Source organism: Eupeodes corollae, chromosome 3 (genome assembly GCF_945859685.1).
Source record: "Eupeodes corollae chromosome 3, idEupCoro1.1, whole genome shotgun sequence".
Taxonomy (NCBI): domain Eukaryota; kingdom Metazoa; phylum Arthropoda; class Insecta; order Diptera; family Syrphidae; genus Eupeodes; species Eupeodes corollae.
In genome coordinates this window covers 120,304,311-120,376,399 of record NC_079149.1, presented here as the reverse complement: position 1 = coordinate 120,376,399, position 72,089 = coordinate 120,304,311, and the positions used below count along the sequence as shown (strand labels likewise).

General features: G+C 32.3%; 1 protein-coding gene across 2 annotated transcripts; it reads right to left on the bottom strand.

Annotated features, from left to right (window-relative positions):
- Positions 1-24,397: 24,397 nt before the first annotated feature.
- On the bottom strand, positions 24,398-59,031 carry LOC129952515 (homeotic protein spalt-major). 2 transcript variants are annotated; one of them, XM_056065126.1, is made up of 8 exons: positions 58,837-59,031; positions 57,015-57,292; positions 36,650-39,157; positions 32,496-32,641; positions 25,755-26,040; positions 25,421-25,689; positions 25,109-25,297; positions 24,398-25,051 (listed from the first exon to the last, which is right to left on the bottom strand). In XM_056065126.1, exons 3-8 carry the CDS (start codon positions 39,102-39,104, stop codon positions 24,716-24,718), a joined length of 3,681 nt encoding a protein of 1,226 aa, XP_055921101.1. In that variant the 5' UTR covers positions 39,105-39,157; positions 57,015-57,292; positions 58,837-59,031; the 3' UTR covers positions 24,398-24,715. The 2 variants fall into 2 exon arrangements, with proteins under 2 accessions (XP_055921101.1, XP_055921100.1); XM_056065125.1 differs by lacking the exon at positions 58,837-59,031 and having other exon boundaries at positions 57,015-57,836.
- Positions 59,032-72,089: the final 13,058 nt, after the last annotated feature.

The window sequence follows — 72,089 nt, the reverse complement described above, 5'->3', positions numbered from 1 at the left end:
ATTCACTGAATGGCAAAAAAATTACTTTATGAGAAATAAAATAAGTTTAAAACCTATATTTTTAATTTATGAATAGACATTTGAGTCGAAAATCAATTTTTACGAACTTTTAGAAATGTTTTTTTAGGCTTTTATTTTTTGTTAAAATACTTTCAATTCGATTTTTCTCAAAATTTTGCCGAATTTTCAAAGCATATTTTTTATAAGATAAAATTAGTTTTATGCCATAATCTCAAAGTTTTGAAAAGATATTTAAGTCGAAAATCAATTTTTAGTAATGTTCCTTTTTAGGTTTTCAATTTTTTGTAAAAAAAAGCCGTGAATTAGATTTTTCTCAAAATTTTATTGGATGTTGACAACAATATTTAAAAAAAAATTAAATTAGTTTAAAGCCAATGTCTCTAAGTTTTGAAAAGTTATTTGAGTCGAAAATCAATTTTTACCAACGTAATGCTTGTTTTGGTTTTTATTTGTTTATAAAAAAACTGTAAATTCGATTTTTCTCAATATTTTACCTGATATCAAAAACTTTATTTTTCGTTGCACAAAATTGTTTTGGAGATAAAATCATTTTTTATTCTTAAAATTTTCTAGCCATTATTTTTTCAGTTTTTTTTTTAATTTAAAAAAAAACCGTTAATTGTATTTTTTTCCAAAAATATATTTATTTGGTATCACGTTACAATATATTGTATAAAATTTAATCCAAGTCTCTAGCGTTTTTGATACGTGCGAGATTTAGGATTTAACAAAATGTTCACCTTTTTTTTAACTGATCTGGTAAAAAAAACACGCACTCAATTTTCTTCAGAGCCCTTTCTACATTTTTCTGATTTATTATCCTTATAATAACATTTATTTGAAGTCGATATCTATACTGGTTCATGAGCTATGGACTACAAAAAAAACGTCGTGAATGTACGGACGTACGAACGTACATACACACGCACGCACAGACATCTCTCTAAAAATCTTTTATTTCTACTCTAGGGACCTTGAAACGTCGAGAAATGTCAACATTTTCAATTCGACAAATCGGACCCATTACAAGAACTTCCTATAGGAAGTTAAAAATCGTCGAGAAACCCTAAGCTAATTTCGTAATGCCCACACAAATTTTGAATAAAACAAAGCCCAATTTGTTAGTTGTGATTTCGTTCAAAAATGTTTGAGTTTGAATTCGGTTTTTGTGACAAAGTGGTTGGGCTTTGTGACATTAATTAAAAGCATTACAACGATAATGATTTCTATCGTTTCGTATGTCTCATCACCCAATAACATTTAACCAAAACATAAAGTGACATGAAGCCAAAAATAGAAACGTAGTACAAAATATAAGTTATAAAACTTCATAAAGCGCAAATAAAATGTCATTACATTAAAGCCAAATCAACTTTCAATGTCGTAACGCAAAAATTTAGAAAAATCGTAACGCCATTTGAAAATTGGCCTTATTTCACTTTCGGAAAGTGCAATAAGGCCAAACATATGTGTTAGGCTTTCTTGATAATCCGAGTTTTTGGGCGATCCGACGTTTTTCGTGCCCAAAATAAACAAAAATTATGTCTGAATGCCCAAATGGTGAATTACGTGACACCTTTTTGGCAATATGTAAATTGGTAATTTTGCCGTTATGATACTTTAAAATTGAATTGGGCTTTCTGTTATTTTTTTTCTAAAAAATGTTTCGCTCGATAGAGCTTTTTTGGTCGTTATTTTCTTGGGCAATAAGACCAAACTCTTCATCTATTTTAAATTTTATAAAAACTGACCAAATTTTAAAGCCCAAAGTTTTGGTAATTTTGCCCAAATCGTACAACAACACAATGTAAATAAAATGGTTAAGGGAACTATGACATTTTTAATCTGGGCGATTTGGTTTTGAGCGAAAGGAGCCGGTGACGCCAGAAAAACATTTATCAGCAGAAATAGTTTTATCAAATCCACTTTTATTGCCAAACGTATTCTTATCGAACAGTGCGTTTCATTTAATTGAACATTTTTAGGTTTTCTTCAAGCAATCACGTTTTTTTACCTACTTTTTGAGGCTTTCACAGTTTGAAATCAGCACAAACCTGATGATGACCAAAAATCAATTATGTTCAGCTTTTGAAAACTCCATTACGCAATTTTCTTGTTTTAATAACAATAGCTCTTTTTGAGTTGTTTTGGTGAGTTCGATAATCATAAATTACAAAATAAATCTTTTTGCATTGCTGTATCCAAAAAATATCGAAATCCAATCTTTAATATAAGCAAATAATTTAGTCGTTAATGAGTGCACGTTTTTTCAAAATTTTATAACATCGATAAAAAACAAAAAACCATGCACGATCATATTTCCAATGAAGTGACTATACCGCAAAAAAAATACCAAGTTAAATAAAGAAATTCATAGAAACCAAGGAACACTATGTATATATGGAAGCTAATGATAAATTAAAGTATTCTTTTCCAAAAGCCACTAAGCAATAAGCTAGCTATTGGAACCTCAAGAGATGCTCATTATTTCTTCTATAGCAAGTATAATATCTAAAAATACATATGCTGCCAACAACTAACCAACCAACCATTGAATCGCTTAGCGTCTTTTTTGCAGTTGTGTATCTTATTGAAACGAATCCTTAAGACTGTTTTCGTTTTGTTTTTTTGTTTTTAGCAAAATGAAGATATGCAGATCAAAACGAATGTTAAACCCGCCAGTAGGAAAGTCATAGCAAAAATTACGATGAGCATTAACGACATTAAAATAACCCATAAAGAAGAATAAAGGCTCCCAAGCGCATACTCATATAAAATAGATAAGTACTCTATGCACTACAGATACATATATATGAAGGCTGAAGCAAATAAGCATTGCGACCGCAGCAAGTCGGAGCAGCGGAAGCCTATCGCTGAAACATTTGTGGAACAAAACGTGTCTAATTCTATTTCAGCTGAGTCAAGCAATGCTCGCCTATCACAAACTAAGGATCCGCGAGTTGCCCAAAGCGCAGCTCCGAGCTCAACAGTGCAGCCAACAAAGCACACTATCCTCGCAACAACGGTTATAGGTGAGTTGTATAGAAACGTATGAAGCTAACTCTTGCGAGCATATCCATGTATTCACGAGATGAGTTCTTCCTTTTTTTTTATATATGTTACTTTGTTATTGGCTTTGGAATTCTCTTGGCCAAAAGATTCAATTGTTATACGACCTCTATACCCGTACCAACCGACCGACCGTCAAGACAATGCCAGCAATGGTGGAGGTGGCGAAAAGAATATGCCATCGAAGAGCAAAGTGGATGGCTGCGCTTCTTGTGCTGTTGCTGTTGCTGTGCATCAGCATCTGATGCGAGGAACAACACAAAGTGAAATCCTTTTAAACAGATAAGGAACCAAGCCGAGTTAATGGTAACAAATGAATGCGACTAAATGGTGTATGAAGATATCGAAACGGAAGACACACTGGGAGAAGGCGGCTGGCATATTGGTTATGTGCCGATGGATGTACCGATGTGCACTCCGCACCATCACCAACAAATCCTCTACAGAATGGGGACAGAAAACTAAAAAAAGGAATTGTTGAGCTGGTGTTCAATATAGACACACAGTCATATATAAATATATATATGGTCAAAGACGCCCGCAAAAAAACTGTCATTCGATATGCAACAGCTAATTCCGTGCAACATTATTGATATCAATTGTTGTCATCGTTTTTGGCGTAAGTATTTCTAGGATAAGGATATAAATTTAAAACGAAGTAAAATGTACATTATAATATGAGTTTTTATTTAGTGTTCAGTGCATACTTAAGTGTACTGTTTATCGATATTATTGGTATCAAATTATTCAAAATAGATGAAAAATTGTAAACAACTCTTTTTGAACTAATGAAACTATTATTTGTATAAAATAAAAATTTCAGTTCCAATATATTTCTTTTTCTGACTATGGAAAATAATGTTGGCATAAGAAAATCATCATAAAAATTTTATTCAAATGACACTTGTATGGCGTATGAGTACTTTTTTGTTATGAGAATGTTCAAAATAGTGTGTATGACTTCATAAAAAAAGTCAACAATAAAAATTAAAATTTTTTTAAACAACAATCCTGATCAAAAATTTAGTAAAATATTAGATTTCGAAAACTTTGAAAACAAAATTAGGTTATTCTCAAAGTTATCGACAACATACTTTTTGTATTATATACAAACCTCGACTATTGCAGAATGAAGAGGAATTCCAATCATATATCATGGAATATACTTTACTTTAAGGAATCCTTGTTTAAAGTTAATAGTTTTCAATGCAAAAATGGAAAGATAGTGAACGCGGTTTTGAAAAATGTTGGTTATACACGATTAAAAATTTGATTGATTTTTAAAAACGATTTAAAATAAAATAGAATATTGAGATATCGTTCGATATCGTCCCCCAACCTTAAATTGTTTTGGAAACAGAAATACGGGACGTAATGTACAAAATTGTATAGACCTTTAAGAAAATACATTTCGTATCTTAAAATTAGATTTGAGCGCTGACTTCTACCATTATAAAAATCTGAATTTGATGACAATTTAAGGAAGTAGTTTTTGGAAATTTCTAATCCAAAAAATGTTTAAAAATTGGAAAAGGAAAAAAGAATAACAATCCTCTTTTTCCAAATGGTCTCACTCTTGAAAGATCCGACAAAATCAGTTGCATATATTTTTGAAAAGTGTAACCTTAAAATAAAATTTTATTTTTTGAGAACAACTTGACATTTTTCATTTCTACAAAAGCTTGAAAATGTCTCTACTAATTTCATTTAAAAGTAATTTTTATGTAGCACTTTGTTATACCAGGAAACAAATTTGGACACTAAACAATGGTTCTCAAAATAAAAATGTCAATTGTCATCTGTTGGATTCAAGCCGCTGAATCTGAGTCCCGTTTACTGCTCTACTGCTACCTACTTCACCAAAGAGTCTAGTTCGCTACTAGATCTGTATCTTGCCACCGATGTTGGTAAGGTTATGCTTTACTGCCACCTTTTTGCACCTGCTTTTTCCAAGCACGATTTACTTGTTTATCAACCTGAAAAACTAAATCCAAACGATTTAGTTTCTCAGGTTGATCAACAATTTTTTCAATATTTGCTCAAAAAGAAATTATAGAAAAACCTGCGTAAAATCGGTATTTTCAAGCAATCTAAAAAGCCTGTTTGTGACGTGGTTTGTGATGCTCTCAACAAAAAGTTTTCTTCCATGCCCTTAAAAGTTGATTCATTCGTTCTTTCCCTTACTGAATAGGAACCAACTGCTTTCTGAGTTTTATAAGAATACAAGAGGACGACATTGTAGAGGCAATAATATCGATTAAAACTAATGCTAATGGTCTGGACCAAATGGACCCTAAGTTCTTGAGATTACTGCTTCCATATATACTGCACTATATAACCTACATATTAAACAGCATATTGACTACTTCCGAGTCTCCTTTAGAATGGAAGAAGGCTAAGATTGTTCCCGTACACAAAAAGCAAACAGGTATTGCTACGGAATTTCGGTCGATTGTAATTTTTCCGTTTCTTTCGAAGGTGTTTGAAAAAACTATTCTGGGGCGCAGCTCCACATCCGCCTTACTTTTTTGATGAAATAAGAATGGCAATAGACAGTGATCATATTATATTACTAATACTGTTAGATCATTCAAAGGCTTTTCATCTACTCAATTTTTTGTAGAAAGCTGCGAATTAACTTTGGGTTTTCTTTAGAGTCCTATAAGCTCGTTCACTCCTGTAAGCCCGTTCTTTCATATCTCAGCGGAAGGCGACAAAGTGGTGGCCAATGGATACTCGCCCACATTTCTCAATGCTTTGAGTGGAGTGCCACAGGGATCTATCCTTGGGCCAATCCTCTTCTCACTTTACATAAATGAGTTACCACAAGTTGCTTAACATTGGTTAATTCATCTTCATGCTAGTGATGTGCAGCCCGTGATAAGCCGACCTTTTGGGGCTGAAAATGATGCCGTACCTTTAATGAACGAGAATCTGCTCCGCATTTCACAATGTTCAAAAAGGAACGATCTCCGCCTTAACCCTGTCAAATCAACATCCCTCCCCATCTATCGCAAGAACTTTCATTTATCTTGTTTAAACCTGTTGAAGCTTGACGATGAAACCATTGAATATATTAGCACTGCTAGAAACTTAGGAGTAGTATTCAATCGCACTCTCACTTAGGATGACCACCTTAATAGTCACTCAAGATTTTATTTCGATCAAAACAAAACTGCTACTTGCTAAGGCACTTCTACTACCAACTGTGCTAGACTGTAACTAGTCTCAAATTGAATGTTGCTTATGCTCGCTATATTTATAATCTACGTCGTTATGATCACATATCAATTTTTGCGGTGCGGATTTCTGATTGTAGCCTAGACAGCTTAATAAACTTTCGTTCTCTGAGTTACCTGCATGAAATCATCCAAACACAACAACCTTCCCTCATTTAAAAAGGTCCTTTGCTTCAATTTTGTATTCATATTGTACGCCCTCAGAACTCTCTGCCCATATTGCTATGAGAAGAATAAGAAGCATAAGTAGATTTAAATTTTTACTTTTCAACTATTTGGCAAATAATTGATTTTAAATTTCCTTTTCTTTATATAAATATGTTATTAGATATATAATTTTTATTTGAATTTTGAAATTAATAAAATAAAAAAGTAGTTAATACATTTGTCAAATTTTGTTTAATTTGTTAGCCAAGCTTAATTTCTTCAAAAAGTGAATGTAGATCATAATTTTTCATTATTTCATTTTCTGTGCATGACATGCGCCTTATAAAAGATTAAAGCTAAGCAAAATACAAAAGAAAATGTCCTTCATCAAACTTATACTCATATTTTTAATTTTATTTTTTATCTTAAAATCTTGTTGTTCCTTTTAAAATTTAGAGTCTGCGCTTATTCCATTTCCATATACAAGTTGCCTGGCATCATCGTCGTCGTAGTTATCGTCTATCCATATAGAAGTTAGCAACACGAACAGAGCACACAAACACTTACATACACAAAAATATGATATCCATAAATCTCGCTAATAACCAATCCCCATGTTGAAAATGCAAATTGTTCATGTCAAACCCCCAGCATAACCTTCCTATGCGCAACCTTTTATTCTTAAAACTTGGATATAGAAAAGGGAACCTTAACGTGTACAGTAACGAGGTTGGACAGAGAGACGAGCGGGTCGGGGACTTAGGACCAGACCAATGCACAACGTTCATGTTCATAAGATGGTTGTACATTTAGGCGCACGGACTACAGCTAACATGATGCGGTTCTAAACGAGCGCCGAAGAGAACAGTTGGGTTAGCCGCATCACCATCATCATAAGGATGCGTCCGTCGTTCATTTGAAATGGCGTCTATCTACCACGATTAACTTTTATTCGCTCTCATCTTTCACTTTAAATATAGCTATAGGTGCCCAGCCTATAACATCCTCGACTCTATGCAGGACGCATTTCTGTTATAGGATAGGTGCAGCTCTCTGCAGAGGGAACCTTTAATTCAGGTGAATTGTAATAACAAGTTGAACCGTGCGTTTAGGAATTTTTAATCAGCGATAAATTAACTATCACAAGCTCATACTCATATACAGGACTATAGTTTAGGCCTATATAGGATATATATATATATATAAGTCCGCCTAGATTTTAAATTCAATATTATTTTAATACCGCAACACAGGGTACACTCCAAAATTTACCACCATGAGATAGGTTTGAGTTTATCTCTATATAAATGTTCAGATCGTAACCATAAGGAGTGGACACGGATATTACCACTATGTCCACCACTCTGGCCAGGGCCACCATATCCACTGTTGATGGTGCGGGGTTATTTTTGCGGACTGTTGAAAATTTATAAATATTAATACAACCCGACCGCATTCTCATTTACATAAATGCAAAGCTGCTGCATTTTGGAAAACCCAATTAAAATAATTATTACGTTTCTAATGATGGCCTAAGCGGTGCGACAGAGACGGCGGCGAGCGACGCGGCGCGGCGCTTCGTGGAAAATTTACATTTCTAATGCAAATACCATTTTTTTGGTATAACGAACGGTATGACTATCAACATAGCACAGCACAGATAGTTTTTGGGGCTTGTGTAATTTTATTTTGAACCCTTTTTCCCAGTTGCCCCCTTCCCTTAGGTATAGATACCATAAAGCCTATACGGTGGTTAAGTTGATGGCAAATAAAGTATAATATATAAATATAAATTCCATCTAACTATACCATAAAGTGGTTTTTTAGGATAATAATTATGAATGTTCAAAAGGTTTTTTCTTCATACACTCGCATCTAAATTGTATGTGGAAAAGTGAATTTGTGTTATTTGAAATTATTGGTAATTTCAAATTTGATTTTCTAATTCACACCTCGTTGAATTATTTATTCGAATGTGTTTTTTTTGTAAATGTGTGCAGTTTAAATATAAAATTGGTATTTACATTTTTTGAATGTGGTTTTGATTTAAATTTATTTTAGTTTAATTAATTGTAAACGAGGAAATAAAAAGAATGAATGGTTTTATTTTACCAATAAAATGCCAGAAAAGAAAAAGACTGACTGTCAAAATCATAAAATTAAAAATTTAGACTAAATTCTTGACTTTAAATATCTAGCAGTAGTCTTAAAATTATATTAAAAAAAAAGTGTTACTTCCTAAAAATTCAGGCAATTCATAATTTTCGGGAGTCCTTTTAAGCTTTAAAATGAGGAAAACTTTCTGAATACTGTTTTAGTTCGCTCCAGTAATTTTGAAGAGTAAAACAATATGTTTGTTTAGTTTTTTTAATTTCCATTTCTACCGCTTCAATTTAACGAACTGACGTGAAGACGTAGTTAATATAATGATCTAAAGTGGCCCATAGATTCAAAACTTTTGCTCAAACAAGCGACATCAGTTTCATGACAACTGTATGCACACAAGTGTTTAAGCGCAACGTAAGAGCATTTTTTAAAAATTTAAGTTTTATGTTTAGAATTAGGTAAACAAAATTTGTTTTTTAAAGCGTTCCCTAGGCGTTAAATATTGCACCGATTATTATTGTCTAATCATCCGAGCCAATTCAATGTTTAATACAATAATTTACTTGAAAGCTGATAATTGTTGTCGTGTAAACAACAAACTTAGTGATGTTTTCTTTATATATGCAGCTTTGCAACATGAATGGTTCCTCCAAGTTTCCAAGAAACTGCTTCGCGTCAAATTAACACTATGTACCATTTTTTTCAGAATCCGAATTTCGTTTAAATTCTTTTCTATGGTTGGTGCGCAAGGAATTAAAGTACTTGACGTTTATCAACTTCGGGCTCTCTTTTCCTGTATTTTGAAAGTAAAAATTTTGAACTCGAGATTTTAATCAAACATCATATTACGAGATCGTCCGTTTGTCTTTCTGCCCTCGCCCCTACAGCCTAAACCATTCGGCTGATTAAATTCAAATTTAGAAATTAAGGTTTTGAGCCGATTCGCTTTTGGACATTTTCCACATACATAGTTTATTTGGTCAATAATATAAAACTCGAATCTTCTCGAAAAAAAACCGATAGAGTTTTTTTTAATTTGCACTATCATTTTTATTCTTAATTTGGATTCTTTAAATATAAAAAAAAGAAGTATTTGGTCTTTATATTTCACAAAGCCCGCAGAGTAGCAAGCAACCTCAACCTCAGTTTCACTAACGGAGGTCTGAACTCTTCAAATTTCAAAATTAAATGAACAAATATTGTGCAATATCAAAAAATCTAGAGACCGCGTATTTCATTCAAACAAATTAGATTAGAAAAATAAATTTCAATCCAAATATATAATTTAGACTAATTTGGATACTATTGAACTTGAACCCCCTCTCCAAATTTGACCTATAAATGAAGCCACCAACCCAACTTCAAGGGCCTATTTTTACCTAATTATATTTGAAAAGGTCGGGTTAAAAAATATGTTTTGATACATGAATGAGACAACCAAGCAACTAGTTAGTTTTTAAAGTGTCATACATTTCAAACTCAAAACCTTACTTCTCTAACCTCTTTTTTTAGTTCATCGTTTGCAGTTTGCCAATTAGATATTAAAAACCTGCCTTACTTTCAAGACCTTTATGTCGCCTGAATCTGCCTAATTTTATAAATCTGTTAAAATGTCTTAAATTATAAGTATTAACAAAGTAACTTTCAAACATTGATAGTTCATGACAGCCACATTGTTGTACATTCATCTGTCAAATTATCTGTCATTTATTCAGTATGTTTTGAAAAACTACCTTATATTTATTTGAAATACAAAAAAGAAATGTTTGCAATTTAAAAAATTTAGATGTTGAACAAACCTTATTTAAGTCATTTAACATTAAAAATGTTCCCCCAAAAAACTGAACCCTATATAGGGTTCTTAAATAAGGGCCAGTAGTTGTTGTATGTAGATGTCATGGCGTTTGCTGTGTGGGTCTCAGCGTTCTGGAATGATCTTGCGTTCCTTGAACTTACGGGTGATGGCTGATTGTTTAGTGAACCGGTCGTCTGAAATTTGGCCCCCAAATGTTGAAGATTCGATTGTGAAGGACCACCACGTCTACCGTAAAATTCGTGCAACGTTTGCGTTAAGGAACACTCATTTTTATTAAAATGACTTCAAATTTGATGGGATCTATCTACATTAGATCTGAAAGCGGCCAAAATGTTTTCTTAAAAAAAACATATTAACAAGTTTTTGTATTTAACAGTTTTCAAACGTTTATTTATTTACCATATTTCAAGTTGTAAATGAACAACAAAAATGATTAAAAATATATTTAAACAAAAATGTAAAGTGCTGAACGAAAGACCCTGTTTATATCTCTTGAATGTTGATGTTTTATACTAATTTTTTTTGAAAGAGATTTGTGGGTGCTTATTGCAACACCATTTAAATTCTGAAAATTCCTAATTTTTCAGCTATGTATATAATTTAGGTACTTCTGCTTAACAAATTAAAACGTATGTATTTTCTACAAAAACAATGCTCTTTTCCTGGGGAACATGGTAGTATACGACTTTGACTACAGATTAACAAATGAATATCTATTTAAAAGTCCAATCCAAATCATTATTTTCCTGTGCTTTTGCGGTACAGCTATTGCAATAGTTCCATCGTCGTCCTCGTCGTACGCTATTCTAAAATCTAAAACGACCGACATGGACATTGTACAGGAGTAGTAAAGGAAAGTATAGTTCTAGTCCCCGTTGTATGATTTAGTATCGGCGTGAAATAAATTTGCCTCATTTTGATACTCGTACCTAAACAAAACGAATCCCTTTTGTATATAACCGTTTCCTATACCAACGGCAGGCGGAAAGCGGACATGTTGTTCGATTCAGTTCGGTTCGGTTTGGTTTTGGAGTTCGGTTTGGTTATAGATTCGTTTTATATTGGAAAGGGACATTGTGCGTGTGTTCCATAAATGCCACAATTTCGGCACAACAACATCGTGCCCTATTGTTTGTCTCTCCAAATGAATGTCACGATATCCATATGCAGAAAGTAGAAACAGAAACTCTTGCTTTTGCTTCCTAAATTCATAGGAATAGGAAATAATGTGCGCATACATGATGACGACAAAAACGACGACGAGGCGCTTTAGTAGTTCCAACAAAAGCAGAAGCTGAAGCAGGAGCAGGAGGTTAGGAATATAAGAACTAAACTATAGGCCGGTTAGATCAAAGAGGGATTTGCAGCAAAATGCAAAAAACAATTCCCGTCCATCGATTAGGTTTGGAAATTTCAACCAACTTTGAAAACTACTTGTTTTGGAAATAGAAACAGAATTAGAAAAGAGAGAGAGTCTCTATTCTGCCGGATCGGCTACAGAAGCGTTTGGCTGAGTTGTCTATGAGTACAATTGCGAAACAGTGCGTGTCTCTGTCTATATGATGCGCATTCTGGCCAAATGTTGGATTCATCGCTGGGGCTTTCATACAACAGCTTCATATACAAACAAAACAACGAACTATGGGATTGTGGGACTCTTCTTCCTCCATATCAGCCAGTTTTAGTGCCAATACCAGTACCAATACCAGTTCCAGAGCTGGAGATGACATGGCCTCTTAATTTCCACAACCGCCGCAATAAACATTGCAAAATGGTACACGCGCTTTTTGTGTTTTGCCTATGCTCGTAGAAGAATTGGATGGAACACAATTGGATTGGGCGAGGAGTGTATACGAGTCTAGCTGCAGCCGATCAGGATATGTGAGACTGCAACTATAACTGGGGTACCTAGCCTATATGCGAAGTCTGGCAAGAAGGACATTTAGATATTACAGCAATATTCAGGCATAAACAATGTAGGAGTGCATTTCACTATATCTGCGATGGTCGAAGCTCGGCATTGGTGATGGTGGCATCAGAAATGTCCAAACAGTAGCGCGCATATTTTTTCCATTTTTTTTTGTTGTTGTTGTAGTTTTTTGGTCGAAGTGTACCTTTTTGGTTGTGTAATGTTTTGTATTATTGTTACAGTGCTGCCCAACTTAGATCCCAATCCCAGAGGAATATTCTGGTACATATTACTCGTGTGTATAAAGTTGGAAGGGCGGTGGTGTTATGTTGCCTCATAGTTATATGCTGGACGTGTTCCTTATGCGTTTAGCTAGGTATACACTGCAATCTGTTTTCTATTCCTATACATCTCTAAACTCTCGCTTCTATACTATATAAATGTTGATGCTGAGTGTAACTTATGTTATCCCGATGGAATTGAGTGCATTTAGGATTTTATTTTTGCTTTGTTTTTGGCGGGATTTTGCAAAGGGCTTAGAGACCGGTTTAAAGGCTTTAGATAGATATTTTTTTTATTTTTTATTTCATTTTTGTTTTGTGTTGAGCTAGAAAATTTACGAGCTTTGGTTGTTGGGAAAATAAATTCAATGTTTCCATCTTTGTTGACCTAGCGAATATACTATAGTGTGATGCAACTATACCGCATCTACTACCTATTTGACTAGTGCATATAGGGATGCTACACATCAGTGCTTGTTTATCTAGTCGAAAAGTTTTCATGCAAATATTGAATTCCAGAGAAAAACATTACTGATCTCTATAAAACAATATTTTATAGGTTTTTCATTTTTTTTCCTTCGTCCAAAAATAAAGCGTGTTTTTCGTGATAATTGTACTTTATGATTAAAAATAGAAAAAGAGAAATTTTTGATATCTAAAAAAATATGACAAGTACCTAACGTTCCTTTTTTTAATGGAATGTTTAGTTTCAAAATGTTATAATAATTTTAAAATGAGTTCGGCTAATAAAATATTAAATTATCAGAATTTTGTGTTAGGTGTAATTTATAAAAGATCGAAAAGCCAATAGGAAGGGCAAGACGCGACGGCATGCTGAACCAAACTAAACCAGGGCACCCATTGATTGCAACTTGACAGCTGCTGCTATCGATTGTCACAGCTTGCACACATTTATATTGGAGAACCTGTTATAGTAAGATTATAAGTTGAAACAAATACATTTTCTTAAAAACGAATGTTTGGTAGCTTATCTAAGTTAATACACAAATCTAGAAAAGTCTTAAAAAGTGGGCGTGGAAGTAGATTAATTTAATTAAAATCGATATTTATACTAATTGAATCATTGCAACCGTTTCTAATAAAATAGTGAATAACAAATAAGGGATCAAATTGCTATGGGTTGATGCATGCTTAAGTATTTTCCGAAAATCAATTATTATTTTTTGTTTATACTACTCTCTCTAAAGTTCTACTAACTCTAAGACTGCTGACATTTTTCTTAACTCCCAATCATTGCCACATGACGTATTCGTTTTAATAGAAACTTGGTTTAATTTAAGCTTTTCCGACATTGAACTTTGCAGTCAAGAGTTCGAAGTTTACAGAAACGATCGTCACATATTGGTAATGCAGAGGATTTAGGTTGAGGTGTTCTTTTACCGGTAAAAAATACACATTTCTTTTATTTTGTATCTTTTCCCTTTGAACTATCAGTTAAACTGGCCTATGTTAGGATAATGGTACAGACTTACACCATTTTCATTTTAAACGTTTATATTCCTCAAAAAAAAATTGGAGTCTGTTTAGAGCTAACTCTCCTTAGCATTACACTTTCTTATCAATTTGTCCTGCTCTGACAATAATATTTTACTTTTAGGTAACTTTAATTTACCACACACTGACTGGATTCCATCTAAAGACAAATCCTGCCTTGAAGCCTCTCTTACTTCTTCACAATTGGAACTTCCTTTTTTCTATAAAATCCTTCTTACTGACTTACAGCAAAAAAGATGTATCAAAAACACACAAAATCGAATTCTCAAGAAAGTATTTTCTTCTGACGCTATTAGTACTCTTGTTCTAGAATCTAGATAAGGAATTACTATTATTGATAAATATCACCCCCTTTCGACATTTTTCTTGACAAGAAGTTGATGAAGTATATTTTCATGATCTTCACTCCTTTTCGCAAACTAGCTGTAGTCACATTCCTGTGCTACAGAGTACGGTCCTTGATCTCTTATCCGTTCTGAATGATGACTGCTTAGCCGATCCTGATGTTATTCCCCTGATAGTATTAAAAATTGTAGTAATGTTTTAGTTGAACCTTACGTTCTTATTCAAACTTTCTCTTAAAACAGGCAAATTTACCAGTATATGGAAGAAGTCATTTCTAACACCAATTTTCAAGAAAGGTTACAAGGCGGATATTACAAACTAAAGGCCCATTGCAAAGCTTTTTTCCTGGTTGTTTTTGTTCTGTTATATGTAATTAATTTCAAATGTTGATTATGTTTTGTATTTTGTGCGTGTGTTAGGCTTTAATTGTATTATTTTCTTATTAACAACTAACACATCCACTTATGATGAGTCTCTGATCTTAGTTTGAAGCTTACTATAAGCTAACTACTTTCTGAAGTGTAAAAATAAAACGCTAACTCCTGGAAACCCTAAAATAGTGTCAATTTGACAGCTGACGGACATGACTAAGTGAAAAAAACTTTGTACAAGATATACTATACAAATATTCTACATTTTCTAAAACTAAACAAATAAATATCATTTGAAATGTTTGTTAAGAGATTTTCCAACTTGTCCCTCTAAGGCTGTGTTCATCCAAACGAATTATTTTGACAGCAATTACGGCTGCTGTTCCAGTTTCAGCTTTGTGTTTATTGTGTTGAACCATGATTAATTCTGAAGGTAATTAATTTTTCAGTTAACACCAATTTGATCGTCTAAGGTTAACATATGCGGTATAACCCATCGACACAAAATACTGTTCAAAAAACCCCATTTTTAAACCGTGATAACAAAGTCACACGTTAAACAACTATTTATCCCGATTCTATTCTGCAACGAAAATCTTATACAACAACTTAACAATTGGCCAATGTATTTTGCAACATTATTGCAACAAACATTTAGCCGCTCACTGTCGCGCCATACCTATAAGTATATCTTAGAATCAAACATCATCTCAAGTTGTGGTGCTCCAATTCTATTCACCTCGTCAGAATCCTCACGATCTTCATCACTTGACATGTAACATTGCTCCAAATTCAAATTCTAGAATTTATCCTTTAGACTGACTTCAACTAAGTTAAGAACAACAACAATAGCAACAACAACAACAACAAAACTAGATGATGATGACGATGGCAAAACACTTTCGGCTCATCTGTCATCTTAGAAGGAGATCTGAAGAGAATGAAAAATTTGCGATTTGTTAAAAACGTTCTTGTTTTCTCACTTTTTCTGAGTAATTTTCATCGCACGCTTCACGAAAGGTGTTCACGATGATTAGCTTAAGCGAACAGCCCAACGACCAAACTAGCGTAGTGCAGAAAAGCAACGGAGAACAACAACGCAAATATATAAACGACAAAACGTCGTCGTTGAATATACTATAGGCAATAGTGCAGAGCCGCCGCTCCGGCCCGAATCACCGACTTATAACCACGATACGACAATCACGTCTTTTGAGAAAATCTATAAAGGTAGGCAAGGTATATAAGTATATGCCCGTAGAGCCTATAGCTCTTGAGAAGTGCCTCCAATCTATTCCCCCAATATAATAGAACGGAAAAGCGTTGCACTTGTGTCACGACATTTACTCCAATAGCCCAATCTCTAAGTGGAGATCATCATCATCATCATCATCTTCGTCGGATCATCGTTGTATATAGCATCAAGGAGTTAAGAGTGTCCTAGTCGGTCGTTTAATCTGCTATCTCCTTGCAGTGCAATGCGGCCGTCTGATGTAGACCGCCACTCGTGATCCCGAATAGCTGATATGTGTATTTGTGTGCCGAATTGGCAGGTAAGATAGAACCCCGCTGCACTGCCGGGACTTTCAATATCCAAAGGGAGAATCTTCATCCCATCGGAAGACATCACCACCGCCGCATCAGCATAGGTCTCAGCTAACAAGCTTATAATACCCGACCAATAACTCTAGGTGAGGAAAATATTGTTCATGGAGTGTCAACTCACCAACCGTGGTGGTACACCAAATTGACACTTTGAAGGTTGCTTTTCAACTACATCGCAGCACTGCAGACTCCCAGACTCGTTGACGATGAAGAAAAGCGACGACAACGATGATCAAACGAAGGATAATATTTCTCACTGATGCTTTACTTCACTTGACTATAAAGAAGATGCTCGGCATCATTTGGACTTAAGCCAATTCAAAATAAATATAATAAAATAGTGCTTCACTCAACTTTCTACATCTGCATCATCTTTCTTATAAGTTAATTGTCGCCAAGGCATGACGTGACATTTTTAACCATCACTAGCGGATTGGGGCATGACTGTCCGGTTCGTTCGTCACTTCCGTTGCGTCCGTCGCGTCGCGACCATTCAGTTGGCCGGTAAAATGCATAAATTAAATTTTCGGGACTTTTATTTATGCGATTTTTGAACGCAATGTGAAAGTGATCTTAATGATCGAATTAATAAGTTTGCTTGCACAGGCGGAGGACAACCTTTACAGAATAATTAATTCAGCTTTTTGGGGGAAAAAATTAAATTAAATATTTGTCTGCGTCAAAATTTTGATGTAATACATGGTAATTAGACCGGAAGAATACGGTCAAGTTGTGCTGAGGAATATTAAAAAAAGGACAAAACTATACGCAAATGACAGAAAAATAAATAATATTCCTTAAAACATTTTTCATTTCTATTCTTCGAAAATATTATTGGTCATTGGCATTCAGGTATTAGGAGGGGGAGGGGGAATAATTTTTTTTTTTTTTCAAATTCTTACTATTCAAAACTGAGCAGTAACAAAAATGTCCTAAAACTAATAGAAGATTTTAAATTGCCATAATTGCCCTTTTTGCGGAACTGTTGGCAAGCCTAACAATAAAATAATCGAGAAGTTGTTGATATTTTAAAGTTAAAGCGAAACGCAATAATTTTCTTCTGAAAAGAAATTTGTTAACTACCAAAAGTTTTGAAACATTATTTAACTTAGTAAAAATTATTCATTAGCAGCACAGTAAATCCCCGTTGAAAGGTAGAGCGAAACGTCAAAGTTTTTGTTTAATTTAGAAACCCGCTTGGTTTCATTTTAAATTTTGATGACTATGAAAAACAAAGAGAAATTGAAAACGTAGAATAAATTTGTTGCTGCGTTTAATCCTTTTTTCTTTTTGCTCTTAAGATAGATTTTTCGGAGTTCTGCAAGCAGGTTTTATTGTAAATGCTCTGTTTCCAAAACACACTGAACTGTTAGGAAAATAAAACAAGCATAATCGCAAATCAGTCTTTTTCTTCCTTTCTTAAAGTGCTGACAACTCTTAACTTTAAAAAAAATGAGATTTTAATCAACATTACGATTTGTTCCGTCAATTTGTCTGTCTTCGCCCCTAAAGCCTAAATTATTAAGTCTATTGAATTAAAATTTGGTTTTAGGATTATTCACTTCAGGCGTTTTTTGAGACAAAATAAATAAACAATTTTGTGATCAAAAATCAAAAACTCCGAAATGTCTGTAAGGATTGTTAACAAATACATATGTAAGTACATAAATGGCGGAAACTTCAATTTGTACATTTATTCCATTTGTAATTTTTAGAGACTTTTTATGACCTTCTCAATGTTAAGTTTTGTATAAATTTAAACTAATTAGCATCTTCATCAAGGCCAAATGTGCATCCCACTGACGATCACCGCCATCACCGTCCTCCGTCACTTGCAGGTTCAAAATTCTAGTCTTCCACAAATTGCATTGCATTAGAGTTCCAAACATCAACAACGAAAAAAACAGCCTAAATGCCAAAATTGCGTTTACAAAGTCTATGAAGTCTTATAAACCAAGTCGGATCGGATGGATATCTTCCATCTTCAATATTTGTATAAAAGCCTTAAAGTCACCACCTTTAGCGAGCTATTGGCAAAGTCCAATGCCAAAATACGTACGTTCGGTCGGTCGGTGGGTTCCTTTAACATTTCTGAGTGCCACAACTTCGCATAGATTGATCACACAGTCCAAAAAAAAAAAGAAGAAAGAAAAAGAACACAAGCTGTATATTAAGTTAAAGCGAGATAGAGAAGCAGAGTCTTTCCAAGACTGTATAGAACTACGAACGGCCAAAGCTTCCTTTATGAATTAAGACATGGGAAAAATTTGTAAGACGCTATCGGGAACCATAATAAACAGTATTCAGCCTCTGCAAATTGACTATTGCTCCCACAGATCGCGAGCTTCTCTTATCCGATGTGTGTGCCCTTGTCCATTGCCAACAGCACCATCACTAGCAGCAGTAACAGCAGCAGAAGCAGCATGCCAAGAAGGCTCCTATATAGACACGGCAGCATGCCAAAGCCAATGACTACGACGACGACGACGCCGCCGCCAACGACAGCATCCTAGTCGAACAGAGAGTGTTTCAGACGAACGAAAAATGCCAACTCTAGCTCAAGTCTCTGTCTCGCTATACACTTTAAAGTAGGAGGAGGAAACTGTTGGATAGACCTACCTATCTATGTGGAGTGCGCATGGGATCTATGAAAATGCAAAACGCAGGTGGGTCGCGCCAGCAAGGTCGGACTACATTTACATGCAAAAAGATCGACTCCTCTACTTTTTAGTAGATATTGCTGCTGCTGCCGCTGCCGAAGTTACATTTATACAACACACATGACTTAAAACAGCAACAACAAAATATTCACCAATCCGACACACGGAGCATGTGAGGAGCAGAGGTCTGGGCACATATTCGTTGGCCTGGACCTGGACTTGGACACCACCACCGCCACTGCAACTCTACCACCCTAAGGCCATGACGTTATATACCCAGAGATGAACTTGCCGACAAGACTCAGAGTGAAGCCGAAGTTAAAGCTGAAACTGCTGCCGGCTAACGACTACGACTGCGGAGTACATATACGTTCTTATATTGTGCGGTTGTGGTAAAGACGAAGAAGAGCGCAAATCTTCAAACTTGATTTCATTTTTGTTTCTCTTAGTTTGTTTTATTTTTTTAATAGAAGCAAATAGCTCGATAAAACAATTAGCGCAGGAGTCGATGGATGAATCAATAGGAATTTGCCGCAAAGGAAGGGCAAACATTTTTGTGGTGGGCTATCGCATGTTGTGGACTCTGGAGTTGGAGTGGCCGAGTCGATGTGGCACGTTTGATAAAACATATTTTGTTGTCTCGAAAGGTTTCACTTTTTTGGCGACGATGATGGTTTTGAGTTTTTTTTCTTCTAAATTGATTTGATGATTTTTAATTACTGCGAATCTAATCGTCTGCGTCACAGATAAATTAGCGCCGCTATTTAATTACGCATAAGTGTCATAAGCACACACGCAACGTTAATGTGGAAAATTATTAGACAAAAGTGTGTGGTTTTACGCTAACATAACTTCATATATTTAATATATGGCATCGTGCCTCCCACGTCATAAATAACATGGCAGATGCAACACTGAACTATTTTCGTTTTTCATTGGTGTTTAAGTGCTTTGCAAAATTTTGTGTGGAGCAAGGGGTGGACTTCAAGCACATTTCAATAGTTCTAAAAAAATATTGAAATACTTTTAGTACAAAATTTAGTGCTATTTATCCTTGATGCAGATAACTCAAAACAATTAAATGTTATGGGTATCAGTCCTAATGTTACACTATTCGACGAATAGCATCATCTGGAATTCTGAAAAATTTTATCGACCTAGACAAATTATAATTTGAATTAAAATTTAAGAGTAGAGTTCCAAGGACATTATTTTATTTTAAACTGGTTTAAATCGGGAATATATCGAATTTCTTTAAACGTGTTGTTTCTGATTTACAAATGAAAGAAATCGAATTTTTATTTTAGATAATTTTTAGTATATAAGTTGAATACTTCAAAATATGTCAATATTCCAAGAGAACGAATGTACAACGTTTGTTTTTCGATTAGTTTTCTTAATGTTCTAAACGTTATTACTTCAATAATCATACTCGATATTGATACACAGGAACTTATTTTAAAAACAATCATTTATGAATTTTATCTTATTATTTGATAAAAGTAAATTACTATCTCATGTCTTTTCGACAAATTACTCTTTCAAATCACAAAAGCAACGGGTGCATAAGCTCAAGCATTTTGGTACCTCTGTGAAATGCCATTACGTTTAGAAAGACTTCAAAATATCATTTCATATTTTATATGTTCAGCTTAGTTTCTAAATAATATAAGTAGTCAAACATTTTCAAAAATAAATTTTAAGAGAAAACATTTAAGTTTAGTAAATAGTAGCTTCGAATAACTTTATTACATTTTATTCTGACAAGTTTTTAACTGATTTTAGTATTTAGTCTCCATATAACGACAAAACTTACAAATTTTAAATGGATTATAAGTTTTTGAGCAGAAATATTTTCTTACAATTCTACGTTGTTTTGAAAAAAGCTAACAAAAAAATAGGTTTTTTTAAATATTTTTGGAAATTTTCTGAAATTATAACCTTATTTTGTGAAGAGGTCTTACAGAAACATTAGCCATCAGTATTTATAGTTCGTTAAACCGTTTTTCTGAAATAAACTATCAAAAACTGTAAAGGTGTGTCCAGATAAAAAAAAGGTTTTGAAACATTTTTTGTAAAATCTTTAAAATGATTCCGAAACGACAATTTTCACCAACTTCTTGCATTGTTTTAAAACTTTTTTTAAATCGAAAATTTTTCGTTCAATTTTTTGTTTGTTTCAATTTTGGTTTTAATTATTTGTTTTGATTAAATTTATGAATTAAACTCTGACAACACTTAAATAAAGGAAAACTCTTGAAAAATATACTTAATTTTTGAAAATGTATGACTTGTGAATCTTAAAGTGAGTTCGTATTTTTACCAGTATACTCATTAACTTTAAGATTTTGTTATTTTTATCTCGAACTCTTTTTCAAAAATGTATGTCTTATCTCCCAAAGCTCAAATACATCATAAATGCAGTAACTTTAGTAGCTAAATAATAATACGGGCATTAGTTATTTCATTTAGAATATTATCTGTCTTTCATGTGTTTCAAAAAATCTGTTCTTCATATGTTTCGGTAGGCACGTACTACAAACTTGAAAGATAGTGTGTCACACTCCATCATTCTTCTTTTAATTTAATTTTTTTTAAACTAACATCGTGCTTATGTTAAAACGTTTATATTTAACACTATGACACTTTGAAATATTTAAATGTCTAGAAAAAAATGGATATCATATTTTAAGAAATGTATTACTAATAAACAAAAATGTTTACTGTTTAAAGAAATGTTTATGTTACTAATAAGTGCTTTATTCAGAAACCCTAGATCTGAAAAAAATCAGCAAGAGTAATTCTACACAGTGCATTTAGTTCCCTTATAGTCCCATGCATTGCATAGGCACCTTTAACAGGTTTGTACTTATATTTAGATGAATTATGAGAAATATTAATGTAGCTCACCGCTATCAAAGGGAACTTACAATATTTTCCGTCTGGAAATATGTCGTACACCGACTGCACCATAGTCTAGCCTCTGTCTGACAACCCCTTCTCTTTTAGTTGCGAGGATGAAACAAATTGGCACTTTGTCGTCTGCAAAAATACATATCCCACTGCCATATGACACTTTATGAAAATTGTAAAATACCGTCCAAACTAAAAACCATGATCCACCATAAGTCTCATAATATGATATGAAGATGATCATAGCTACTCTTCTCAGCCTCGACCTCTTTTAGCTAACGGCGACGACGAAGAAGGCGCAGGGCATCCACAATAACTTATTATGACGACTTCCAATCTCTCTAATGCTTGAGGACAAAATAAATTGTATTTCTTGGGAAAATTGCATAATGTGGAAAATGAGAAACTACCAAGGAATCAAAAGGTCTCCTGCTGTCAAAATATTTTACTGTTTGATGTTGAAGAGATGCTGTGATGTTGCAACATATTTTGTTTGTATAGATACTCGTAGTTTATGCCCCAGAGAGAAAAAGATTCAACAATTTTTCCAGATTTTAATTTTAATTCGGCCCAGACAAAGATGTCTCGGTCTAGAAATAATAATTTCTTTGGTTTTTAATTTTATATCATTTTTGTTCTTTCGATTTTGTAGAACGCATCTGTTCGAATATTGTTAACGAGAAACAGAAACAGAAGTTGTAGAACCGAAGTTGTAGAGGTTGAGGCACACGACAAGATCGAAAGTCTGGTCTGGGTGTTTATTTTTATGTTTTTTGAAAACTTTATATGGGTGGTACACAGTTTATATGACAAATCTGTTGAATGTTACGCTTTGGGCTATATGAAATGCTATATGATTTGGAAAATACTTTGAATTCCATATTCTGGATAATTTTGTTTGATGTGTTTTTTTTTTATTTTTGAAACAGAAAAACATCGTTTTAATTTCGATTAAGATATTTAACACAATTTAAGAATTCATGAGTCATTAAAGAAAAAATGTTTGAAAATGAACAACAAAAAATACTTTATTTGACATAAATAATGTGATGATGTAGGAGTGTGAATCAGCTTTTTTGGTGAACAAGGAAAGAAGGCTGAAATGCCAGCCAGCGGCACGAGATCATATTTGATCGATTTTAGGTATTGGATTCCACGAAAATTATTTAGATATTAACTTTTAAAACTTAGTTTTGGGGCAGAGCTTAATTTGCAGTTTAGAAAATTCTTCCAGTTCTCTCATGCATCTTCTTACAAATATATTTTTTTAGCTAGGTTAACGCTGTAATCCTACATTCAAATGGACAGATTCTAGCAGTTACTTACTCTAAGATTCAAGCAGTTCCTATCAACAAAAATCAAGATTAAAAATTCTTTCAGCCGTTCATGTCGCTAGAGTTATATTACTGAATATAGTTCTGACGTTATTGCTCTTATCTACAGCCATGTACTAGGATTTACAAGCTAGAGACTTGACTTCAGAATCTAGATTCTGCTGTTGGATTCTTGCAGATAGATTCCAGTAGTTACAGAGACATGAACTTTGCTTGTTCCAAAAGTAACATAGTAGTTATTTGCTTGCAGCAGTTATGTTTACTTCTAAAAGTAAACATTTTATTCCAGTAGCTCGTTATAAAGAGTAGGTTACGAATAGATCGGACTTAATGCATTCAACTTTCTAGATTCTTATAGTTTTGCAAATAAAGTCCAGCAGATCCAAACCAATTGAAATCTAGCACACATTTTTGAAATTATTTCGGTTTCATTGCAGTGCAGTGGTTACATTTCAGTGCCTACTACTGCTTGCTTCAAGGTTGAAAGTTCATCAGAAGGAGATAAGTTGGATTATCAAAGGAGGATTAAAACGGTTATATAAAAAAAGTTGCATTTTTGATGAAAGGCTTAAGTTTTTGTAGTAGTTAGTAGCTTTGTCAATCGTATAACATTTTTTTATAGATTGAAAGCTAGAAATTTGTTTTTAAAACAAAAATTCAACAGATTTTAGCAAGAGTTTAGAGCGTCTGAAGTCTGGTAGTTGCTTTCTAGCAGTTATGTTCTTATAGCAATATTGGAGCAGATATGAAAAACAAAGTTCTATTGCGTACATTCCTAGAATATATTCCCTAAATGAATTGGATTCTGAAATTGTTTAGTCCTTAGTAAAAAGTCCAAGAACTTTGATTCCTTTGCCCCTAGCTTAATTTTAATTTAAAAATTCAAGCAGTTTCATAAGAAAAAAACTGTATAGAGATGTTCCAGAATCAAAAACTTAAATTCTGGAATTTTAGTTATACTTATCCTGTCTGTAATTATAGGGTTTCATTTATATATGTTTTCATATCTGAACCATGTACCAAAAGTAAAAAATAAGCTTAATTTTAAATGTTCATACTTCTTTATTCATAGTTCTAATTTTTAGTTCTTAAAAGCCTAGATTAAATATACATATACAGCATAAATACCACTACAAACTAATAGTCTAAGCTTTTATTATATTTCAATTCAATTTTTCTTTTAATTTTATTTTAATTTTTACAAAACTTAATGCAATTCATGTTTTATTCCTTCAATAAATGCCAACGTATTGCTAAGATATCCTTTGATATCTTTATTTTTTTAAATGTTTTTTATTTATATAAATAAAGGATATGTGTGTTTTTAATCTTTGATCATCGGTATACATTTTTTAAAATTGTTTTTCTTTTATTTTTCTTAACTTCAGCCTTTGACAAATTCATCATGATGAAAATTCTTTTTCATTAATGACGATGACAAAGATTGTTGTTGTTGTTGATTGTTAAATTGCTGCTGATGACGATGTGATAAAGGTCCATTCTGATTTGTTGGACTTTCTTGTTGAGGACTTCTTGAATTCTTCTCATCTAAAGATGGCGATTTGCTAGGTTGACGGTCCATGTTCGGTAAAGGTGGAAAGTTGTATGGAGCACCTAGGAATGGACCAAATCCCATAAGATCGGAGTACTTCTGGGCACTTCCATTCGGGAATGGGGGTGGTGGGAGACCGGGGAATGATCCAGGTGGAAGATCAACAGGCTATATACAAATATAATAGTTATTTTAGGATCAACCCTGTGTGAAAGAAATGTGTACCTTTGGTTGTAAACCATTGAAGAATGGTGGTAAATAGGGGAAGAATATTTCTGGTCTTCTCGACATAAGTTCAGAATCTTGATGTGTCCCTAATGGAGGTAAATTAGGCCTATGCATCGGAAGTTCCAATGACATTCGACGACCTCGTCTTGATGCTGGATTCGTCCACATATGCGTTCCCATATGAACCTTAAATCAGAAAAGAACAACAAACACTTGTCATCTGTGTGGAAATTACCCCGGTTTTTCTTCGATTAGATGATTTTTCCGAAATAATTTTCTGATATCAGAAGCTTTCTGTTTCTAACTCACCTTAAGATTTCCTTTCGTGGTGAAAGCCTTCTGACAGACATTACACTGAAATGGCTTATCTCCAGTGTGAGTTCTCATATGGATTTGCAGGGCCGAACTGGAGCTGAAATTTCTTCGACAAACCGTACAGAAGTGTTTATTGTTCGCCGGTGGTTCTTGGGCGTTTTGCTGAAGTTCTTGTTGTTTGATTAGAGTATTGGGTGTGAATTGTGATGAATCCGATGACGATGATTGATGCCTGTGATGTGGTTCAGTGGGGAGTGAAGAAACTAAAAAGGAAATTTATTGATTGGAGGACATTTTTTTGCCATCTCGCGTTGGAAAATTTCCTTACGGAGTTGCATTTTCATCAGTGAATGTTCAGCATCACCTCCTACATTATTATTATCCGAGGTCATAGTTGAAGATGAATCTCGTCCGGTAGGAGATAATGGTGGTATTTGATTATCGTGATTAGTGGTGGTTGTGGTATTGGTATTGGTGGATATTTCCGATGGTGGTTTTTGACTCATTTCTATGTGAGCCTCATCGTGCGGGAAATTATTTGAATTTTGATTAAGCATAGAATCCTCAGAATCGCGACGCAATCTGTGGGACAAAATGTGGTGATGGAATTCCTCCTGCAAAAAGAAAACGAAAATTTAGAGAAAGACTAGACGGGGAAATCTTAACATCGAATCTCTTCGGATTTATTTAGTTTCTCCAAAATGGTTATTTGTCAAAGAGTACGACCAATTCGAGAATTATTTATGAGAGACAGAGACCATATCCTTTGCAGTAAATAAATGGTCCAATATCGATGTATTAAGAAACTTTTAAAAAGTTCACTAATTTTGTCGTTTTAAATATTATAATAAGCCAATGCAACATTAAGCAGCCAAATTCGTCTTCCACGAAAAAAGAAACAGGTTGAGAAGAGACTCCATGATGTGCAAGTGGTAGAGAGACGAACTCATGTAATCATGTTGCAGTTCTAAGATCTAGAGTAAAAGTTTTATCGAAATGACATGAATTGGTCCTAAAACGGACTGCTTTTTTAACAGAACGGTCTGCAATTCAAATATACAATACAAATTAAAAACGAAGACTTCAATTTCATTTTAAATACGAAAAATTGTTTACAAATTTTCATTGTTGAACATTTTTTTGAAGATTTAAAATTAATTTCATACAAGTGCAAATCTATATCTGTCCGGCAAACAGCATGACGTGATACCATAACTTACAAAACCAAAATCTAGATTGAACGGTACATGCACCATCTACCACCGCCGCCGCCGATAGATCCAACACTAATCCTAAAACATGCCGTTCATGTTCTTTTCTATTCTGTTCTGAGATGTAAATCCTAAAATGTCATAAAACATTGTCTGCACGCATTGTGATCTTGGTAATTATTTAAAATTTTCGATTCATTAAAAATTTCTATCGAATATATGCGTCGCAAGTAGAGTTAGGCCCACAGCCCACCCGACGAACACACTCACGTAAAATTCACAGCAGACACTCTAGACACACGCACGCTCTACAAAAGATTCAAAATCCCATTATAACAATATGATTTGTCTCCTAGTCCAAACCCACTCCTCACTTCGTTTTGGATCGGTTGCAGTTATATTCCAACAAGTGAATTATGTGTAATATCCCGCCGCGCCATAAAAGTATTGTTGCGAATATCACTGCTAGGACATTTAGGCTTAAACAATGCGCTGCAGATGTAGGTACAAATCTCCTAAGTTCCAAACAAGAAGAAAAAACGCCAAACTAGTGGGGCTTATGGGAGTACCATCCCCGTCTTCGTTCTCGTCGTTATCGGTCTTCAGGCTTCGGTCGTTGGAATAAATTGTGTCTGCGCAACACAAAGAATTTGGATCATTTCCAAAGAATCTCTTCTATCACTTTTATTTGTTGTTGGGTGTTTTGTGTTATATTTTGACTTGAAAATAATGAACATTGTCATTAGTCATAGATACCAGAGATGATGGGATATTTCATATTGTAGACGGCATTAACAATACATCAAAAAATATAATATCGTATTTATATGACATGGTGCGGTACGGTGCGTTGGGGGGCCATGCCAAGTCCAGTTGTTGTTTTATTTAATGGGGGAAAGGGTAGTTGGTGGTGCTAATGGGGTGGCCAGCTCGGGTTTTTCCTCAGAAGGATGTTGCCGCAACGCATATGCATCTTGCAGATGAAAAGCGTTTTATTGTGTTTTCTTTTTGTTTCTCAAATAAATTTTGCTCTAGAGATATTAGATGAGGTATAAGTATGTGCATAAGTTTGTTCATATTGCAGATTTTATTTTTATGTTTTTAAGATTGCAGACAGACGACAATGCGGCGGATCTTAATCGAAATTTAAATGGAAAATAATATTGTGGAATGAAAAGTATTTAATGTGCAACATTTTTTGGGATTCTTAATTTTGACTGTATGAAGACAAAAGGCAGAATATTTATATGATTTTGCATTTTTAAGCAATAGAATAATTTTGAAAAATTCCAAGGTTTTGGTATTTATGCTCGGGGAAAAATTATTATTAGTCCGTCTTTTATTTTACTCAAGAAATAAAAACGTTGCAAAATGTTTAAGAGTACAGTTTTCAAACCTAGGCAAATATTTATTTTTTCAAAATAGGAAAAATTGTATGAAATAAAATAAAATAAAATAATAAACGTTAAATAAAATAATAAAATTAAAATAAAATGTATACAAAACATAACAAACATAATTATAATGAAGTGAAATTAGATTAAATTATAAAACTAAAATGAAAAAAAAGAGGCTGGGATGCAACGCACACTCATAACTTCCCATCCAGTCTGTCGATTTTTCTGCTTTAAAATGTTTGCAGTTTTACGTGTTTTGCTAGAAATATTGTCAGCTTAATTATTCTAAAAAAATTAAAAATTACCAAAAATATTTTGCTTAAGATGGAATAGTTTGATTTCAAAATCTATTTTTGTTAACGAGATTTTTAGTCGAAAACCAATTTAGTATAGCACTTGCACAATTTAATTTTTGAAAACATAGTTGATTCGAAAATCTGTTTTTACCAAATTTTATTGATTTTGTTTAGGTTTTTAATAAAAAAAAACTGTTGATTCGATTTTTCGAAAAAAATTTAGTGAATGTTGAAAACAATATTTCTCATAAGATAAAATTAATTTAAAGCCTGTGTCTCAAAATTTTGAAAAGATATTTGTTTTTTTTTTTTAACCAAATGTGGAAAATTATATTTCTTATAAGATAAAATTAGTTTGAAGCTAAAATGACAAATTTTTAAAAAAGGTATTTGAGTCAATTCTTACCAACTTTTAGCAATGTTCTTTTTTAGATTTTTATTTTTTATTAACAAAACTATCAATTCGAATTTACTCAAAATTTTACCTAATTTAAGCAATAATATTTTTAAAAGTTGAAATTAGTTTGAAGTTAATGTTTCAAATTTTTGAAACGATATTTGAGTCAAAAATCAATTTTTCTTAAAACTGTTAATAAAGTTTTTGGTAGGTTTTTATTTTTTGTAAAAAAATATGTCAATTCGATTTTTCTCAAAATTTTAACAGCTGTCGAAAACGTTATTTTTCGTTCCACAAAATTGTTTTGCAGATAACATCATTTTTTCGACCTGTTAAATTATTTTTTTTTTCAGTTTTTTGATTTATAAAAAACCCTTAATTGGATTTTTTTTTCCAAAAATATACTCCTTTCTTTGGTATCTTGCAAAATGTAATACAAAATGTATTCAAGTCACTAGAGTTATAGGTTCGTGAGATATTTTGATTTAACCAACTTTTTGCATCTTTCTGCATTATTGTCTGTATGACAAAATTTAATTGAAGTCAATTATTGAGAAGTGGAAAAAGAACTCTTGTTCATGATAATTTTTACTAGATGGCAATTTTTAGAAAGCTGAGATTATACGTACATCGTATTCCTTTGAGAAAACCAAAAACTAGACTTTAATTTAACGCTTCATGAAATTATTTTCATCACAAACAAACTCAAAATTTTAAACTTATTTTATCCCTTCGTACTAATGATATGTTAAGCTAAGCTTGTTTTTTTTTTCTAACTTCGCTCATATACTGTGTAATCAACATTTCCATATTTAGATTTTGGTCATATCAAAATTGATCGCATATCCAACAATAACAATACCTGTAAAACAAACAAAAACTAGAATTTAATCGGTAGAACTTGAGTGTAAGACAATTATTGTTAAGTTTGCTAATTTAAAAGAAACATATTTTTTCGCCTACGAAGTAGTAATGTTTACAAGAAACTACATGGCTCGATAAAAAAGATATTGATTTATTTAAAACTTAAATAAAAAACAAAGTAGACTAAATTTGAATGCAAAATCTAAACTTGTATTTTTTTTACTTAACCACACCAAGGTGTAAAACTTTGGAACGTAACCAAGATGCTGAGTAAAATCTTTTGTCTCCTGTCTGCGAAATTATCTCCTAACAACCTTTAATTTTTGAAAGCTGAATTTTAAATTTGTTCCAAGCTCTTGCGCCTCTCTATTAGCAAGATTTCAAACGATATGGACAAAATTCAATTTAATTTGAGGTGTTTTTTTTTTTTTAATTTGAACTTCATTCTTTTTTTAAGATTATACAATTTTGTCCATCCATTGTTTCAGACAATTTTTGAAGTCATATTGTTTGTTCATGATCTTTTTCTGTTCAAATCTTAAACAATTTTGGACGAATATTTTAAGTGGAAAAAATCATTTTAAATTAAAAGTTATGTTATCTTTGTGCTGGCAACTCTTTTTCAAAATCTTAAGTTCTTAAATGTGTTGCACGTTGCGTCTTTTCTTAAATTGATTTTTTTGGTATTGGTTTTAAACCTTTTAAACACAAAAAAATACGTACTTATAAATCTCGTTGATTGCCCCAGATTTTACATATGACTAGCATATATTTCTTGAGAACATTCCCTCCTGAAGTTAGGCATGTAATTATTAATTTTAAAGTTATTGGTCAGTTATTAAACATCAATTATCAATGCATTACAATTTTTGGAAGTTATTGTATATGAATTTTTCTTCTGAAATCGACCTCTTTTAATCCACTTTGTTAATGGGAACTTAACAAAGTTAAAGGTAGTAAATAAGTATTAAAGCTAACTATATCTCTCCAATCGAAGTTTGATAAGATAAGTATAAAACACACGGAAAAAATGTCTAGAGAAATTGTATTTAGAATATCTCCCATTGTTCTTCACTGAATCTAATTAAATACATATCTTCCCATCCCTTCTCGTTATAAGGATGATACAATTGATTCAATTCATTGATTGAGGTAAACTGTTTACTTTGCATTTTGAGACTCCTTTCATAACTGATAAGATAATTATAAGATAATTTTACGTACAATTTATTCCCAACACAATAGCAACATCCATGTTCTAAGAATTGACTCTGTCTTCAGCAATTAAGTCAGACGAGTGTTTTTATCTTCAACTTCGATATAAATAATAAACTTGTCATTGCTAGAACTAAATATTTCTCTGTCTCCCATCTACTACACAAAAATTCATATCTTCAATTTAACAAAATCAAAATTCTTCCATCGTATCATTGCCAAGTTCAGAAATGCACTTGAACAACTTAATACAAGAAATTACACCAAACAACTCTCACGAAAACAACACGCATGTTTTTCTGATCTTTAAAAGTAAGAAATTTAAAGAACTTCCAACATTGACTTTAATGTTTTTGTTCACTTCAACTAAATTCTGTAAATTTCAAATAACCTGTTAAAGCATCAATAATGCTCTATTACGCCTTTTTAATAATATACAATGTAATTAAAGTAACAAATATATATACATATATGTATAATTATTTTTGAAATCAACTTCAACACTCTTTATAAAATATTATTATACTAAACACTATTTCACTATTCAGTATTTTTCACATATACTCTTATATAATCTTGTAGAAAAATACCAAAGTGAAGTTCTTGAAAATCCAATGCCCCCGTGGAATACATTTTTAATTAACGGCCTTACTAATCACGTCCATCAAGGCAAGCATCATATACGTATACAAGTTACTCAATCAACAGGGAATTCACAATAATTATTGTTACAATTCTGGTAAAGTGGTTGGTTATGTTTTGGTCCCGCAGGAGCAACGTATCCAAAGCCATCCAAACAAGGAGGCTGTGTTAAGTTTGTTCGAGTGCTTATGGTGGGTGCCACTATATAGAAATTATAGCAATGTGGTTTGGTAAGTGTCTATGCCTAACTTTACAAATGGAGTTAAAGTTGCAGTTGAAATATACGAAGACTATTCCAATGGTGCTGGAATCCATTTCTACCCTTGTTCTTCAAGTTGCTTCGAATACAATCGATTTCTCTTATAATGTTTGAGTAATATTCGAAACATTATCAGCCACTCTAATGAAAAGGCAGTTCTGAAGAACAACTTTAAACAGAGAACCTTAGTGGAATTCATTAAAAAGTGGCATCACTGACACACAACTCAAACCCCCTTCACACTCTTTACAGATCATCAATTTGGTCTTCTTATTCTTTCTGGTAATTAATAATCTGAGCTCATAATTTGTTGGTACATGGTGCAAAATGGTTGCCTTTTATGGTCTTACACAAAATAATGCCGACAATTTTAATTAATACAATACTTTAACTCACATAGAGTAATTTCAAAAAATAATATTACGCACTATGGATGCGGTACTATACTTGAATATATACGTATTTTTATAAGAGTGAAGATAGAAAAGACAACTAGATTATATGGGCAACAAGTACATTCCATTCAGGATTAATTAGACATCCCTTGGGAAGGGCCAGGCGGCCGGGCGAGGCCAAGCGGCAAGCACCACAATGATGGCGGCAAGCGAATCAACAACGACAACATCAACAAACAATTGATTGACATGCTACATGCGTATGTGCTTTGTATATCAACAAGTTTTTGATGTTATTTTTATTTATATATTTTTATTCCGCAACTCTCAAGTAATTAATGTTTTTTTTTTGTGAAATATTTATAAACAAAATATTAAAAAAATTTAACTTACTTTTGTTGCACAGCCTTTATCACAGATGGAGCACTTGAAGTTATCCTCTTTGGTATTATGAGTTCGAATGTGAAGTTCGAGTTCAGTTGGACTTGGAAAGATGAGAAAACATATGTTGCATATATTTGCAGCACCACGAAGACCAGCTAAAATGGAAAATTGAAAAATACCTTGATAATTTAATAGGAAAATGGAAAAAAATTTCACAATAAAAGTGGGATATTGAAGTAGTTTCGAAAACAAAAACAAATCTCTATACAATTGAGCCCCACACATTCAAAATTCTCCTATTTTAAAGTCTCAATCCCAAAATTCACAATTCGTATAACTTTTCACGTTGCAAAATTTCATATTGGAAAAGATTTTGCGGAAAAAGTAAACCTAGCTATGATAAAACAAAGATATAGGACCACCTAACAATCGTATAATTTTTATATTTTAAGAAATAAGATATTCACATAATCCTAATTATTTCTTTCCAAAAAAAAGGAAAAGTAATAGAGACTTTCTTGGCTGATGAAAAATTAGATAAATTAGCAATTTTAGTTAGGATATTGACTGAATCCCCGAAATTTTATTCAAAATCATCGATCTCTAAATTGCTACATAAACCAGTTTTAAAACTTTTATTGTTAAAGTGTTGATTACTAACATTCGAAACATTTTTAAATACTTAATTTCATTTAATTGGAATATTGGACATTTTTGTCAAATCTGTTAAGAGTCAGCTCTTGGTGCTAAGCATGTTTGTAAGCAAAAAGTCAAGCACTTGTCTGAAAACAATAATTAAAAGATTCAAAAAGGTTTAAGCAGAAAAATCCCACATAACTTCTGTAATCGAAATGGAATAAAATATGTATGAGTTGAATGCGGAATATTGACATAATTCCAAAAATTTGTGACAAAAAATATTCTAAATTTAATTCAAAGAAAAAAATACTCGCATACACATACAAAATGTTGATAGATTCATCAGACCTCGCGACATTGAAATAATTCTCAAATACAAAATACCAATAAATATTTTTCGAAACCTCAAAACTAAAATCGTTTAGTTTAAGAATCAAAAAACAAAATATTTCACAAAAGAATCAAACTAGATCTTACCATCCCAAGAGTAGAAGACCTACATAATTATGGTCTTTCTAACTCAAATCTAAATTGGATATTGGCTACCTAAATACCAAACATTTTCAAAAATCGTAAGACAAACCGAAATTCTATAAAAGCTGCAAATCTTCTTGCTTTAATCAAAATACAACTTTAAAATACTGAATGAAGAATATTTGTAAGGCTCAGATCAAAAATCTGCAAAAAAAAATTGACAAGCATAAAATTTTCAAGTTAGAGCGCGTTATTGACACATTACCTAAAATAACCCAAAAACACAATTCTCGTACATTGATTAAAAACCCGTAAATATACGCAAAAACCTAATATCCCCAAATAAGAATGCCATCGAAAGATGGGATATAGGGTTTTTTATTTGCTAGAGTCGGAGTTGGCTTAGATTTTCTTTTATGCGGTTCTTTTCTGAGTAAAACAAAACATTGAACTTTTAACGATTTTCAAATTTTTGAAAACCATCGACCCTACAATAATATCACTCGATTAAGACCGCAAATAATTCCTCCCCACTTTCTGAAAATAAACGATATACATTTTTTGCACTCACTAAAAGTTCTCTGACACATATCACATACACTCTACGATGACGTCTGTCACGAACAACAGCATGTTGTAATAGATTCTCAAACAAGACAGCCTCATGATCATACAACCAAGCGTCTATAATGTGACTTCGACATAACGAAACGACTACAATACGCACTTACGCTACAGATCAATTTCTGCCTGTTTGGATGTATGTGTTTTTTTTGTATGCGCGTACCAATGAAACGAAATTAATGATGAACTCTTTTTGTCTGTTACCTTTGACCTAGAGAGCGTAAAAATACCAAATTAGCGCACCAAGTGTGCAAGCATTAACAGTGATATAAATGTTGTCGGATACCATAATTCAATTGGACCGATCGCGAGCACAAAGACCCGACAGTGATGATGCTCTATAGAAGCTAAAATAAGTATTTGAGAAGATTCCAATTTCCCAAATTAAATCAAAATCAAGTGTGTGTTGTGTACTCTCGGCATGGTCGTACGTCGCGTCGTCGTTGAAGTCGTCCTCGTCTTGGTCGCAGAGCGGCACGAAGCGTTTTTAATTTCTTTTGAATGACATGAATTTATGGCTTACTCAATGGGAAATGGTTAAGTTAAGAAGAAGAAACTCTTTTACATACATATCCACACATGATGAATATCCATGAGCATTTCTGAAGAGTTCTGTTCTGATGAGCGACCAGTGGCGTGGCGCAGGGAAGATTTCAATCTCAAAGCATTTAGCAAAATTGTATACCGACCTACCTACAAACGCTTGTATATTATATGGGCGAATATAGATTTATAGCTTTTTATAGACACTGCATTATGTCATGGTGATTGAGAAAATGACAGATGGAATCTTTTGCAAAAGAGTCTTTTGCTAAATACTTCATCAGAGTTTTGCAGAGTTTGTTGGGTGTTGACTGAGGCTATCGGAAATGATTCGAATAACAGAAATAATCTGTTTGCTAGAGGATTCGCTGCTACCGGATAGATAGAGTCTTTTGGAGGAATAGTTTTTTGACTTGTGCTATTATACTTCCTTAGGTACTTGCTTAGATGTTTTCACCTTTTAGAGCGATTAAATGGATCTTGAATTTGTTGGTGAAGTTTAAATATTCCAGATAAATAAATAAAAGATTTAAAACAATTTAAGTAAAAAGAAATTCTTTTTTTTCTTAGCATCTTTTTTAAAATAAACCATGAAAACCTACGATACTGTCCCGGGCCCCATCATGGAGAAACATTTGTTTTATTTTTTTTTTCTTAAAACGCACTCAACGAAAAAAAACGATAAGAAGTAGCAAACAGAAGAAATTTGAGGTACACACCCGAGTGCGAAAACTTTGAACAAAAGGCTTTGCAAAAATTCTGGAGAGAACAATTCTTTATTTTTAGACAAGAAAGTCAAGCAAGGCTAATAACTCGGCTAAAAAGTGTAATATTCGCACCTTTGCTTTAAATTAAAATCTGACAATTCAAGATCCTTTCTTGGGCGCCATTTAAAACCAAATAAAAACTTACTACGTTTTAACTTAGATGCAATTGTGAACTCTTTGTTTTTTTTACTGTGCAAATGCCCCTGAAGTAAAAGAATATACCAAGAAAAGTTTCTAATACTTGAAAAAATTCAGTATAGAGTTTATATACAGGGCGCCATTTAAAGGAAATTTTTATATTACAGGCTTCTTTAATTTTTTTTATTTTCTTAAAACAACGCACTCAACGAAAAAACTAAAAATTTTCCGAATTGAAAAGAAATTTGAGATTCGCACCCGGGCGTCACTTAAGAGATTATTCTAAAATATTCCCAAAACTACATTACACACTACTCAGCCCATAAATGTACAGGGTAGAGAACACAGCACCTTGAGCGACTAGACTTTGTAAGGTGATAACAACACAAGACATTAATACAAGACAGAAGGACAGAAGAGAAAGAAGAACAGACAGAAAAGACACATGACAACAGCATGCTGTAGGTTTCGAGACGGTCCCCCATCTGTGTACTAACCACGCTCATGATCGATGGGAACCAAAGCTTTATCAGTGACTAGTTCGTTGCCTATTCCCAAAACTTTAAATTAAAGGCATTGGGAAATCTTTATTTTAAGACAAAAAGTTCAAGCAAGGGTCGTTACCCAGCTAAAAAGTGTAATATTCCCGACACTGCTGTAAATTGAAATCTGACATTCCAAAATGATCTTTTCTTCGGCGCCATTTAAAACCAAATAAAAAATCTTTATTTATTTTATTGCGAAAATTCCTCTTAAGTGAAACAATATGCCAAAAAGATTTCCTAACACTTTGAAACATTTCTTAAAGATTATGTCTCGGGCGCCATTTAGCTCAATTTGTTTCTTTTTTAAGCATACTTGGTAACGCAGATTAATACTTGACTACAAAACCCTAAAAATTAGAAAATTTACGCAAATGGAAAGAACTCTTTTCAAACGCGAACAAACTAAAAACAGGTATGAATTTCTTAAACTTACCAATTATCCCCAACGGACCGAACGGCATCATCGGAAATTTCGGTGGACTTCGATTCTCTCTGGCCATTAGCAGGAAATTAGGCACCAAACTGACACCCGTATTTTCTGAACTCTTTTCACTGTCTGCCGACTTTGCTGACAAATCCATTACACCGTTGTTCTCATCCGAATAACTACCACCCTCCGATTCATCATGGCGCTCCTTTTCTTCCCGATCACGTTCACGCTCACGTCTCTCCTCGCTATTCACCTCATTATTCGGAGACTCTTCCTCACTCACCATGGTGAAATCATCGAAGTCACCCTGCGACGATTCTGACCTCTGACCCGAATACTCCGACTGTGAAAAGTCCATATTATCTGATGTGCATATCGATCTGGTAGAACTTTGGTCCTCGGCCGCATTCGACATCTCTATGTACTTCGCTCTATCGACACCACCTCCGTCGCCATCGTCGAGCGTGTGTATCCGAATGTGTTGCTGCAGAATTATGCCATTCGAGAACTTCTGGTGGCATACAGGACACTTGAATTGGCTTCGCATTGGCGGTTTGATTTTGTGTATGCTCATGTGCGCTTTGAGATTGCCCTTTGTGGCGAAGGCTCGACCACAGATCCGACATCGAAAAGGCCTTTCGCCGGTGTGCGTTCGGATGTGCATCTGCAAGGAACTCCGACAGGACATCACTTTCTGACAGAATATACACTGATTTGGGTCGGTGAGCTTGTTCTCAATGTTGTCTACCAGTTGCTGCAGCTTGGACGTTTCAGAGGTCTTGTCGATTTCTATTAGATCCTCCCAGGACTTGTCAATGAGTCGTTCCATCTGGGCTAGGGAATACTCAGATGGTATTTGGTCGAGGCTTGTAGCCGATCCTCGACTCAACGAAGATCGTCGCGATGTTTTGCACAAGTTTTCGGCCCCAATTTCTTCTGCGGGTATTTTTGGTGGAGGTGGGGGGTGGGAATCTCTCGGCTCTCTGGGACTTGATGGCCGCTTTCGACGATGATTGGGTGGAGGGATGGGAATGGCTATTTCTTTCTTTGGTTTATCATCGACTAGGGGAAGCACAACAGGCTCCTCGTCGTCTTCTTTCAGAGGCTTTCGGAGGTCCTGCGCCTCGGTTTGCTGCTGAGGCTGTGGTTTCTTCTCAATTGATGGAGGTTCCTTCTCCCTATTCGGGGACGAACTCACATGGAATGGAGGCATTTGGACGAATGGAGGGAATGGCAAGCGAATGGATGGATTCCCACCGGACACCGGATAAGGAGGTGGGGGATATTGCTCGGGGTTCCCAGACGGTGGCATCATCATTGGTGGAAATATCTGAGTGTGTCGTTGGTAGTGCACCTTCAAGTTGCCCTTTGTCGTGAATTTGCTACCGCAAACATTGCACTGAAAGGGTCTCTCCCCGGTGTGCGATCGCAGGTGAATCTGCAGAGCCGAATAGGAACCAAATATTTTCCCACAGTATTTACAACGATGCTTGAAAATCTCCCCTCTACCCTGACCGTCTTTTCTAGAGTAGTCATACTCGTCATTCAAATGATTCGAATGCACGCTCTGCGAGGCTGAGTCTAGGACCTCTTCGGTTCGTCGCTGCAGCATTTCCAGGCAATTTGGCTCGTTGGGCGGCGGTGGAGGGTCATGATTGGTGATGATGCTCGAGGCAAATGATGAACTTATATCGCATAGGTGCGGCTGAAATGCTTCCGTGCATTCCGGCTTTTCGCTCTCCATCGCCCTCACCCTCAGGCTCAGACTCTCACCAGTGGACTTCGCCTGTTCCTCTTTGATTTCAGTCTTTTCTTTCTCTGGGATTTGATCAGTGCTCTGATGGCAAGTTATGTCCCCGTCATCTTCCTCCTCCTTAATCGTAAGTCTTTCATCCTCGTCAGCGTCAGCTTCAGCGTCAACTTCAGCATTGCCATTACCATTACCAGCATCATCATCGTCATTTTCATTGTCGTTGTCGTTCTCGACATCCTCCTCCGTTCGGTGCTTTAACTGTGATTGCAGGTGCTGTATCAGCTGCATCTGCATGAGCTGCTGGCGCTGCACGTTGAATATCGTCGATTGCACCACTGCCAGATCACTCACTGCCTCGTCATAGTTCTGGGAGTTGGCTATGGCTGTGGCGGCAAATTGAGCCACAGCCACCTTTGTGTGTTGGAGGGCTTCGAGGGCAACATGGCCGGTGGCCGGGAATCGAGACATCACCGATAGATCCAATGCCTCCTCCACAACGACGCCACCATCGCCGCAATCACCTTCGTCCTCCTCCTCGTCACTTGGATTGAGGTGTAGGAGACGTGAGTCTGGGCCATCGCTGCCACTATTGTTATTCCGATCTGGGTCATCTTTGATGGACGATGGCTCCGTGGCGTTGCCTCCGGCACCATTGCCACCCCTAGGACCTCGGTAATTAATTCGGTTGTGAAAAATGGAGCACATCTTGCTAACGTTGCTGCTGCTGCTGCTACAACTGCTGCTGCTAACTCGCAAGTCTGTAATTGGAAAAGAAAAAGGAAATCGTTTAGCGTTTTAGGTATAGGTACTCGCACGGATGCATTTATTCGCAAAATTAGATTGAGCAACAACTCAAAACTCTACTGAAGCTTTAAATACATCATAGTCAAGCTTCAATTTGGTCACATAAGTTCCGATTTCCAAGTATTACGCAGTGTTATGATAAAATACTTTTTGAATATATGAATAGGCTGTTTGTATGAATAAGTTTATAGCTAGCTATAGACGCGAGAACTCACGATAAACGTGATAAACGGTGTCGCATATTATTAGGTTACTAATTTTATTATATTTTGTTTTTGAATTTTTTATCTGTATAATTTCGATTCGGAGGTTTTTCGACTGAATCGTACCGATCTGATCGCCAAGGTACGGTTCAATAAGATTATTGTTGGAAATTTGCTTAGTTTATTTATATAAATCAGAAAAATGTTATTTATTGAAATTGTATAGTTTAAATTTATTATTTAGGCTCTGTATTGTGATTTGAGAACAGTATACATATATTTATTTTATATTTGTTAGAATAACTGATTCTTGGGATAAATTAGGAATAACTGAATATATTTTTTGAAAGATTGGTATTGATATCGGTTATGCGTTGATATGACTTATGAACAATGAAATCTTTCCTTTTGAGGTTAATAAAATCCCTTAATCATGATGGAAAGTTTTGAAGTTCTAGAAACATGTTTTTTTTTTTATTTTGTTTCAAAATTAATACATCCAAATAGTTACGTATCCGACATGATAATGTTACACTTACGATAGAGTACCATTTCTATGCTCACCATTAACATTTAAAGGTATATCATGATATTTCTTCAATTTCTTTTTGTTAATAACAAAGATTGTCTTTGTTCAGATTTATTAGTACAGAATCCTTGCTAAAATAAAATGCTTCTGTTCTAAAAGAGTCTGTACAAAAATAGTATAATAATATTTTGGGATTTAATAAAAAGTTTATCTTCAAAAATTTAAATGCCATTAAATTTCTCAAAAAAAAAACGTAGTATAAAAATAAAATGTTGTTTTGAAAATATAAAGTTTATATATATAATTAATTTTTAGAAATATTTCTATTATGCCGATATTTTGTGCATATAGGGATACGTTTAATATTTGAATTTCATTAACAAACGTTGACCCATTTTTGCGATATTGAATTTTAAAAAATTAAATAATATATCTAAAAATTCCAAGAAAATAGACATTTTTAGTCTTTAAATTTCAAATATTAAAAAAAAAATTCCTGAGAAAATTAAAATAGAAAATAACAGTTCTTAACAACTAATTAAGAAGAGTATTTCATAAAAATCTATCCGGCCGTTTCTGAGAAACATCGAATATTCGATTTTTGACAAACAAAATTTTATTGGCACTTCTGTTATTTTTGGTCGTAAGAAAGAAATGAAAACAATACGCATAACGCCAATCTCTTTAAAAACTTAACTTTTGTTGTCTTCTCTGTCATCGTTTTGTTGTACCTGTAGCGTGATGGTTGGTGCGTTGGAGACAATGTTCCGACCTCCGTTGGCTGGAGCCACGAGAGATAGGTGCAAGAATTGGCGCAAGATGGTCATCGTTGTTCTTCACGGGCAGCGATTAGCGAGCAACAGTGTAGTGAAGTACCTCGGTATGGGTAGATCAGTATTTATATTTCGACAGACACATAAATGTTGCTCTGACCAGGGCCATAGGAGCCTTCAATTTAATTTTCGGGGCCTTCTATCTGAACGAAGAATATTTTAAAAGTGCACTCTTGAGCGGCTTCATTCCACCATAGGTATTCCTCTTTTAAGATAGATGCGGTCTGATACAGGACAGATTGGCGGTTCCGCTAATTTTCCATGTCAGACGACGAACCGTGGATAGGCTACTCCTGTACATCATGGCACAAGGCGAAGCAGAAATCCTTCGGTTCAGTAGGGCTGTGTCCGAACGGGACTGAACTGATAGGGTGAGGCAGGAGAACCAGTTTTGGTGGCTTCAATCGGCACTTGATAGTTTGTAGTCGGGATGGGGTTTCAAGCCTTGGCCGGCTTTCATACTTGTTTTATAGTTTAAGGGTTTAGTTTTAAGTAGAATAGGCATGGTGGCACAAACAAAAAGAAACTACAAAAAAAAATTAAAAAAACATAAAATAAAGAGAAAAAAAAAGGAAAACAAAAAATGTCAGATAGTTAGAATTTCTGCTGTGGTTGTACTAGTTTTAAGTAGTTTATAGGTAGAATAGGTAGTTTAAGTTAGCTTTAAGTTTTATAGGGACCATATTTTAAGTAGTTTTGAGTAAAAATAAAAAAGGATATTGATATTAGTTTTTTTCAAATTTTCTAATAAATACGATAATAAATAAAATTGAATGAAAGTTTAATAGATCTTAGGGCCGAAAGGCATTCGAATTATTATACAGTGTCCGCATGGGACTAGTAAGTTAGTTGTAAGTTATGTTAAATTAGGATAGTTTTATGAACTTTTATCTAGTTTTAAGATGAAATGAATAAAAATGAATTTAAAAAAAGGACGTTTTACTGTCATGCCAGAGGTCATGGGTTCGATCACTGACAAGTCCTCCAAGAGTAATTCTTGTCATGAATATTGCTTTCTCAAATCAGCCGTTGGGATTCGGCTTAAAACTGCAGTTCCGTTCCATCCGTGAGAACATTACTCGCACACAGGAATGGTTTATAGATATCAACAGGCTGTTGCGCCAACTAATTAATTTATATTTTTATCAAGTTTCAATAAAACCTTGGGTTCGAAAATTTAAAAAAGGCAATACTCTTCATATAGCTCCTATAATTCGAAAATAAAAAGTAATAAATAACTTTCCTTACAATACCCTGTAATTTTAAAAATAAATATATCCTTCTAAAAGGTGTTTTTGAAGTTCAGCATAAAAATGATTTTCACACGTTCATTTCCTATTTAACAATAAGTCTCTCAAATTTGGAAAGCTTATTTTACAACCAAGTATTTTTGTACCTTTTGTCATGCAATCAAAAGCAAAATGTACACTTGAATCAATTTTCGAGATATTTTTGAAATAATTTGTTTAAATTAAATTAATCTTAATTCTCCCATATACATTCTAAAATCTTCAACTTGACTTTTTTCAAGCTATGTCAAATTGTGTCATCAAAATGTAAAAACATTCATGTTAAACCAAAAAACAAGATAAAAACTATGTCCATCATTAAAATTTATCTCTTCCACGCGATCATGTGAGACAATGAAATGTATCACGGTTTATTTTTTAACTTCCCACATCCTCACTGCTGCTGCATCATCATCAACATCCAATATTCATGTTCCAAATTATAAAATTTTGGAATCAAAAAATTAAAACCATCAAAGATAAAAATACAAAAACCAGAAAAGAAAAACATACTAACTTTAAAAAACTATATGGCTTTTCATTTAAATACTTCGACTAATGATAACGATCGCATGATTGCTCCTTTAAATTAAACTTTAAACCCCCATATATAAAATAACCAATCTAGCTTTTAGCCATGAACATAATAAATTTACTCCATAAACGTGGCACATTTTGTGGTGCAAATACCAACTTGTGTGGATACATCGTGTGTTGTTTTGGTTGTGGAAATAAGTCTTAAAATCTTTCAAAACTTAACTATAAAGTATTCCATGGATACTAAACTTAGAGCCATAGAGGTGAGCTATCTGGCGCAACAGGTTTCGATCTTTTTAGTTTTTTAATTTTTTGAGAAATAAAATATCACATAATGTGGGTGGATGATAAAATATTAAATTTGCCTCCAAAGTAGTTCTGGTTGGTTGGGGTTGTTGTCTAATTTCTTCAGCATTTTGATTATTTATCAACGTGCTTAATTGCAAAGACATAATATATTTTAAATTATGAGTGTGATTTATTAATGTCAAAATGACAGTTAAACCTATGGTTTTTGAATAAGATTTAAATAAATTAGCTTTGAGGATTTTTATTTGAAATTAACCTTGGATAAAACATTTCCTCTGCACATTTTATGGATTGATAATGTTAGAAAATATTGTATGTTTGCAAAAATATTTAAAAGTCATAGATTTTGAACTATTTTTAATGATGTGATTGCTAAGCGCCACGTGAACTGTGCTGCGTTAATGCATATAAATATTTTGTTAAACAATTTTTAAGAATGAATGCTAGCATTTAAATGAATAATGTGTCTACGCCCCATTTATCAAGTATTATTATATGCATACAATTAAGAAAATATTTGTATTTCAACTAAAATTGTGTGATTTACTCGTATCTTCAAATATAAGAATGTAATATGAAAAGAAACTTTAATATATATGTATGTACATAGAGTGTCGTTAGTTAACACGCTTATAACTTAAAAACTACCAGACTGATTTCGATGATTCAATTTGGACTGGTCTCCAGCCTAACAAGAAGAAACTATGAAGGAAATTTATTTGACAGAAAGAAATTTTTCTGAAACTTTCTTCACAATAGATAACTTTTATATGTAAGTTAGGTTTTGAAAACCTATTCGTTGATATTTAGTTGTAACAGTTGTTTTTTTTTTTTAAAAGGTGAACATTTTGGTTAACCCAAAATATCTCACAAACCAATGTTGGTAGCGACTTTAATTAAATTTTATACTATATGTATCGTAACGTAATACTCAATAAGTATATGTTTGGAAAAAAATAAAATTAACGGTTTTTAGAAATAAAAAAAAAACCGAAAAAAAATAATTGTCACCTCAAATATTCTTATGAAGACAAAAGGATTGTATCTCCAAAAAATTGTATGCATCGAAAAATAACGTTTTTGACATCTGGTAAAATTTTGGGAGAAATCGAATTGACAGTTTTTTTTTATAAAAATAAAAACCTATGAAAAACATTACTTAAAGTTGTTAAAAATTGATTTTCGACTCAAATATCTTTTCCAAAATTTGGCTTCAAACTTATTATATTTATGGTGACCATCAATTCCGATATTGCAGCTGTATGTCCTCAATTACTTTATGAACTCTATGTTTTAGGTCGTGAATTGGGTATTGGGGCAGTTTTGCAATATACTTGATATCTCGTTTTGTTTCAAGGAAAAAAACTCACAAGATTTTCGGTGACCACTTTGATCACTTCTTCGAGAAATAACATGGCCAAAAAATTTGTTTGCAAAATTAAATTTCAATTATTTTTTGAAGTGTGTACCCTTTCATTTTGAGTAATTTCGAAGTTTTCACTTGAAAAATGTCAAAATATGACAGCTGCAGAAATAACAGGCCTTATTCAAAAACCATACATATTAATTTTCAATACTTACAATTGTGGATATTATTTCACTTCAATACAATTTCTTCTTTTTTTATATCAATTTAATAAAATAAATTAAAATGTTATGAGTTGAAAGTCTTCGGTGTTATTTTAAAAAAATTTCTTTTTTGTTGCAATTGGTTCTAAGTAACTATTTTCGGTCATGTTTTTGTCTTACAAAAATACAAAAACATCAATCGATTATTTAGCGGCACCTTCACTTTTGATAATAATTATTATATAGAAATAAAATGCTGATCTTTTGAAAACATGATTTTAATAATGTTTAATTAAAATTTGAACTATTGCGCTTTTTGATTTTTCTTATTCCTATGATAAAAATAAAACAACTTTGGCTTATTTAATATCTAACCATTATTCATTTTGAACTTAAAAAATAAAATAAAGTCTTTCTCCTTCTTTTATTTAATATCTTTAGCGATAGGAAATTTAATCCATACAAACTAGGGCATAAAATAGACTTAATACAATAATTAAATTGAAAATTAAAGATCATAAGATGCTAAAATTTTGGACGAACAGTTTAATCATTGTCTATTGATTATCTTTTATTTCTTTTAAATCAAATATACTTATGTACATCTGTATCTATGTGTATGTATGTTCTGTTTTGTATGTTTATGTTATAAGAGATATGTTTGATATTAACAGAAGGCATTTTGTATTTTTGGAAAGTTTTATTGATTCCAATTAAATTTTATTTAACCGGTTAATCCATATATTGTTCATTAAAATCCAAACTTCCAACAAGAAGTGTTTATTTAAATTTTTGTATTAAGTTTTGATTTTTATGGCATTTTTATGACGTGAGATATGGTTATAGGTTTTATACATACTATATTTTATTTATTTATTTTTGTTTTTATTTATACATAAATAACTATATATATGTACATATGTATGCATGTATACAAAGAACATATTGATTGTGGTCTTGAAGTGGCCTTTTCACACTTTATGTCATAAATATAAGTTTTATGTTTTCGTCTATTAAGAAGTTGATATATATGTACATAAAAGGTCTTCGCATGTGATGTCTATTAACGAAAAATATTTGAAAGTAGATATAAATGTTATGAGAAAAGAATAAAAAATAAAAATATATATAAATTTGTGAATATCTTTTAAATTGATTATTTATTAACATAATCCAGTTACTTTTTTTTGAGTCGAAGACCAATAAGATATCTTCTACTTTTTTGTTTATATATATAAATGAGATGTATTTGATTTAAATTATTATTTTAAAAGCTTAAGCTATTAAAAATTTTAAATGGGTTAAGAATAATCGAAATTGGTCTTAATTACAGTTATACAAAAAGTTGAATTAGGTGCATGTTTTTTTCTTCATATACGCATATAATTCACTGTGACATTCAAAATCATAAAATTTTGACTTTTACCTCACTGAAAGTTAATAAAACTGCATAATCATGATATTATTGTGCGATTTTTATGATTCCTGAATTAAAATTAGTTTCATGTACTTTTTATTAATAAAATTACTTTTTTATAACGGACAACTATTTTATATTATTTTGGGATAATATCGCCTGACCGCAATGATTAGTGTCGAAAGATGTCTTCGTTGAATGAAATAAGCTGAAAAAGAACATCAAAGAAACCGCATTTAAGATTTTAGTCTAAAGTCGACGCCTACATTTGAGAGGGACACACAAGAGAAATCCTTTTCTCTTCTACTATTTATGAATGTATAGGTATATTTGCCCCTAAGTTACGCAATATCCTTTTTAAAAATTCCAACGGCTACACACCAGTGACAAACAAAGGCCACAAAGGAATACCGATATTCCAAAACACACCGAATTATTACTCATTCAGTTTTGAGATTCTTATCAAAGAATCAAAGGTTAATTAGAAATAAATGTATGAATCAATATTCTTGTTAGAGGTCGGCAGATAAATAAAAGGTACCTAAAAATGGTATACATAGATAATTCTTATATTTTGTCATCCTGATACCGGATGCAATTCTTATAAATCAAGAAAAGATTTGTGATAAAATTCTTTGTGCGGGAAAAGAATGTTATTGTGATTTTTAGAATTTATTAAATATGGATGAATTAATTTGTATAATGTTTTTGAATTGATATAAATATGGTAATATGAATTTTTATGTAAATAAATAAAGTTAAAGCTGCTTTTTAAAGCTTCTAAAATCATTTGCACTTTATTTACACAGGCAGAAGATCAAAACGTAAGAAGTAAACAAAAACAAAAGTGTCCGTACTTTCGGGAACGTCATCAAAGATGTTTTTTTTAATATCGAGAGAGAGTGTTTTTTACAAAAAAGCGATCTTCAAAAAATAGCGGGTTAACCATTTTTTCATCTATCAAATTTGAAGAGACTAGATTGGTTACAGATTTTGTAAGGCCTGGGAATCAGTGTTTCGCTCACACAACTGAAAAATTCGCTTGCCGCCTGCCGAAAGTGTCGATTTCTCGTGATTTTCAGGAATAAGGACTGTCTTAAGGCACATTATGGTGTATTTTTTACTTTAGTCCACACCTACATCCATATAAAGTTTAGCTCACACAACCATTCACAACGTCGTAGATGTGTCGAATGGGTGCTTGAACAACAGGCGATGGACTGCGATTTTTCAAATAAAATTTGTAAAAACTGATGCAAGAACTGATTGTCTCGAGAATAATTTGAAAGATATTGAATGTATTAATTTATAAGAATTTTATTCTATTCAAAATTTTGTTGTTAACATAAGATAACCCGTAACATGATAGTTAGTAAGTTGGACTGTCACCCTAGAGGTTTTGGGTTCAATCCCTGCCTGTGCAACCTGAAATTTATTTCACGGGTACTGCATCTTACGAGGAATTGACAAATTCTCCAAGTGTCATGAAAAGTGCTTGCTGAAATCAGCCGTTTGGATTCGGCATAAGTATAAATTGTAGGTCCCCTCCATCCCTGCAATTACTTGCACACAGAAATAGTTTAGAGTTGTAAGTCACTAGGCCTTATAGTTTTAAACGGACTGTTGCGCCACCTAATTTTTGTTTGTTTATATTTGTATTTTTCTTATAAGAAATAAAAACTTTCAAAATATGCTACTAAAATTAGTAAAAATTGGTTTTCGACTAAAAATCTCGGGAACGAAAAGTTTTGTTGAAATTAAACTTATTTTATTATATTCCTTGTTGTTTTTACCTTCTGGTTATTTTTTTAAAGAAACACGAAAGTAATAACAACTGAACAAAATTATAAAAAACTGTTTTCGACTCAAGTATTATGAGAAAAAAGAAAGATTTTGTCTTCAAATTTTGTAGCTCTCATAAAACGTCGATATTAATATCCTGTTAAACTTTAATAAAAGACGACAGGCTTCTTTTTATTTTCTGACGATTCTAAAATTTTCTTCAAAATGTAGTATAAAGCTTGGATTTTTTGGTTAAGACTTTGGTTTACTTCAACTTTTACATAACTTAAGAAGCGGAAAAAGCAGAAACAGAACCAAATTGATCAATACAACTGTCAAGTTGAGAAGTACTCAAGACCTACTTAATATCATATTTTTATACTTTTACTTTCAAATTATTAAATTCAACATCGGCAAACATTAAATATCTCAAAAAGCAACACATGTAACTTCTTTATTTTTTCTTTTTGTTATGCATCAACAACCAAATTCACGCCACACCACAGCACACCATACCATAACACACCCTAAGGGCGCAACTTTTGAAATGAATTATCTCAAAGTATTTTTACCTAATAAACCTAACCGGAAGCACTCCATTTCCAAAATGATCTTGCAAATGACTTCTATAATATATGCACTCGCTGATGATGAACGCTTAAGCTAAATGCTGGGATGCTGAGATGGTAAGATGCTGACGCTGGCACTCTGCTGATGGCTTTCATGTGAGAAGTGGATGTGTGGTGTGTTGTCATGTTTGACATTTCTTAGTCAAAATTATATTTCTCTCCCCCGGGTACAATTACGATGACAGGTGTCATCATGGAACACACTTGAATTGAGCTCTGAAAGCATGTGCCAAAGTCAATTTTTGTATCTTTAAATTTTGTTTCTTCTTCTTTAAAGTGATTATTTAAATATAAATTATTTTTGTTTTTCTGGACCAGCAGGAGAATTTGTGTATCTTAGTTTTAATCCTCATCCTCTGATGTATCGTTCACTCGTATAAAGCAATGGTTTTGTCAAAATTGAAGATGTGTGACATGAATGTTTTGTCCTATTTTTTTTGTGTGCTTATGTTTTGAAATGTTCAAAAGTTTATAAATATATACGTAACTTTTTTGTATTTAACAAAATTTAAAAAAAAAAAACATAGAAAGTTCAAACTAAAAATAAAAACTATGTTTAGGCCTTTTGGAGAGAAAGCATTTTCACGGTAAAGTTCTCAATTTAGATACAAATTAGTAGCCCATTTAGATCAAAGTTTTTTTTTTGATGCATTCCCTGATGTTCTTTATCATCTTATTTTTGTTTTCTTTTTGAGATTGTTTTTATTTTTTCTTTCTTTTTTGTGTTTTTTTTTTTCTTGAGATGATGATGATGATGATGCTAAGATGCACACGTCTGGTGTTGAAGTCAAAACAAAAATGTATTTTAATTGAAAGGAGATGAACTACATTCGTAGGTTGTCAGCAACACTTAAGTTTTGTTTAAAATTCATGTATTAAAAATGTCGGAGATAATTATATTTATAGAGGGTATAGTAATAGAGAATATTGTTAAGGATTGTATGGAACAATGTTTTAAATTATATCAACCTATTCAATGGCGCTGAAACATTAATAAACTAGAGTGGATATTACATGTTTTGTATATTTTTATTTTGATAGTTTTGCATCCCCTTCAAAGGGTTTACCAAGTCTTACATTGAAAATATTATGTTTTGATAATAAACTGTTTAAGCCGTGAATTAGATGTGACATTTAAGAATTATTTGTTATATTTTTGTTTATCTTTTCTTCTTAACCCCGAAGCAAGTTAAATCCCAATTTTATTGAATTTACTTATGCTTACTTCGACTTACTTAAGATCCTTTTTGAACCAACAAACCAAAACCGTCAAGCAACAATATTTTCCATCTAGCACGGCCCCTAGCCAGTTGCGCACTCCAAGTTGAGTGAGGGCGGTTTCCACTTGTTCGCGGTCTTCCTCTATTGCGCTGTCCTGTGGGTGTGGATTCGAATACTTTCCGAGCCGGAGCATTAGTTTCCATGCGCTCTACGTGACCTAGCCTTCTTAGTCGTTAGACTTTTACCTCAACGTCGCTGTACAGCCCATAGAGATCGTCGTTCCATCTTCTGCTCCATTCACGTTCTATGCATACGGACGGGACCGTAGATCACACGTATAGCGCTACTTTGGTCGCTCAAGAGAGGTATTTGCTACTCAATTGCTTTCTTAGCGCAAAGAAACAGAGGTTAGCAAGAGTAATTTTTTTAGATTTGCCCTAAAATAATTATGATGAGAATTTCTGCAATGTTTTCTATATTTATTTTTATACAGTGTCTTGAAAATGGGGTTAACTGAATTACAAAAAAATATTTTAAAATAATCCATTTTTAACGGTAAATGTTGGAAAAATAAAAAAGCTCTTTTTCTATATTTTCTATGTTTTTTGTGTCCCATTTTTGGAATTACTTTATCATCGAAACCCATCAAATAAACAAAATTCTTTGTTTGTATGGTTTTCGGAATAAATTTTGATGAGAATATCAATTTTATCTTTGCAATATTTTCTATGTTTTTAATGCTACGTTAATTTGAAAGCCAAAAACTGCTAAAAAAGAACATAATCCTAATATTTTTAAGAGATACATGTTTTGACAAACAGCTCTTATTTGTTAGTTGAAAATTAGAACTTTATCCGCTCGTTATTTTATGTTCCATATTTTCGTAACTTCTTTGCTATCACACTTTGCAAAGAGCCACATAAAAAAATACAAACATTTTCAGCGGCTCTGAATCGTCGAAACCATTACTACGCGGTTCGAAGTGATAAAGTACCATCCCCCAAAACACGATAATCTCACGAAACATTTCTCTAGCCTTTCAAATGATGTATAGTATTACCAGATTCGTAGCACTGTAGCGCTTTGTATACATAGCCTCGAAATTCAAAAGACAAAAAGGCGAGAGGGATATATTTTCCAACCTTTTATTTGGTGAATTCTGTTTGAATCGATCAAATTTGATGATGCGTTTGAATGCAAAATGAGTCCAGACTGAAAACGGACAAGAGTCATTCTAAGTCGTTCAGGGTTCTTCGAAGAATCGACGGAGTATAGAGCAATTTTAGTTAAAATGGTACGGCCAAGTAAAGAACGACTCTTAAACTAAATTTCACTGTAGGCAGTCAATTTAGAACTTCGCTCAGCAGGTACGTTTTGAAAGAGGCTCTTTCACCTATAGGTTCAACGTAGTTTATGTTTAAAAGGCAAGTGAGTGATATACAAAAAATTTTTGTGTACGGTTGCTTCGAATTAATATTATGTGTACGGATGTCTTAGTCAATAAATATTACCAAATTTATTTCCTGTAATTCATTTAAACTTCAAATTCTCTGCTTCTAAAAAGACAACATTCAACTTCATTCTTGCAAAGGAATAAACTTCAAATGTTATGCTCTCAATCGCCTTAAAAAATAAAGCTTGAAATTGATGAAATAATAATATATTACCAGGTCATGTAGATTGCCAGACAGTTCTCTCCATAAATGTACAACTAATTTTTTTAAATATTGCACATCCATAACGTTGGTAGGGTACACAAATTTTCTAAAGTTCTTATTTTCGAAGATGAATGGGCTATCAATTTCAATCAATTATTCTATTTTTCTATAAACCGCAATTAATTTAACATTCTTATAATCGCAATTGATGAAAAATCAAAGGAACATTCAATTTAATGATACCAACAAGAAAAAAAGAACATTAACATTTTTAAAAAATCATTTATCTATACACACAAAAATTAATCCACTAAAAATGCAATTTAATTGAAAACGAAAATTTGTGGACTCGCGTGGATTTGAATTTGGATTGAGATTAAGATTGTGTACTCGTATATACATATTTTATATGAATCAATCAGCCAAAAATAAAATTAATTTTACTTTAATAAACGAGAAACAACGATGGATGGTTGTTTTCCCAACAAACAATCGCAAGAGAGCGATCATAAACTTTATACCTACACCAAGAAAAATTAAAGACGGGTGGTGGGCTATATGCGATCAATGCGATGTGATGGTGGAGGGCGGAAGGAGTATATATGTATGTATATAAATTTTATAGCGCCAAGAAGGGATATTGCTTTATGAATTTATATCTTAACGCCAATTATTTGAATTTATGCCCACAGATGTAAGTGTGTAGATAAATATTGAATGAATGAGATACATTTTCATACATAATCGTAAACATAATATACTTTATACTTGCTGACGTGATGTGCAAGAACCAAGAAACTTTAACAAGCGGCGGACTCCAGACGGTGGCTGTGTTAAGGTCTTACCAGACTTATTTGTATTTTTTCCTCACCTAACAGCATCATCATCCCATTAGATAAAAAAGAATTTAATAGATTGATATCAAAAGTAAAATATCTTTATGTATGATGGAGAATATCCAATCCACCCCCAATGGTTTTTAGCTTCTCTGAAGATTTACAATTTTGAAAATTCATGTTTCCAAAAGGTGATTGCTGGATATAAGTAAAGTACTCTTCAGAAGAAGACCGCATCTCTGTTTACATTTGAAGATACCTACATAGTATAACGATTTACCATTAGTTATGGATCTTCTATTTGACTTTGATAATTCATGATGCGTGTGAATGTGCTATAAATACATAGGTATACGATTTTGAAGATAGATATTGAAGGTATTGAGTTGATTTGAAGTGTCTAATATGATATTGAGTAAGTGGGCAGCAGCAAACGAGAGAGGTGGAAAAAGCGATAAACTGATGCAATTGTTTGACAAATGATTTCATAAATATGACGTTGTATTATTAAAAGTGTGAAATGAACGCGTGGATATGTAGGATTTAAATGAAACAATGTTTTTTGTTTTATTTAAAATTCAGCTGAGGATTAATTAAGTTTTAGTGATTTAATAAAGCAGTTCATTAGCCAATTTGTTTCTTTCATCCAATAAAATTACTAGCTTATTAAAGCGCTTATATTTACAAATGTATTCATTTAGTTCATCACAAACGTTTACGTATTTTTTGTTTGGTCCGACTCGTTATTGACTTCAATTCGAGCTAAGATCTTGAAATTTAGTACAGAAATATTGCTGTAGTTGATTTTTGCTCATCTTAAAAATTTTAAGTCGTGTCCCTTTAATTGCGTTACGACAAAATTATTTTCTTCTTCAAATTGATTTTTTTTAGAAAATAAGATGAAAACGTTAGAAAATGTACCAGATCAGAAAGAGGCAGCAAAATGAAATATTGTCCAGATATTTATAGTTTCAAGTAATATCTAAAGCTGTTTCCGTTTACAGAAATTTATAGAAAAAATGCGAACTGGCGTAATTTCTTCTGGATACATTTAATGAGTTCAATTTGTCGAATTAAAAATGTTGATTTTTTTTTCATCGGCAACATCTTAAGAACAAAACGAGATATCGACTTCAAATAAAAAGTACGAAAACTTCTTTGAACTTAAATATCTTCAAAACGAAGAAAGATATAGACTTCAAAGTTGTTTCATTCCACATAAATGTTGTTGTCAATATTTTGTAATATCTAAAGACAGGTCGTATACCAGACTATTTTTCATAGAAGAATTAAAAAGTTCTACACTAATTAATTATCAGACTTGTTTTTTATGACACTATCTGGCTTAATTTTTTCTGACGTAATTTGCGATTGCCAAATTATGCATATTCATATTTTCTCCACTATCTATATTTAGGCATTCAAAACTTCAATATGCTTTACATTTTAAATTTAATTACAAAAATGTTTACTTTAATGAATTTTTTCATTGATTCAATGAAATGTGACACAATATAAAAATGTAACTCCTATTAGCTTAACATTGGAGTTTGGAGTACAACTTTAAACAATGTATGAAAATATTAATGCCATTGTAAGAAGCTAAAGGAATATGTTGTAAATTTTAAGTGATTTAAGCATCTTCAAATAGAAAATGGCTACATTTACTTTTAGTAGTTTCTTACATCTAAGTTTCTGACATTAAAAGTAATAGTTCCTTTCTTGTGATTTAGGTTCGTTTGCTAAGTTTTTTTTATCGAACTGTAAGCGCTTATACTTTTTTCCAGGTTTAATATAGAAGGGAATTAGTATTTTACAATTTAAGAAAACTGATAACTTTTCGTGATCTATAATGTTTCAAGAACACATAATTTGATTTCTATTTTCTCTTAAAAATTAAACATAGTCTTTATAATTTGTTCTTTGTCTTCTTTCATAAATATCAGATTCTTATAAATATTAACAATTGACATACATGTTTGCATAAATCTTCTTCGTAAAGTATATTGCAGAATTTAAAAATCAGGTTTGGAACTTATTAAAAGAGGAGTGATTGCACTTATAACATCATGGTACTCACGAAGAAGTAGTCCTTATTTTACACAAGATTCCTTATGTATAACCAACTTATAAGATATTTCATATATATGAGCTGAACAGACATACCCTACTTGTATGTATGGAAGTTAAAAATGTATGACCGAATACAGTAAATCCCTCAGGAGAATTAAAGTAAATATATTTATGTGTATGTTTATATCTGGTTATGCCTCGAAATTCACGACATTTAAGGGATATAATCGCGTTGTTTCTTTTTTTTATAATTTTCTGTTTTCATTCCTTCTTTCTTGAGTTATTTTTCATTTTTGTATATCGTCCATCGTCGTCTTCTTTGGTCGTTTGGGATGCATAATTAATGCTAAAAATAATGCACGCAAATTCGAGGTACCTACCTAAATCGTTTTTGATAAGAAATGGACCCCGAAATGTTCATATTAATTAATGTTTGCGCAAAAGCTGAGATAATTTTGTTTTTGATTTTATGAAAATTAAATAAATGTACTTAAAGTTAAATAATATTATATGCATTTGTATTAACACAATATGCACTGATACTTAATATATCTACCTGCAAAAACGTATATTAAATTTTTAAATTTCAAAATTTAAATTATTTTGATACCGTAAGGATTAAGGATATTTTTATTAAATTTAAAGAAGAAGTGATTGTTAGTTGAAGAAAAGACTAGGCTCTTGCACAAATTTGCTTAGAGAATGATAAATTAAATGTTTTAGTTTAATATTTTTAAATTAAAATGAAAGAAGATATTTTGAGTAATAAAATTGAATCTTTTAAGCTCTCTCTTGGTTTAAGAGTGTTTGAAATTAAAGAAAATACAAATATTATATTTTCATAATCATAATCATTGTATGCCTACTTGAATGAGCATTTTTAAAGCAATCATCATCATAAACATTAGTAAGAAGAAATATATTGAAACAGAAATATAAGGTCTTGTTGGCATGTTTTGAAAGCAACAAAAGGGTTATGAGGTAAATTCATCAATTCAAATGTTTACACTTCAAAATTTCAAAAGGTAGTAAGCTTATAGCAAGCGTCAAACTACGATCAGAGGCTCATCATAAGTGCATGTGTTAGTTGTTAGTAAAAAATAATACAAATATAGACCAACACATGCACAAAATAGAAAACAAAATTAGCATTTAAATGTTAATATTTTATTTAAGATGTTTTACCTTTAAGTTTAAGACTTCATTCTTACAAAACGATTTAAGATTATAAAATCTATGTACTTCTTGGTGATAAATTAAAAGCATAAAAGTCCTTATATTTTAAAATATTTTCTGACTTGAATCAAATTGCTAAATCTAAGTAACTTTCATATCGTGGAATAAATCGCAAAAAGTCCAAAGATTGAGAATTTTTAATTCATGTTTTTGATGCTTGTTTTAATAAAGGTGAATGAGAATATATATATAATTCTAATCCATGTAAGGTAGCACATTATTAAATATTTTAATGAGGTTTTATAATATTGTATTTAAATTTATATGTTTTCTTTTAGCTTATAATAAATATTTTTCCATATACAAAAGGTTACTATTTTTAAATTAACTTTAAAACGAGCTCAAGAAGTAAGGTCACCCAAACAGTTTTAAAAATCTTTTAGTGCTCGATTTTAACATTTAAGTAGGTATTAAATTAATTAATTAATTAATTAATTAATTTAATTTTTAATAATACATAGTTAGATACTTTTTTATTACTACTTATCTGAGAATTGTGTAGTCAAATTTTACACTTTTCACTTTAGAAGTGGGCCATATGACCAGAAATAAATGTATGGCAAAAATGGTACGTAATAAATATAGCAATAAATAAATATTCACTACATCATACAATGATTAAAGAAAGACAGTAGCTTTTAACCTTTAAAAAAAGCAAAAACCCTGTACAGTCGCCATTATTGGAATAAATCGCTTTAAGAAAATTATTTTAAACAGTCGCTTACTGTTTCTGAAATTTCCAAAACAATGAATTTTGTCAGCTTGTAAGGCGATATTTGCTGATATGTTTTGCCTAACGAAATATGCAAAATGTATGAATAATACAAAAACAATTAAAATTGAAAAAAAAATAATGGTTTTTCAAGTCTTATTGTTTAAGTCCAAATGTGTTAACAGGTGTTATAGTTTGACCTAAGTAAACCTAAGACATTGCAAAATAGATTGGAATATATATTTACACAGTGAAATATTTTCCAAAATTTCTTTAATGATGATAGTTATAGGTATACGAAATAGGTACCTATCTAGGTATGGATTAAGAGAAGGAGGAAACTGGACCACTGTTTCTTATCAGACTTTTTTAATAGGTATTTCTTTTACCGAAATTAGACAAAAATTAAATGATTCGCTTTGAAAAATTTTGTTTTACTATGCATACCTAGTTTTGGTGTACCTTATGAGGTAAGAAGTATTCTCAGTCTCAAAAAACTATTACGAAAAAATACCTTATAAGAAAACAAAATCTGTGCTTTATTAAAAACAAAAAATCATTCACATATTGTACTTTTTAGTAATTCGTCAGTAAAAATAAGAAATAGCGAAGACGTGCGAATAAAAGGTTACTAAATATACTTATCCACTTTCTATTTTTTTTAATTGTGTCATTTTGTTGTTCAGTCAAAATAGGATAGGGAAATATTCCCAAAACCTTTAAAGAGCTTTTTCCCAGTGTTTCTACTTGTACAGAACCATTATTCATTATGAAGAAAAGTAAAAGCTGTTTAACCTATTAATTAAACGTACACAGATTGTGCAGAAAAAAAACATTATCTAGATGCATTAGCAAATAACAACATAAAATAAGATACGACGTATCTAAGGGACGGATATAAAAATATTCGTTCCTGTTCTACCTTGTCAGAAATTATTTCTTTTCCAAATTATAGACTTAAAATTTGAACATACGAACCTTCCAAATAATCTCAGCTACTATCCATTAAATTGTGTTGAATTTGTATCTTTCGCCTTTCAGATCTATTTTTTCTATCTATTTGTAAACAGTCGATTTTTATTTTTGTTTTTTCTTTCCGTTATACGTTATATTTTGGTTAATTTAAAATTCACATTCACACAGTAAAGTTCATTCGTTTTTACCGTCGGCACTTTGGTGATGGTATTAAAATGTTTGTTTCTGTTTTAGTTAAATTACAAATCAAGAATATCGTATAGGTATTGCACTTAGGTTATCTGAATTAATAGACGGAAAAAAATCACATTGTTAAAAATCCTTCACCAACACAAAGAAAACACTAAGCCTAAGAATAAACAATCATTGTCCCGAAGAGAAAACATCAAGGATCATCGTCAAAACTGATTCAAATTCACACAAATTTAAAACCAAAACACCGTTAAATCTGCTAACTTATGCAATAATATCCCGGTTTGACAAAAAAACATCAACAAAAAAAATATCCTTGCGAACAACAATACAATAAAATAAAAATCTTGTTCACCTACTTACAATTAAAACACGATAAAACTACAAAAAGAGATGATTTGTTTTTTTTTTTGTTATTTTATTTGCACAATAGAGAAATAAAGTAGCAGTTATTATTATGTTCTGTGCATCATCTCTGCATTATAATATCAAACGGACAAAGTAGTTAAAAAAGTCACCACCTTCTATAGTCATCCTTATTTGGATATAAAAAAATACTAAAATTTCCTCTTTGCGAAAATACCAAAATATCCTGAAACTGCTTTGCTTTGCTAAAGAAGATAGATACACTTAAACCAGTGTGGAAAACATTTTGGTTTGGTATAGAGGTAGTACCGTAGTACTCGTGCTCGATACAACTGTAAATGAGAAAGAGCGCACCATATACAATACACCAACAAGATGAACACACAACGAACGACGAGATGTAGACGGCGAGCAAAAGAGTCTCCTTTTTGTGTGCTTCGCTTGTACTCGTACTCGTTATACTCGTGCTTTATTTGAGTACTTTACTTTGGCAAAAGCGAAACGATGGATTTCGTATTCGACTTTTCGAGATATGGATGGATACATGGAATTCGCTATATTTTCCAACCAAACAAACACACACACAAAAAGAACACCAATACACACGCATAGATACTCTATGATTATGTCAAGCTAAAGCCTCCTCCGCCACTGCCACCCAATCCAACAACAACAGTCTAGATGGAGTTGGTGCTGCTGACGATAATGATGATGAGAGCGAGAGCGGACCAAAAATAAGAACCTAGATAACCATCCATAGGTAGATTTGAAGCTAACCTAAAACCCTCCAAAAAGGCAAAGAATTTCTATTTGTGTCTCTAAATTTGAATTGAACAAGGGAGTTTCAGATGGGAGTCAAATTGGGGTGGTGGATAGTTCAGAATTTTTTGGGGGTTGATTTTGTTATTGAGGCAACGAGGATTCAAAAATTACTCCTTCGCCTTAGGTTTTTGGGTTTGAGGCAGACACTCCGCCGCGCTGAGTTCTATAACTGGAAGGGCAGGTGGAGCAGGACGTCGTCGTTGTCCACCTTCACATCACACATACCAGAGCCAGCGCATTCGTAGTACCCGTTCCGTACCTTTATCCAATTCTCATTTGATTCGGCTACAGTGACTGCAGCTGCGGCGGTGGCCAGAATCGAGCGAGACACTCTTTTTGAGTGACTGTCAAGAATTAAACTGTATCTACACACACACCACGTATATATATAAAAAGGAGGCGAACACATAAAACAGACTAACAAAAAAAATATACAACAACACACAGTTACATAGTGGGTCCGGACGACGGACGACGGAGACGCAGATTCGAGATCCAGTGAGGCAGTGAGACACAATCAAAAAAAGGATGCGCGTTCGCGTACACAACGAGCGAGCGAGGATACACGATGACAACGACACAACACAAAGCGAAACGAAGCGAAGCGGCGGCCACACGAGTATTTCTCAACTCATGCTCTGCTCATTCTCTCTCCAACCGTACTTTGCACACAACTAACCCAAACGCGCGCAAGTCAGATGTGTTCTCTTCTCGTATTAGCGGCAGCTTACTCAGCCAGCAGCGCTAAGGCTGACGCTGGCTGAGCAGCCAAGGATTTTCATTCAATCTTTTTATTTTCTGTTAGTTTCCCTCTTTTCTGCAAAAAAGCTAAAAAAAAGCAACCATCCTACCACCTTCAAGATAGATGTAATCGAAGTCGTTCTCGTTGTTGTCTGTACTTTGGGGGGGAATCTGCAAGTGAACACACTGCAACAAAACAACAACATGGGGGCTTAAATTTGTTGTCATTCCTATCGACAAACGGGAAGATAAGTGTCATTGTTGCAATATCAGTACCAGTACCAGTGGTGCTGGCATTCCATATACACAATCCACACACCGGACACCGGCAACAGTTCAATCTTCAACTTCAGCTAACAGGTAGATAGATAAAGGTGGGCATCTATTAGGTTAGATATCGCGTGACAAAAGTCACTTTTTTCCTATACCTTTCTATTCAAATCCAACTACCAACAACAAAGTACCTACATTATCATTCCATAAAGTGGTGAGAACCTATCCGGCAGATGGAAATCAGCATCTCACCATTTACATATCAATTTAGTTTTGAAATTCGAATAAAAAATAAAACAAAAACAAATCGAGTATCTTTGAGATACAAATTTTCGAACTTCGAATAAAGAGACACCAAAGAGATAGAAGTTAAATCGAAGAGAGTGGTGAGTTTCAAATTCGAACAGTATAAGAGTTTTTCGAAGTTCAAAAAGGAAACAAAAATAAAGAATTTCGTTTTTTTCTCTTTCTTTTGTATCTTCTTTCTCTATTTGAGTAGAATTTTTCTAGACATCTCTTTTTCCCCATCCCCACCCATTCTTTTATTCTCATAAGAAAAGAAAAATAAACAAACAAAACGAAAAAAAGAGCAAAATGGAAAAAGTATAAGAAATCCAAAAACAACACATGAAAAATTGTATCTCAACTAAACACAATCAAAAAGTATCTTTCTCACTTGTGTATAACGTTGAAGTCTGTACCGGCTCCTCGGCTCGTTCCGTCGCTCGTCGCTGACGCTGCTGTCTCGCTGTCGCTGATGATGATGGCTTTGGCTCTTTAGCGTTTATAGCTCTTTGAGTTTACAGTCAGTTTGAGTTTTCTTTCATATTCTTGAAAAAATTATGACAAGGTTAGGCGGAGCGAATTTTTTCTTCTTCGTCTTCTCCTCTGTTTTGTTGGTGTTCTTTTTCTGTGAGTAGTGCTAAACACTTGCCGCCCCACACTTTGCTTATTCAAAGGTTATCATTTATTTTTTGTTGGTAACAATATTTATGTGCGTGAATGTGTACGTTTGTGTTTTTGTGTGTGTTTCTTGCTTTCTATTCGATGAAACCGAAAACAAAATTAATTTATTTCTCCATCTACAGTTTCATAATTTTATATAATCATATTCCATCTCTCATTCGTCAAAATAAAAAATAGGTATAGATAAGATAGAGTGAATATTCGAATAGAAGATATAGCGACGGCAAAACAGAATATCTGTCTATATCTACCTATGAAAAGAAAAATGGAGATAAGTATCTATCTTTTCCTAGGCCAACGGCTATGTACAGTAGATAGGTATATAAATAAGTATCTATAAAAGATATTGAGTGGGTGGTATGTTCAGATATACATACATATGAGTATCATTCAAAATTATTATGAAAAAGTATTTTGAGTGGCTCCTTGGTTTAGCGTGGGCATATGACAATTTGGGGTGGAAGCTATGATAAATAAGTTGCTACTACCTGCCTTTTAAAATAGCTATAAACACCTACATATATTTTTGACACACCTTTAATAGGTGAGTAGGTATAGGTACCTACCTAACAAAACTTATAAGTAGGTAAGGTATCAATTGGGTGGCATTATGATGTCGGATAGTCCACCTAACTTTAAGAATTGAAACATTGAATTGAAAAAGAAATGTATATTCAAAATACTGTACATATTTAAAAATTCTATAAGTTTGAAAAAAAAACTAATTGGTAAAGTTAAAAACAGAACTCTACACAAAACGCTTTATAAACGATTTTGTGAAAGAGTTTAATAAGACACCGTTCATTTATAGCATTTTTAAATATACAGAATGTTGGTTCATAAGTAATTTTTTACTAATAAGCGAAGAAACAGGCACAATCTTAAAATACTACGCACAAAATATTTTTAGGTAAATGTTAAATGCTAATAATAGGTTGTTTAAAGTCTTGGCACTATTATTTTTAACTTAATTTTACTAAATTTGAACTTTTAATGAAGAAAATAAATATCGGTAAGTAGGTTTGCTGCTATGTCTTTTTAAAATAAGACCATAAGTGCTCTTTTCTTAGATTTTTAATTCTTAGATTTATTTTGAAAAACAAGGTTCAAAACGATATTTTAAACGAACTTTTATTTAAAAACTAAAGTTTAGATTGTTTTTTCTTTTGATTTTTGACGAAACAAGTGAAATATCAATCCGGATCAAAAGTTTTAAAAATTAAATAATTATTATTTCAAATGCGATTTTCCTAAGATGGGTTTTGTTTCAATCTTCAAAGAAAAAAAACGTCGTTGTGCTAGGAAAATCGTTTAATATCATCTGACAATTAAAATAAACCGATTAAATGAAATTATTATGTACAATTTAGTAAGCAACGTTAAAATAAAAATATAAATTAAATACACATAAAACAACCAAAAAATAAATCAAGAAAACATTCTACAGTTTACCGATTCATAAATAAGAAATTACTATATTACGTATTTTTATATCTTAAACATATTTTAATTCTAAACTGATTTATGGTAAATTAATACAATTTTACCAAAAAGTTTCGATTTTCCTTCAATTATGTTGATTGTTTTAATAATGTTAAAAAACAAATTAGTTTTTTGCTTTTATATTTTCCAATACCTATTAGCAAAACTATTGCCCTATGGCTGAATGAATTGGTGCCAAGAGCTTACTTTCCGTGATTCTTCCGTTGACGAAATTAGCAAAGAAAATTGTAAAACGATTCTCGAAAGATATAATATGAGAAAAGGTATTTGGGTGAAGCAATACCTCAGATGCCGAAACCACACTCAGTTTGGGTTTTACGAAGTGACTGAATCTTATAGAATTTTGATTTTTTTTTCGAAATTTTTACTAAGATGTTTTTGTCAACAGTTTTATTTAGGGATATTTTAGAGGTATATTTGAAATGGAATCAAACAGAGATAATTTTTTTTTTAAATTGGGTCATAATACTGTATTTAAAATACTTATATGAAAATTCTGTATTTTAAAACTGCACAATTTTTAACATTATCAAAACGATTTTTATTTTAACCCTTATTTACACCATTTTAAAATACAGAATTTTAAAAGCATAATACTTTTTTTATAGTAATTTTTCATCAGCATAATGTTCTAATATACTTTCCTTGAACAATGGCATATGTACCTATGATAATTTACAAGTCTTTGAAATAATAAAAACACAAACAATATAAACAATATCTTCTTCTTATTTTATCTTTGTCACATTTGTACATAATTGTTCCTATAATAATCAACAATTGCTTAAACAATTGCACCAAATTATTTGATCTGTCAAAACTTAGTACAGTATTTTGATATACAGAATATTAAAATACAGTATTTTAAAATACAGCTTTTCGACCCCCTCCCTTTATTGGAAATATAATCTTCGTACGTGGTCTAATCTGGAAGTCCACTTTTTAATGAATTTTTCTAACATTTGTACCACAATTTTTTCCAAGAGATCTATCGTTTCAGGCTTATCGGCGTAGACTAGCGACTTCACTTATCCCCACCAAAAATAATCAAGCGGTGGTGTTTAATCGCAAGATCTTGGAGATCAATTCACGGGTTCGTAACGTGACACACCAAACAGTCAGTAACTATGTCTTAACATATTCTTGAGATTTATCTTCACTCTAAATACAGCAGTTTTGTTTATTGACGAATATTAAAAAAAGTGATCTTCATCATTAAAACAAAATTTGCTTAGGAAAAAAGTAGCCATTATGTTTGAAACAAATTTGCACAAATGACAATTGACATACCAAATCAAACTAAAAATAAATCACTTAATAGCTGATAAAATTATCGTCAGTTAATATAGTACTGCAAACTTAACGTTGTATAGCGCCTCTAAAAAATCACCACTTAGAAGAAGATGGTTCTCATCAGCGATCGGACAGGCCCCCTTTGAATACTATGGTAAGACCCAAACATTTTGTAAGATTTCCGTTTCCTTGCCTAATTTAAATTTACCTACTATGGCCTTTGACTTTTATAAATCAATAGCACTTGTTCAAGTTTGTGAATATACTTCGCATTTATTCGTTCTACATTATTTAACCAGGCTTTCGATTGTGATAGACAGGACTTTACTACTTTAGTTTTTCGTAGATTTCACATCAAAATGAACTCAAAAATATTCCCACAGGAAACATGTTTTAAGATTTTCTGATAAACGTGGACAAAAAATTCAAATTATATCCGTCTCATTGCATCGCTATACCTAATCCAAGTCCAAGAATTACATCCATCAAAATTTAAGAAACATAATAAAAATATTTCCAGCATTTCAAATCAAAAAATCTTTCCTTTCCTTCTTATGATTCGAAAACCATAACATAAACTCGATCTCAGTGTCGCTGCTTCAACTCGCAGGAACAAAACACCAATGCGACAAACCTAAACAAATATAAAACATAAAATCGCATATATCCTTATTAATTTTTGTTCCTTTTGATGGGGCGCGTCACATCAAATGCGAAATTAAGAAGATCAAAGATCAGCTTAGATAGGCAGATGAAAAAATAATAACACAACATAAATGCAGGACATTTTTTCCTTGGCTTGATGTCCGTGCCCATATAGGTTTTAATCGTTGTATGTAATAGTAAAGTGATGTTGTACCTACATAATAATTCTCATTTATAGATTAAGATTTTCTTTTTTATTGTCAACTTAACTATAACATATATATTTTATTTTTCGATCGAAATTCAACAGAGTGAAAGTAATTTTGTGGATTTGTGCAATTGTCAATTTGATAATGTGCGATGTTCATGTCCTGTTGGAATAATAAATATATTTATATAGGGAGTTTTCTTTTTTTTAATTTCTGTTTAGGTACGAAGCTAAACAAAAAACAAAAATAACGGTTGGCAAATGACGAGAAGGACGATTAATCCTCCCTATAGCTAATTATTATTTTTTTGTATTTGCCTACAAAAGGATGTTTAAGCAGAAGTACATATACATAAAAATGAATTCATCGCAGGATGTCTTTTCTATCCAACCCCTTTCTACATCTTTTTTTATTTATACCAATGGCGGTATACCTACCTGTAAAGATTCATATAAAGTGAGGGCTATGCCATATGAAATGATAGAAATAGAAATTCAAAAAACTGGATTTTGATTTTCTGTTAGTGTAGTCCTTTCTATCTGTCTATGTATAATATTATGCTGGTTTGATGATGCGATCAACCGCACATCAACGTTTTGGAAGGGATTTTAATACATATATTGAATTGAATTATTAATAAAGAATAAAGCGTAGCGAAATAATATTCTGTTTGAATATACGGCTGCTATAACTGCGCCGAGGGATGAAAAAAATAAATATGTGCCTACGTAATTCAAACATGAAGATAATCACAGGAACAATAGATGATCCTATGTTGCGTACGTGTACGTGAACCCGAAACACGGAAAATCATTTTATATTAAAAGTGATGCATGCATTATTATTGGAAGTTAAAGAAGAGCAGGAAGATGATGACAACATAAAAATAGAATATCTAATTATAAAAAAGGGGTTAGAAATACAAATGCTACCATTTTGAATTTTTGGACGAAAAAAAAATATGGACGACGAAATATACTTATGAAAGGAAATATGAAAAAATATGAAAGATTTCAACAAGATCTTCTTTTTATATGAAGAGATTTTTAAATAGGGTTTTTTGATGTTTGTACAAGAAATATGTCTAGTTAATATAATAAAATAATTAAAAAAAGAGGTTGGTATGCGACTAACACTAATAACTTCCCATCCCGTCTGTCGATAAGTTTCGCTTGAAAAGGTTTGTAAGTTTTCGTGTTTTGTTAAAAAAGTTGTCGGTTAAATTACTATAAAATGAATTAAAAAGACCAACAATGTTTTGCATATGATAAAATAGTTTTTTTTTTTAAATCTTTGTTTGTAAACGAGATTTTTACAGTAGAATTTTTTGATAAATTTCATTTCTTTAATAAACAAGGACAAATTGAAATTTTCCAACAAAGTGAAATCATTTTGAAGTCAATACATACATTTTTTCACGAAATATTAAGAGCCGAATATCAATTTTACCAATTTTGCGTAGTATTTTTTGTAGATTTTAATTTTAATGAAAAAAAACTGACTGACGAATTTTTATACAAATTAAACTAAGTGTCAAAAACAATATTTTTTATAAGACGAATTAAGTTTGACGCCAATACTTTAATTTAAAAAAAAGATATTTGAGTCGAAAATCAATTTTTTGGGTTTTTTTATTTTTTGTAAAAAAACTGTCAATTCGATTTTTCTCAAACTTTAACCGAATGTTGAAAGCAATATTTCTTTTACGATAAAACAAGACTCTATGGACCTTGAAACTTTGAGAAATGTCAAAATTTTAAATTGAATAAATTGGACCGATTACAATAACTTTCGATTTGAAGTTAACAAGGAAAATAGATATTTTAATCTTTTATAATCGCCTTTACTACCGTATAAGGTGTAATGTTTCTAACATTACGTCAAATTTTGTGCCATGTTTTCTTCGTTAGGTAGGTATTCGAAATATGGTTTATGGTCATGATTAATTTGACCAAAAGTAAGAAATATGATGCGTATGCATGTCTTTTAGTTATGTTATGTAAATTTAATAATTAAAATAAGAATAAATATGAAATAAGCTGTTTAAACAAACAAAAAAATTCTTTATAAGTATAAGTACATCGTTTTCGAAAAATTAGCTATTTAAGAAAATACATCAAAAAATTAGATATAGGTATGACAAAAAACAACCCATTCTTAATTGAAGTTAGACTTTAAAAATTACTTAGACACGTAAAGTTTTTGAGATAAAAATAAATAAATTGGACGGCGCAACAGTCTGTTGAGAACTACTGCCTAGTGACTTACAACTCTCAAGTTATTTGATAGTTAAATCGATCAGAACTAAACATTACCTTTAAAACTATGGAAGCATTAGACTTAAGGTTTGTAAAAAACTTCTTTAAGAGTCAAACAAAGACTCATATCTAATAAGAATTTCCAGAAACTAATTAAAAAGATAAATATTTGTGCATTGCGAAGTTTTCATAAAATTCATTGGTAAGCAATATGTTGTGTTTTAACTAAGCCTTAAAAAACCCGATTTTAACTCTTTTTCCCATCTTTAAAAAGTTCACATTTTAAAAACCTGATGTGAAAAAAATGTTAGATTCGAATTCGGGACAACTTGCAGAAAAAACTTACTTTTTCGCCCATTGATATCAGTTGAAACAAGAATAAGAAAATAAAATTAGAATTGCCAACATTTAGCTGAAATATCATTTGTTTAGGTAAATTTGTAATGATATCTGTATTTAATCATTTCTTATAAACGTTTCAAAGCATTTTACTTCGTCAACTTGTCTAAAGACCTACTTTTAAATATAAAGTAACCAGTCGATTTCTACAAATAGTCTAAAAAGTCTCCGAATAGCAACCATTTGTTTTGTTGATTCTGAGATAAAATATTTATTATTGAACAAGTATTTTTGAAAATCACAATCAACATTTTTTTAAATTTGGTAAAAAGGTTAAGGTGGAACTGAATGGAGACCTTTTGCTCTAAGTGTATATACATATAATTCTATTTCATTTCTACATTTTTCTTTCTGTTTCGCTAAGTTTTATGCGTGAAATTTGTGAAAGATATAATGTTTTCAAAGCATCCAAAATACAACTTAGTGGAATTATAAATATTAAAGGAACATCACTCTACATTTTTGGGAGTATGTAACTCAATAGTGAGTATTTAAGAACTTCAACAAAGAATTGAAGTTTTTCCTGTCTCCTCATGGGGCTATGATTTCAAAGCATGAATGAATAGCACATTATATACAGTTCGAAAAAGCCATTCTAATACCTTCAAAAAAATTCAGTCGATGTTTAAATTATTGACCGTTTACCAACAACCTCTTATATTCTAATATCAGAAGAGATTTATATACTATGACCTTAAAACTACTTTAGCTACTATTCCATCAATTTAAATTATTTACTTGAAACAATGCATAACTTTGGTTTGTAGGTTCATTTTGTTTAACTTTAATGTTCTCTTTAAATAAAGTTAAAGAATAGATATTACGAACGACGCACGGCGGCTATGGCGTCTAAAAATCAATAAACCTTGTATGTCGTCGACATCGCACTCGCTGCTGGCTGATGGTGATGATTCTATGAGACTAAATGAAGGTATACAGCTATTGTGTCAAATAACGCCAGTCTGTGACCAAAATTGTTCCGGTTGATCCTTTGGACTTGTTTTTTTTTTCTGTGCTGTGTTTATTTTCAGTGCTGTCTTGTATGTCTATACAAAACGCCTCATTGCACATATTAACACACAAATACAAGTGCTATTTATATATACATACTAACTTAAATTGTATGTATACATAGGCTGACATTGAGTTACAAGAAAATCGATTAGACTAACAGTAACTCTGCAAAATAAAATAAAATGAAAAAAAAAACAAGAAAATAAACCTACACAGAAAAAAAGGAAGGTTTCGAGTTCTGCTATGGAGCTTTCTCCGTTTCCGGGTTTCTGGTGCGATGGCGATGCTTTTTGTTGTATTTTATTTTTCCAAAACGTCTAGTTTGTGTTTCTTGGCTTATTGTCTCTGTTTTTGTGTGAGCCTGGGAAACCCATCTCCATACGCACATAGATACACACTCACACACTTAAATATTTGTGTCTACATAGCAGAATTAACTGAAAGTCTAATATAGGGAGGAGAGGTGAAAAGGAGGATGGCGAGAGACAACCTGTTTTTAAATACCCCAACATCAGCTTCAAATTCAAATGCTTCTACCAGAGGAAATAAAGGAAACATTTAGTTGTACGGTTAATAAAAAGGACATTCAGGATTCACATTCACATTTACACCCATATATTAGCTATACCGATAACCATATCAGTCAGTAGAAGTGGCAGCAGCAGCAGTAGAAGCACATAACACACAATTTAAAAAAAAAAGGACAACAAAAGACCAAAAACCCAGGCAAAGCCATCACAGCCACTGCCACCGAACCGAGCCAAAACCCTAGCCGAGCGCCATCACCATCACCATATCATCATCAGTGATAGAGAGCGAGAGTTGTTTCTTGTCGTTCTTGTGCTATTTCGTCCTTTTTGCTGGTTGATTTCATTTGTGTGTGCGGAAAATTGGGGTTTTTCTTATTTTGGTCCTTTTGCCGTTTTTTGGGCAATTGTTGCACTTTGCTTGAATGTTGAATGTTGAAAATCGATAGATTTTCAGTAGATACCTACGGGTTTTCTGTCTGCCTCCCTTAATTATACATACCTATACAAACATTTATATAGCTCCTCCAAACTATACTATATACATATAGAGCCATCAAGTTGCCAAATCGCACTAAATACTAAGAAAAACAGAGACAACCCAGACAGTATATCGAAATTGGAACTCTAGAGCTTTGAAAGTCGATGTCACACTGCTCTGGTTGGTACTACTCGTACCTATACTATACTGATGGTGAATCAGCATCATCAAACCAGCACAGCACTATAACATTGTCTGGAAGGCTCGAAGGGTGTATTATGTTAATCAGGTCAATGACATTCATCGACTTTATTTTCAACTTCCGCATATAGACGTTTATAGATAGATATACGCGTCTATAGGTTTGGGAATAAGTAGAACGTTTGTCGCTGCCGTCATATAGCCGCCGCCGCCAATGCCGCCGGTCTACATTGTAGGAGTTGCAATGGTAAGTAAAGTATACATAGGTATATTTAAGTATATAAAGAAGAGAGTAGGTAATCATCATCAAACATTAACTTTAAGCTAAATTTACAATTTCATTTAACTGTCTACGAAACTTAAGGGAATGGACTTCACAAGTCCGACACTTCCCCCTCCGACCCCATTATCGGAAATTGGCATGGAAGGCTGGACTAATGGCCCAGTTATAGAATTGCCCTAAAATTGAAGGTTTTTCCTTTCTGATATGATTGCATAGAAATTTGAACCTAAAAGCGTTACACGTAAAAAATGGTGAGATTAAATAATTAGTGAGGTTTTAATCGACAGATGCGACGACACGTTTTGAAGCTATTGCACCCAATGAATTAAAAATGCTGACTTGCCGACGGCTTTTCGTTGAATAGTTTTAAATTTAAAATCGTCTTTCAAAGTTATCTGTATATTTAAATGCAAACCTTCTGATATAGTTTCAATACAAAAATTTCAAGTTAACTTTGTGTTCTTAAATGAACTAAGCAAAACGAGTATTTTCGAGACTTTCCTAGAATACCTATACTCTTTGTCGTTTGGTCTTAGATAAGTATACCAACTTTAAATAAAAATAGAAAGAAATGGTTTAAGAATATGAACTTTTGGCTGAAGAAAGAAATCCTGTATATGTATTTCCATATATTATGTTACTGCTTGGTAATATGTGTTAGGCTTTTTCATAAATGTTGTTGTAAATGCTGTATAGAATCGATGATGATGGACAATTTTGATACTTACAGCTTTTTCACATCTTTTAAGTAAAAATTACACTTTTTTAAACTTTTCAGTATACACGAGTGGTAGAGAATCAAAAATATTTATATGCAAACGTAAAACTCCGTTGAGAAAGAATTTAATTATAGAAAAAACTGGGTCTATAAGGTTAATGTACCTTTATTTTTAAAAATTGGTTGTAAATTTTGTTTTTTTTTATCATTGTTTTCATTAATGGTTTTATTCTTATTCTCAAAAACAAAAATTCAACACTCTACAAAGTTACAATGGTTTAGGTATTTTTGTATCAATCAACGTGCAAATATATCATCATTTATATAAATTCCCACAGTATTGACCCGAAGTTTTTCAAATCGTCGTTATTTTCTTTTCTTGTTCTGTTAATATAGCAGACATTCAATTTTAACAGATAGTTTAAAGAAAAAAAAACTAACAAAACAAACAATTTATACTACGAGCCCTTTTGTTATAAATTTATGTTGTTATATTATATTTGAAAAAGTTATACACAAATTAGTTTAGTTTTTCAGCTTAGAGTGTAAAACTGCTAAAACACTAAATTTTTGATATTTTGAGGAAACTCCCAAAAAGGAAATTGCTTAAAAATTTAAACTACTAAAAAACAAAATATCTCTTCCATTTACACTTTCATGTATTTATTCATAGCCCGGAACCGACTTAAGATTCATTTTATTGCGGCTTTGAAGGCCCTTACATATAAATAAATGAATAAATGAAAATCATTGAAAATTCTGTTCAAAAATGGTCTAAAATTAGAAAGTAGGACCTACAGTCTAGAAAATTCAGGTTGTTTTAGATTGTTTGATCAAGTTCCAGAAACTGAGTCAAGCTTACTAAAAATTCTTATTGAATTACGTGTATTTCATTGTGCTCAATGGCGGATCCAAGGTGGGGTCGTAGGGGTCATGACCCCCCCCCCCCTTGGGTGATAACTTTTTTTTATTTTTCCTCGAATTCAAAACTATCGTAATGCGTTAATGAATATGATTCCCATTATATATTTTTATTTTTTATATATAAAAACAAAATTTGTATTTGACTTCTTTAAACTTTGTTTGCTTAAGTACCTATACTACTTTTAACTGAGGACTGGACCAAAAACATATAATATGAATCCGAAATTCATCAACTTTTGACCAATGGATAACCAAGGGGGAAAGGGGTCACATGAGCCATAATATAATTAAAGATTTGTTAGTAATTTAACAACACTTACTGAAATGAGGTTCGCTGTCAAAAATAACTAAGATTTTGGTTTCACGCAATTCATAATTTGGAAAAACTCTAGTATGTATCTACATTTTAAAGTGAATTTTGCTTTGGATGCCCTAGAACTGAGATTTAAACACGAATTTTAAAAACAGCAAAAGTGACACTTTTGTTACATTAATGGCTAATTGAAAAGTATTATGAACATTTCATATCTATTGATTAAAAGCTTTTAATCTCTTGAGTTTTGAAGTGAAAAGAGATTCTAAAACGTGCAATTTGCGAGTTCACACAAAACCAACTTATATGTTTACCTTAATTTGTTTTTAATTAATTGTTAGAGATAATTTCTGAAATGCAACTATTTCCTTAAATTCAAGAAGCAAATATTTTTCTCTCAACAATTTTTAAGTTTTATTAATTTCCTTACGATCAAAATATTTTCTAGAATCTACGAGTAAGCAGACTGATAGCGATAGTAATAAAAAACTCCCGAAAATTGTGTTCGAAAAAACTACTTTAAAAGAAGACTGACAATTCCTTATATCAGATCCTCTCTAACTTTCTTAGTTTTTGAATTTTGAAATTTGTTTTTGACATTTATATATATGAAAACAAGAAAAGTATATATTATTTTTGGGAAAAAAACAACAATTTCTGCGTTAAATGCACCAAAAATCCTCTAAACTATTGTGTTTTAGCTATTAAATATGGCATATTTAGAAAACTGCTTTACAGAAGATTGAAGAAAATTTGTAAGCTGTGATTAAAAACTCGACTATATGTTAAGGGTGTGGAGGAGTCACACCCCTGATTAAAAGTCTGGATCCACCCCTGATTGTGCTCCTCGAAAACTAGTATTTAAGTAAAACACTAAAATTAATGTTTTAAAGTCTTAAGTTCGAAAATCAAAATCCTTTTAAATGTTTTTACGTAAAACGTAAATTTGA

Excerpts from the sequence above, each read along its gene's own strand:
- LOC129952515 (XM_056065126.1), bottom strand. The coding sequence starts at position 39,104 with ATGTGCTCCATTTTTCACAACCGAATTAATTACCGAGGTCCTAGGGGT. Across the intron at positions 26,041-32,495 it reads ATAAAGGCTGTGCAACAAAA|GAGGAATTCCATCACCACAT; the intron begins GTAAGTTAAATT and ends TTCTTTTTGCAG. Across the intron at positions 25,052-25,108 it reads TCAATGGTTTACAACCAAAG|CCTGTTGATCTTCCACCTGG; the intron begins GTACACATTTCT and ends ATTTGTATATAG.